The following is a 72,089-nucleotide window of genomic DNA, read 5'->3' as shown; positions in this document are numbered from 1 at the left end:
AACTCCAGAAAAGAAAGATGAACAAATGAAATCAAGAATTTGATGAGCCTCCGAAGTAAGGAATTAATCACTTGGATGAAACAAGAATAAGAATTACATTATGCTTATCCTTTCATCAATTAAATTAATGACAATCAACGGATTTGACATATTACTTATTCTCGTAGCAAAGATTAAGAGAGATATAGCGCAAACTTGAGAAGGTCTTCAAGGAACCACCGGTAGAATTTGAAAAGCACGAATGCATAGATATGATAAGAAAAGAAGGAAAAAAACCTTGAACGAACCACCGTAAGAATTGAAAATGAACAATGAAAAATATAAAGAAACACCGGGAAGAATTATCAAATGCACGAAGGTGCTTGAGGGAATTTAGATCTATGAGAACGAAGAGATCACGAGCTGATTAGAGAAAACTTGAATGATGCACCGGTAAGATTTGGAGAATGATAACTGAAAGCTAAAGAATGAAATAAACATGAATTGATGGACTCTGGATAGCAAACTGAGAAGACTCCTGAATTACTCCGGATGGGTGAAAATCTCACAAACGAAAACAACTATGAGAGGATGGCAGAGAATGGGGCAATATTTAAAAGAAACTCTTCTTCGGTCTCCAACTGCAGAGAATGACGATGAGGAACACCACCATGAATTGTTTAGACACTCGGGAAGAATCAAAACGAAGAGGTTGAGCCAACGATGAAAAGAATTGTGAAAGAACTAGGAGATGGCATTTGACTGATGATAACTCATTCTTACGTCAAACTTTAAAAGGAATTAGGATAGCTCCAGGAAAATAAGAAGAGTCAGGTAAGATCCTGGGAACAGACCTGTGGGTTAGGGCCCACTCAAAAGAAACACCGTTGAAATGATTACTTGAAAAGGAGAATGCACCGGTTGAATAAAAAGGCTTGAATGATATAACAGACTCGAGATATCTTGAACACACCGGAACAAATGAATAGTGAAGAGTGGATGATTATGAGGTGCACCGGTATGATAAAAGCATTTGAAATACAGAAAAGAATATGATCAACACCGAAAGCTTGAATTAGATCCATCGGAGAAGAAAAAGAATGAATAATGGTGAACTAGAAACTTCGTTAAAATCTTCATGAGCATCACCGGATAAGAACATTGAAGGAAAAGAATGGAGAGGCTTCACATCAATAAGATGGATACTCGATTAAGAAATCTGAGTACTTGAAGAAAATAAGGGAGGGAGGGCGGGAAAACAAAGACAACTTGGGATGGATGAACGAACACCGTTGAGAAAGCTGAGATTGGATCTTGCGGATGTTGAAATGTTCGGATCCACTTGAAGAGAAACACACCGGTGAAAAGGATTGACATGACAGTCTCGATTATCATGAAGGATTGGTATTCACATCGGAGTATGAAAACACCATTTGGGGAAGGTATGGAATCAACATTTGACTTCGAAGCAACTCGAATACGACAACTCAAAACAAAACAAAGGATTGGCTTGCAGAATAAGCCAGAACAAACATATGATAGAGATTTCGTCCGAAGTTTTCATGGTGGGGCCTACACGGGCTCGATCGTATAGCACCATCATGTACAAGGCAGTGCACATGACATACGAAGCGTCCCCGAGTCGGCATAGCCAAGGACTCTTTAAGACACAACGAGACCACTGTAAAATCGACTGTGAATAGGCGGACCACTAGACGTCGAACCTCAATTTCATATCATACATCTGTCGGAAAGATATTCTAAGAGCTACTTGAATTCCCACCTATGAAACTCCCGAACCTTTCCGGTTATGCAATCAGGTGTTGGGGATACAGGGGAAGCATAACATCTCACCCAAAACTAGCAAATCCTACATCCAGCTGTATCCATCCTTCAACACATAACCAAGAAACCTTCGGAAACCATCTACCTCAACCTTCGAAAAGCATCCGTTATACAAGTTATGGCAATACTCCCGAACTCCCGCCCCAGTACTAGGTGGCGTCGAGGTTATCTCACCAACGAACTGCATAAAAGAGATTTTCGATGTCGGCATACTAAACTCAGGTATTCCAGAACTGCAACGATAAAATTATGACGACAACACCTCAGAGCTCAACTCCCCGGGACACTTCCACAAAACCCCTGACAGGAGGCACCAAGACAATGTTCTCATCATAAAACCATCGGAACGATTCCAAGATACCCGCGTGATCCTAATTTTTTTTAGTGAAATTTGAGAAGAGAAGAGTCAAAACTCTACGTCAGGATGCCTTACCAGAGCGATGAGGAGACTGGGAAGTAAAAGAATTCCTAAACTCTCCGATATATAATTCCTAAATGACTCAAAACATTTTTCTAGACACAACTCGGCCGCTAAAAACGATCAAGCAATGGGGCTCCTAAGGTCGGGGAAGGCTCTGATTACCAACTTGTAACGCCCTCGATGCGGCTATATCTCCCACGTGTCGAAGCACGACTTAGAGGCATAACCGCATTGAAAGCAATGTCGCAAGTGAGGTAATCTTCACACAACCCATGTAATACATAAGGGAAAGGGGTACATAGTTGGCTTACAATCGCCACTTCAGACAGTTACATGAATAAAGCATTACAACATCCAAATACAATCAAGGTCCGACTACGGAACCAAAATAAAAGAAGAACCCCAAAAGCGACAAAGGTCCCCGATCGACCCCCAACTGGGCTCCACTACTGATCAACTAGAACGGAAAAACACAAAGGACAAGATCTTCATCGAGCTCCTCCTGAGCTTGGTTGCATCATCTGCACGAACTCATCGGCACTTGCAAGCTGGTTTTGGAAGTATCTGTGAGCCACGGGGACTCAGCAATCTCGCACCCTCGCGATCAAGACTATTTAAGCTTATGGGTAAGGTAAAAGTATGAGGTGGAGCTGCAGCAAGCGACTAGCTTATATGGTGGCTAACCTATTCACAAAAGAGAGCGAGAAGAGAAGGCAAAGCACGGTCGATAAAAGTATGATCAAGAAGTGATCCTAAAGAACCTACGTCAAGCATAACTCCAACACAATGTTCACTTCCCGGACTCCGCGGGAAAGAGACCATCACGGTTAACACATGCTGTTGATTCATTTTAATTAAGGTTGACTTCAGGTTTTCTACAACTGGACGTTAACAAATTCCCATCTTCCCATAACCACGGGCACGGCTTTCAAAAGTTCAAATCCCTGCAGGGGTGTCCCAACTTAGCCCATGACAAGCTCTCACGGTCAACGAAGGAATAGACCTCCTCCCGAGACGTTCCGATCAGACTCGGTATCCCGGTACAAAGACATTTCGACAGGGTAAAATAAACCAGCAACACCGCCCGAATGTGCCGACAAATCCCGATAGGAGCTGCACATATCTCTTTCTCAGGGCACACTCAGATGAGACATCCTACGAGTAAAACCAACCCTCAAGTTGCCCCGAGGTGGCCCCGCAGTCTACTCGGTCGGACCAACACTCAGAGGAGCACTGGCCCGGGGGGGTTAAAATAAGATGACCCTCGAGAGAGCGACTCCCAAGGGAAAAGTAGGTGGTGGTGAGGCAAATGGTAAAACCAAGGTTGGGCATTGCTGGAGGAGCTTTACTTAAGGCGAACTGTCAAGGGGTTCCCATTATTACCCAACCGCGTAAGGAACGCAAAATCCGGGAACATAACACCGATATGACGAAAACTAGGGCGGCAAGAGTGGAACAAAACACCAGGCATAAGGCCGAGCCTTCCACCCTTTACCAAGTATATAGATGCATTAATTAAATAAGATATATTGTGATATCCCAACAAGTAAACATGTTCCAACAAGGAACAACATCTCCATGTTCCAACAAGGAACAAACTTCAATCTTCACCTGCAACTAACAACGCTATAAGAGGGGCTGAGCAAAGCGGTAACATAGCCAATCAACGGTTTGCTAGGACAAGGTGGGTTAGAGGCTTGGTTCAACAATATGGGAGGCATGATAAGCAAGTGGTAGGTATCGCAGCATAGGCATAGCAAAAGAGCGAGCATCTAGCAAGCAAAGATAGAAGTGATTTCGAGGGTATGATCATCTTGCCTGAAATCCCGCAAGGAAGAAGAACGAGTCCATGAAGAAGATAAACGGACGTAGACGAACGGGCCCTCACAAACGCGACGTTATCGGAACCAACCCGAAGAAGCAACACCAGAAAAGAGCAAAAAACATAGTAAACAACCACCACATAGACATGGCATGATGCACAATCAAGTATGATGCATGTCCGGTTTAATGAAGCATGGCATGACAAAGTGCACAAACAATCCTACAAATTAAGTGGCGCTCAATATGCAACGAGTTGCATATTGATGGAGCACCACATCAATTATTTAGTTCGATCTCGTTTATGTACCCAACAATATTAAATGTTGTTAAACATGGCAAGAGGATGAAGCAAAAGAAAACTACCCATCTAGTCAAGTTTAAACGAGGCCGGGAACAACAAACAACAATTCCGGAAACTCCTCATGTGCATATATTAGGTTAGGTCCTGTTCTGCCCAAAACCATATTTTAGAGTTGTTAGGCAAGCAAAACAAAGTCACCATGATAAACTAGGCAAAATTCTACCCCATTTACATATAAAGTTTGTTAGGTTTGGAGCAACGGTTAAATAGTTATGAATTAAATCATTTTAGCATGGCATAGGAGCAAATTTACACAAACATCATTTTAGACATTTTAAACATGGATGAAAATTACATATTATGAAACTAGACACAATATTAAGCACGTTTCATATATAAAACATTTTAATCCGATGCACGGTTAGTGAGTTATTAAATGCATGAACCAGGGGGACTTTTCTGTAAAACTGCAGTCTCAGGATAAATGGCTAAAACGCAGATCTGAAAAAAAACAGGAACTGGGCCGAATCTGGACAGGAAGCCCAACAAAGGGAAAAAAAGGACGGGCGTTGGGGTGGCCTCACCATGGGCCTCGGCCCGGCTTGGCAGAGGAGGCCAGCGGCGCTGGGCCTTGCGCGGCACAGGGGAGCGGCTGGGCCGGCGGAGAGAAATCCGACCCACGCGGGAGTCAACGCGAGCGGGCGCGAAGCTCGTCTCCTCGAAGTAGGATGACGGCGGCGGCATAGCGCGGCTTCCGGCGAAGGGCGGACGCACGGGGAAACAACGACAGGCGCGGCCGGCGATGTATGGAACGGGCAGATCCAGGCGAGGGGTCCGGATCCGGTGGAGGTCGCCCAAGAGGTGACCGGCGTCGATGTATGGGCTTCGGGGTCGGGCGGCCATCGGGATCCGGCAGGGCGAGGGAGAGAGATGTGAGGTCTGGAGAGAGATGAGAAGGAGAGGGAAAGGGAAGGGCACGGGGCGGCAAAGGGAGGTCCGGCCTGGGTTCGAGGTCACCGGCGGATGGTGCGGCGTTCCCCGGCTAACGAGGTAGACGAGGCGATGAGCACAGGCGCTCGGGATCCTCCCCGCGGGAGGAAGACGGGGTGCTGGGGCGGAGGCGCTCGGCCCAGATCCAGCCAGGCGGGCCGGTTGCGGGCTCGGGCGGCCGCGCGGGGTGGAGGAGGCTGGGGCGACGTGGCGGCCTCCTAGTGGATGCGGGCGGTGGCGCTGGTGGGCTACCCACTCGGGCGGCGCCAAGTGGTGGCGGAGGGACGGCTGGGCGCGGAATTGAGGAGAGGAGGCTGAGGTAGGGACGGCTGGCTGCAATGGCAGGATGGGGCTATATATAGGGAAGGTTTAGGGTTAGGGGAAATTAGGAGGGGTTTTCTTCCGTTTTCGGGCATCGGATCTCGACCGGACGGTCCGGAGCGGAGGGGAAAGTAGGTGGGCTAGTGGGCTGAGAAGAGAGGAGAGAGAGAGGCCCAGCAGCAGCTTCCAGAGACCAAAAACGTCCGACGTTAGACCGGCTATAATGCCGCTATAGTTTAACGGTTGGGCTATCAAACGAGCTCCGAATGCGATGAAACTTGACAGGCAGTCTACTAACAACATAAAAAGACCACACGCCAACTTTCATCCCATTCCGAGAACATTTCCGGCCACTTAAAAATAATATTTCGGACATGCCGCGGGCGCGTGCAAGTGTTTCTGGGCTCAGAACGGACAACGGAAGAAACGAGGAGACCAGGACGGATGCAAGTTTTGAAAACATGATGATGCAATGCACATGATGACATGACAAGATGCAACACGCAAGCGGATGACATGGCAATGACAACGAATAACTGGAAGACACCTGGCACTTCGGTCTCGGGGCGTTACACACTCGTACTTATAAAAAAGACTACGATTGATCCTCTATACTTGTCGGTCATCATGTGCCTAGCTGCGATGCCCTGTTAACAGTACGCAAGCGCCGATGGATCTGCTCTTGCTATGTGGCGTGCCGCGCCTCTCGCTCTACGGCGCTCCAACGTCTCGATGTGTGGCGAGCCGCAACCTATCGATGTGGACACGCCTATCTTGCTCTGTGGCGCGCCATCAATCATGTTGTGTGGCGAGCTACAGCCTCTCGGCGCTGACATGCCTATCTTGATCCGCGACACTGAAGTGCCATGCGCCAAGGCTCTGCTCAACCCTAGTGATGACGCGCATGACGGCATCATCCATCGCGTTGCCGGGGAGCGCCTCAGCCTCGATGGGCTGTGGTGCCTTATAGTTTCCTCGTTGAGGAGGTTGATGGCAGAGGCGGTGCTTTGGTGGGTTGGCATGCTTGGAAAAAGTGGATGTGCTACAGGCTGTGCTTGTTGCCTCCATGCGTCGCACGCCACCTACGTTTGTGCACAATATCGCTGGCTAGCGGTAGGAAACCAGTGAGGAAATGGCGGGAAACAGTGGCGTGTTCATAAAACGCCATCAATTAATGGAAACTTAGCATGGAAGGAACATCGAGCTAGCACGATGCGTGCGGGCATATTGCTCGCCCAAGGCTATGATCCATATACTTGTGTGCCCAACAGAGCACACTATTCACAGTAAAGAATACAGATTCGTATGCCATATATCGCACATACCTTGATCTAGCTGGCTGTTCCTTTCGTGTTGCCTAATCACAAATAGTTCGTCCGAGTGAACTATGTGCTGTATATCGCACACACCTTCATCCGGTTTCCCATTTCTGTTGTTCCGCCTCATCACAAACATTTTATCAGAGTGAACTGTATGCAGTATATCGCACACGCCTTCATCTGGCTGCCCGTTTCTGTTGTTCTGCCTCATCACAAACAGTTCATTGAACTAAACCGTATGCCCGCATCGCACACGTAATTAAAATCTAAACCGTGTTTGATGTCTCCGCCATCGCAAATGTTTTGCATCTTTTTTGATGCTTTTTTACATCCCCGTTTGCGATTAATGCATCGCACATAGTTTCCGTCAAAGGGTCTCTGATCGTAGTGTCGCATTTGCAGTATCCTACAGTAGTGTTACCATTAACATGAAAAATGACATTGCCTTTGTGAAAATCAATAATAGTCCCTGCGGTATTCAAAAAGGGTCTACCAAGGATGATCGACATACTGTCATCCTCAGGAATATCAAGAATAACAAAGTCTGTTAAGATAGTAACGTTTGCAACCACAACAGGCACATCCTCGCAAATACCGATGGGTATTGCAGTTGATTTATCAGCCATTTGCAAGGAGATTTCAGTAGGTGTCAACTTATTCAAATCAAGTCAATGATACAAAGAGAAAGGCATAACACTAACACCAACTCCCAAATCACATAAAGCAGTTTTACCATAGTTCCTTTTAATGGAGCATGGTATAGTTGGTATTCCCGGATCTCCTAGTTTCTTTGGTATTCCACCCTTAAATGGATAATTAGCAAGGAAGGTGGAAATTTCAGCTTCCGGTATCTTTCTTTTATTTGTAACAATTTCTTTCATACACTTAGCATGAGAAGACATTTTCAAAATATCAGCCAAACGCAAGCGCAAAAAGACAGATCTAAGCATTTCAACAAAGCGCTCAAATTCTCCATCATCCTTTTTCTTGGATGGCTTAGGAGGAAAGGGCATGGGTTTCTGAACCCATGGTTCTATTTCTTTTCCTAGCAATGAAGTCTCACTTATCCTATCTTTTATTCTTGGGTTGTGAGTTATCAAGGTAAACAACAGGTTCTATCTCCACATCATTATCAGTACTAGGTTGAGCATCATCATGAACATCACCATTAACATTATCACTAGGCTCATGTTCATCACCAGACTGTGTTTCAGCATCAGAAATAGAAATATCATTTGGATTCTCAGGTGTGTCTATAACAGACTCACTAGAAGCATGCAAATTCCTATCACTTTCCTTTTTCTTTTTATTATTAGAAGGACTAGGTGCATCAGTGTTAATTCTCCGAGAGTCTTCCTCAACTCTCTTAGGATGGCTGATTGCGGCTTGAACTACGTCTGTATTTCCCCAAAGAGGAAGGGATGATGCAGCACAACAACGGTAGGTATTTCCCTCAGTGATGAGACCAAGGTTATCGAACCAGTAGGAGAGTCGCGCAACACTACATAAACAGTACCTGCACACAAAGGACAAATACTTGCAACCCGACTTGTTAAAGGGGTTGTCAATCCCTTTCGGGTAATGGTGCCAGAAATTGTCAAGTTGACGAGATAAAAATATATCGTGAATAAATGCAAAATAAAATAGATCGTGAATAAATGCAAAATAAAATAAAGTGCAGCAAGGTATTTTTGGGGTTTTGGAAATATAGATCTGAAAATAAAAGCACATAAAAATAGATCTCGAAGGCAAATATAATGAAGAAGAGACCCGAGGGCCGTAGATTTCACTAGCGGCTTCTCTCGAGAAAAATAGCATACGTGGGTAAACAAATTACTGTTGGGAAATTGATAGAACTTCAAATTATCATGACGATATCCAGGCAATGATCATTATATAGGCATCACGTACAAGATTAGTAGACCAGATCCTGCCTACATCTACTATTATTACTCTACACATCGACCACTATCCAGCATGCATCTAGTGTCACTACAAAAAAAGACACATCCATGACATTTTGGGCCGAACGAATTTTTTTCTGTCATGCTTATGACACTTCTATGACGATAATTGTGACAAAACACGGTATCATCATAGATGTGGTGGGGTCCTACTTCTATGACAAAAAAATCATGACTGAAAATGGGCTTTTCATCCTGGGCGGGCCGGAGACGCAGCTGCATGACATTATTTGGGCCGTCCATGATGGAAAAAACTTTGGTAGAAGCGAGGACGAGTAAACTATTGGGGAGTTCCCGATTACGGTGGGAGGTCGGGGGCCGAGCGATGCGCGTTTCTCTCATACGTGTGTGCGAGGCGTTGGGCTCTAATTGAACCCGAGCGAGGCATTGGGCTCTAACTAAATCGGAGTGATTGCACTGCAGGCTACGCGTTATTGAACCCGAGCGATCGATCGATCCCTTGCTGTTAACTGAACCCGAGTGATTCCTTCGCTACTGCTGCTAACTGAAGCCAATCGAACACTGCTGCCTCCTTCCCTTGATGAACAGTGAGTGTTTTTGAGGGGGTTTGGATGAACAGTTCCCGATGGGGGGTTGGATGAACAGGACCCCGTGGTAGTAGAGGCCATTGCCACTGGATGAACAGTACCCCGATCGATCGAGACGGTGGATGAACAGGACCCCGTGGAGGGCTGGACGAACATGACCCCGTGGAGGGCTGGTTGAACAGTAGCCGGTGGAGGGTTGGTTGAACAATAGCCGATGGAGGGCTGGATGAACAGTAGCCCGTGGAGGGGTGGTTGAACAGGACCCCGTGGAGAGGGCTGGCTAAATAGTAGTCGGTTGATACGTCTCCAACGAATCTATAATTTTTGATTTTTCCATGCTATTATATATTCTGTTTTGGATGTTTAATGGGCTTATTTATACACTTTTATATTATTTTTGGGACTAACCTATTAACCGGAGGCCCAACCCAAATTGCTGTTTTTTTGCCTATTTCAGTGTTTCATAGAAAAAGAATATCAAACGGAGTCCAAACGGAATGAAACCTTCGGGAGCGTGATTTTTGGAACAAACGTGATCTAGAGGACTTGGAGTGGACGTCAAGCAACCAACAAGGAAGCCACAAGGCAGGGGCGCGCCCTCCACCCTAGTGGGCCCCTTGTGGCTCCACCGACCTACTTCTTCCTCCTATATATACCTACATACCCTGGAAACATCGGAGAGCACCACGAAAACCTAATTCCACCGCCGCAACCTTCTGTTCCCGTGAGATCCCATCTTGGGTCCTTTTCCGGCGCTCCGTCGGAGGTGGCATTGATCACGGAGGGCTTCTACATCAACACCATAGCCTCTCTGATGATGTGTGAGTAGTTTACCTCAGACCTTCGGGTCCATAGTTATTAGCTAGATGGCTTCTTCTCTCTCTTTGGATCTCAATACAAAGTTCTCCTCGATCTTCTTGGAGATCTATTCGATGTAACTCTTTTTGCGGTGTGTTTGTCGAGATCCGATGAATTGTGGGTTTATGATCAAGATTATCTATGAACAATATTTGAATCTCCTCTGAATTCTTTTATGTATGATTGGTTATCTTTGCAAGTCTCTTCGAATTATCAGTTTGGTTTGGCCTACTAGATTGATCTTTCTTGCAATGGGAGAAGTGCTTAGCTTTGGGTTCAATCTTGCGGTGTCCTTTCCCAATGACAGTAGGGGCAGCAAGGCACGTATTGTATTGTTGCCATCGAGGATAACAAGATGGGGTTTTCATCATACTGCATGAGTTTATCCCTCTACATCATGTCATCTTGCTTAAAGCGTTACTCTATTCTCTTGAACTTAATACTCTAGATGCATGCTGGATAGCGGTCGATGTGTGGAGTAATAGTAGTAGATGCAGGAAGGAGTCGGTCTACTTGTCACGGACGTGATGCCTATACACAAGATCATACCTAGATATTCTCATAACTATGCTCAATTCTATCAATTGCTCGACAGTAATTTGTTCACCCACCGTAATACTTATGCTATCTTGAGAGAAACCACTAGTGAAACATATGGCCCCCGGGTCTATTTTCCATCATACAAGTTTCCAATCTATTTTATTTTGCAATCTTTACTTTCAATTTATATCATAAAAATACCAAAAATATTTATCTTATTATTATTATCTCTATCAGATCTCACTCTTACAAGTGGCTATGAAGGGATTGACAACCCCTTTATCGCGTTGGTTACGAGGTTCTTATTTGTTTGTGTAGGTACGAGGTGACTCGCACGTGGTCTCCTACTGGATTGATACCTTGGTTCTCAAAAAATGAGGGAAATACTTATGCTGCTTTGCTGCATCACCCTTTCCTCTTCAAGGGAAAACCAACGAATGCTCAAGAGGTAGCAAGAAGGATTTTTGGCGCCGTTGCCGGGGAGATCTACGCCAAGTCAAGACATACCAAGTATCCATCACAACTCTTACCATTCGCATTGAATTATTTGCCATTTGCCTCTCGTTTTCCTCTCCCCCACTTCACCCTTGCCGTTTTATTCACCCTCTTTTCCTTTCGCCCTCTCTTTTCGTTAGCTTTTTCTTCGCTTGTTTGCTTGTGTGTTGGATTGCTTGCTTGTCACGATGGCTCAAGATAATACCAAATTGTGTGACTTTGCCAGTACCAACAATAATGATTTTATTAGCACTCCGATTGCTCCTCTTATCGATGCTGAATCTTGTGAAATTAATACTGCTTTGCTGAATCTTGTCATGAAAGATCCGTTTTCTGGCCTTCCTAGTGAAGATGCCACTACCCATCTAAACAACTTTGTTGATTTGTGTGATATGCAAAAGAACAAAGGTGTGGATAATGATATTGTTAAACTTAAGCTATTTCCATTTTCGCTTAGAGATCGTGCTAAAGCTTGGTTTTCATCTTTGCCTAAAAATAGTATTGATTCATGGAATAAGTGCAAAGATGCTTTTATCTCTAAGTATTTTCCTCCTGCTAAGATCATCTCTCTTAGAAACGATATTATGAATTTTAAGCAACTTGATCACGAGCATGTTGCACAATCTTGGGAGAGGATGAAATTAATGATACGTAATTGCCCTACACATGGTTTGAATTTATGGATGATTATACTAAAATTTTATGCCGGATTGAATTTTGCTTCTAGAAATCTTTTAGATTCGGCCCGCTGGAGGCACTTTTATGGAAATCACTTTAGGAGAAGCTACCAAACTCCTAGATAATATTATGGTTAATTATTCTCAATGACACACTGAAAGATCTACTAGTACAAAGGTGCATGCAATTGAAGAGATTAATGTTTTGAGTGGAAAGATGGATGGACTTATGAAATTGTTTTTTAATAAGAGTACTCCTACTGATCCCAATGATATGCCTTTGTCTACCTGAATTGAGAATAATAATGAATCTATGGATGTGAATTTTGTTGGTAGGAACAATTTTGGTAACAACGCGTATATAGGTAATTTTAATTCCAGGCCGTTTCCTAGTAATTCCTCTAATAGTTATGGTAATTCCTACAACAATTCTTATGGAAATTATAATAAGATGCCCTCTGATTTTGAATCTAGTATTAAAGAATTTATTACTTCGCAAAAGAGTTTCAATGCTTTGATTGAAGAAAAATTGCTTAAGATTGATGAGTTGGCTAGGAACGTGGATATAATTTCTCTTGATGTTGATTCTTTGAAACTTAGATCTATTCCACCTAAGCATGATATCAATGAGTCTCTCAAAGCCATGAGAATTTCCATTGATGAGTGCAAGGAAAGAACCGCTAGGATGCATGCAAAAAAGGCTTTCTTTGTGAAAGCATGTTCTTCTAGTTTTCATGATAATAAGGATGAAGATCTAAAAGTGAATGATGTGTCCCCTATTAAATCCTTGTTTTGCAATATTAATCTTGATAATGATGGGACTGGAGATGAGTCAACTTTAGTTAGAAGGCATCCCAAAAATTCGGAGTTTTTAGATCTTGATGCAAAAATTGGTAAACGTGGGATTGAAGGGGTTAAAACTTTAGATAGCAACGAACCCACTATCTTGGATTTCAAGGAATTTAATTATGATAATTGCTCTTTGATAGACTGTATTTCCTTGTTGCAATCCGTGCTAAATTCTCCTCATGCTTGTAGTCAAAATAAAGCTTTTACTAAACAAATCGTTGATGCTTTAATGCAATCTTACGAAGAAAAACTTGAGTTGGAAGTTTCTATACCTACAAAACTTTGTGATGACTGGGAACCTACAATTAAAATAAAATTTAAATATCATGAATGCTATGCTTTGTGTGGTTTGGGTGCTAGCATTTCCACGATCCCAAAAACTTTGTGTGATTTGCTAGGTTTCTATGAATTTGATGATTGTTCTTTAAACTTGCACCTTGCGGATTCCACTATTAAGAAACCTATGGGAAGAATTAATGATGTTCTTATTATTGCAAATAGGAATTATGTGCCCGTAGATTTCATTGTTCTTGATATAGATTGCAATTCTTCATGTCCTATTATTCTTGGTAGACATTTCCTTAGAACGATTGGTGCAATCATTGATATGAAGGAAGGGAATATTAGATTCCAATTCCATTAAGGAAAGGCATGGAACACTTCCCTAGAAAGAAAATTAAATTACCATATGAATCTATTATGAGAGCCACCTATGGATTGCCTACCAAAGATGGCAATACCTAGATTTATCCTTGCTTTTATGCCTAGCTAGGGGCGTTAGACGATAGCGCTTGTTGGGAGGCAACCCAATTTTATTTTCATTCCTTGATTTTTGTTACTGTTTAGTAATATTTTGGTTGTGTTTTTTGTGCTTAATTAGTGTTTGTGTCAAGTAGAACCGTTGGGAAGACTTGGGGAAAGTCTTTTTGATCTTGCTGTAAAAAACCGAAACTTTAGCGCTCATGAGATTAGCTATAACTATTTACTGGAGAGTGATATTTAGTTAATTCTTTTTGCACATGATTAATAGATAAATTCCTCACGTCCAGCAGTTTATTTTAGAATTTTTGGGGTTCCATAAGTATGCGTCGGATACAGATTACTACAGACTGTTCTATTTTTGAAAGATTCTGTTTTTCGTGTGTTGTTTGCTTATTTTGATGAATCTATGGCTAGTAATGGAGTTTATAAACCATAGAAAAGTTGGAATACATTAGGTTTAAAACCAATATAAATAAATAATGAGTTCATTATAGTAACTTGAAGTGGTTTTTGTTTTCTTTCGCTAAGGGAGCTCACGAGATTTTCTGTTAAGTTTTGTGTTGTGAAGTTTTCAAGTTTTGGGTAAAGATTTGATGGATTGTGGAACAAGGAGTTGCAAGAGCCTACGCTTGGGGATGCCCAAGGCACCCCAAGGTAAAATCGAAGGATACCAAAAAGCCTAAGCTTGGGGATGCCCTGGACGGCATCCCCTCTTTTGTCTTCGTTCATCGGTAACTTTACTTGGAGCTATATTTTTATTCACCACATGATATGTGTTTTGCTTGGAGCGTCCTGTATGATTTGAGTCTTTGTTTTTTTAGTATACCACAATCATCCTTGCTGTAGACACCTTTTGAGAGACACACACATGAATCGGAATTTATTAGAATACTCTATGTGCTTCACTTATATCTTTTGAGCTATATAGTTTTTGCTCTAGTGCTTCACTTATATCTTTTGGAGCACGGTGGTGGTTTTATTTTACAGAAATAATTGATCTCTCATGCTTCACTTATATTATTTTGGGAGTCCTTTAGAACATCATGGTAATTTGCTTTTAGACATAATAAAAACTTTCATATAAGTGCATTGAATACTATGAGAAGTTTGATACTTGATAGTTGTTTTGAGATATGGAGATGGTGATATTAGAGTCATGCTAGTTGAGTAGTTGTGAATTAGAGAAATACTTGTGTTGAATTTTGTGATTCCCGTAGCATGCACGTATGGTGAACCGTTACACTACAAAAAAAGACACATCCGTGACATTTTGGGCCGAACGAAAACAATTTTTGTCATACATATGACACTTCTATGACGATAATTGTGACAAAACCCGCTATCATCATAGATGTGGTGGGCTCCTACTTCTATGACAAAAAATCATGATAGAAAATGGGCTTTTCATCCTGGGCGGGCCGGAGACGCAGCTGCATGACATTCTTTGGGCCGTCCATGACGGAAAAAACCGTGGTAGAAGCGAGGGGGAGGAAAATTTCAGGGAGTTCCCGGTTTCGGTGGGAGGTCGGGGGCCGAGCGATGCACGCTTCTCTCGTACATGTACGCACGTGTGTGCGAGGCGTTGGCTCTAACTGAACCCGAGCGAGGCGTTGGGCTCTAACTGAACCCGAGCGATTGCACTGCAGGCTATGCATTACTGAACCCGAGCGATCGATCGATGGCTGTTAACTGAACCCGTTCGAGCGATTCCATCGCTACCGCTGCTAACTGAAGCCGATCGATGCTGGCCTCTGGATGAACAGTGAGCATTGCGGGGGGGGGGGGGGGGGGGGGAGGTTGGATGAACAGTTCTCGGTGGGGGTCGATGAACAGGACCCCGTGGTGTTGCCTCTGGATGAACAGGACCCCGATCGATCGAGCCGGTTGGGGCTGGATGAACAGGACCCCGTGGAGGGCTGGATGAACAGGACCACCCCGTGGAGGGCAGGATGAACAGTAGACGGTGGAGGGTAGGATGAACAGTAGCCCGTGGAGGGGTGGTTGAACAGGAGCCCGTGGAGAGGGCTGGTTGAACAGTAGCCGGTGGAGTAGCATGCGGTGGAGGCTGGATGAACAGGAGCCCGTGGATGAACGGTCGCAGGTGGAGGCTGGAGGAGGTCGACGGTGGATGAACAGTAGCTCATGGAGGCTAGAGAGGGTCGACGGTGGAGATGAACAGTATCCCGTGGAGTCCCGTTTTGCGGTACGCCACACCCCTCCCGATGAACAGGGCCCCCGTTTCGACCATAGCGCTCCAACACAAGTCCGTTTCCTCCGTTTTGCGGTACGCCACACCCCTCCCGATGAACAGGACCCCCGTTTCGACCGTAGGAGGTCCGTTTCCTCCGTTTCACGGTACGCCAGACCCCTCCCGATCAATAGGATCCCGTTTCGAACGTGGCCGGTCGAACACAAGGCCGTTTCCTCCGTTCGACGGTATGCCAGGCCTCGTTTCCATCGCCTGTTCCGTCCAAGCCCTCCCGATGAACACGACGCATTCTGTTGCCTCCCCATGAACATGACGCATTCCGTTGCCTCCCCATGAACACGACGACGATGCTGTTTCTCCGTTCCGACCCAGCCATGTACACGAGCCTTGGCCGTACGTATGCGCGAGTAGGCGTTCGAGACCCCGCTCATATGTACACATACGTGGTCGTATTTTCTTTCTTGCACCCTGCCCGCTGTATGTACATGTACATGCTACGTGCGCGCCTCTACTACGACACGTGCGCGCCTCTACTATGACACGTGCGCGCCTCTACATCCACCAGTATATATGTACGTACACGTTCGCGACCAGAATGACAACGCTACGTACGCTTCGACCAGGTGGGTCCCGACTGTTAGGCACTTCCTTGCATGCGAAGATGTAGCTGGTGGGTCCCAGCAGTCAGGGGCAAACGTTTTTTCGTGAAATACGGTGGCCCGTCCGGTGGGTCCCCGCTGTTAGGTGAAGGAATAATTATTTTGCACGTAATAAGGAGGCACTTCCTTGCTGCGGCCGTGGACCCAGCTGTCAGCCTCTCCACGTACAGTCCACGTCCGATGGAAGCCGTTCCTTGACCACATTGACCACGCCGCGTCGAGAGCACCAGGGCGGTGGACGACGGCGAGGCCTAGTAGGGGGACGACGCGGAGCCGGGGAAGACGCGGCAGTGGATGCCCACGCGTAGAGGAGTACGAGGGTTCACTGGTTCGCTGCGGTGTGAGGCTGCCTCGCCGCAGAATAACAGGGGGTGTGGGTGAGTAGAGGGATGGCCTGGCCAGCGGTGGGAGTAGTAGGGGGCGGTGAGGCCTCCGCCGCATCGCAGCCGGCCACGGGAGGCAGGAGCACGAGGCACGACCGGCGCTGGTTTGGTGGCTGGAGCAAGAAGACCAGAGGTTGAAGAAGCACTACGGCCGTTGGATGGACATCCTACGGTCACTGGAGCTAGAATCATGCATATTGACTAAGTTGACAAAGCCCTCCGTCTCCGTCAATTTAGTAGGCCCACAAGTCAGCCTCCCACCAAGGTGGGTCCCAGCTAGCAGGGGGGTATTCATTTTTTTGTGCATAATAAGGAGGCATTTCCGGTGGGTCCGAGCTGACAGCAGGGGGAATGTTTTTTTCGCGAAATACGGTGGCCTGTCGGGTGGATCCCAGCAGTCAGGGGCAAACGTTTTTTTCGTGATATACTGATGGGCATCCGGTGGGTCCCTGCTGTCAGGTGGAGGAGTAATTATTTTCCGTGTAATAAGGAGGCACTTCCTTGCGGCTGCCGTGGACCTAGCTGTCAGCCTCTCCACGTACAATATTCTTCTGATGGAATTCGGTCGTTGACCACATTGACCATGCCGCGCCAGCAGCACCACGGCGGTGGATGACGGCGAGGCCTAGGAAGGGGACGACGCGGAGCTGGGGAAGACGCGGAAGTGGATGCCCACGCGGAGAGGAGTACGAGGGTTCACTGGTTCGGTTGCGCTGCCGTCGCCGCAGAATAATAGGGGGTGTGGGTGAGTGGATTGGAGGGATGGCCTGGCCAGCGGTGGGAGTAGTATGGGGGCGGTGAGGCCTCCGCGGCAGCACAGCCGGCCACGGGAGGCAGGAGCAGGCGGCACGACCGGCACTGCTTTGGGAGGCTGGGGCAAGAAGACCAGAGGTTGAAAGAAGCACTACGGGCGTTGGATGGACATCGTACGGTTCAGTCGAGCTAGAATCGTGCATATGACTAAGTGACAGCCCTTCATCCCCGCCACTTGTAGGCTCCACTATTACTGAGGTCCCAACTAGCAGGGGGAGTATTCATTTTTGTGCGTAATAAGGAGGCACTTCCTTGCGTGCGAAGATATAGCTAGGTGGAGTCGAGCTGTCAGCGCGGTGAAACATTTTTCGTGAAATACAGAGGCCGTTATCGGTGGTCCCAGATGTGGTGGAGAAATTCATTATTTTGCGGCGTAATAAGGAGCATTTCTTGCGTGCGGCCATGGACCCAGCTGTCAGCCTCTCACGTACAGTTCCACTTCAGATGCATGTTCGGTCGTTGACCACGCTGACAACGCCACGCCGAGAGCACCAGGGCGGTGGACGACGGGGAGGCCTAGGAAGGAACGACACGGAGGCAGGGAAGACCGGCCGTTGTTTTTGTTTCCCACGCGAAGGGGAGTACGACTGTACGAGGTTTTACTGGTTCGTCTGCCGTACGCCGGAGAATAACAGCAGGTGTGGGTGAGTAGAGGGATGGCTAGGCCAGCGATGGGAGTACGGTGGGGCGGTGAGGCCTGCGCGGCAGCACAGCCGGCCGCAGGGGAGGAGGAGCAGCAGTCCCGCCGGCGCTTGTTTGAGCGGCTGGAGCAGGAAGAGCAGAGATTGAAGAAGCACGACGGCCGTTGGATGGACATCCAACAGTATACAGGCCATCTGTGGAAAGCCTCAAATCTGTGGAAAACAATATACATCCCATCTGCCATTATTTCAAATAATTTACAGCCCATTTGCTAATTCATACGGGTTTTTTTGGAGCCCATATTCTTTATGTTAGCATTACAGCTCATATTGTGGCCACGGTTAAAAAATTATACGAAATTTTGCATATGCCGGTGCGGTCTGAACTGTTTTTAATCCCAAAATCGAGTCGCATTCAGACTGATTTTAAAAATAAATGTATATCAATATAAAATCCAATAAATTGTCCACGCATAAAAATCAATGCAATTTAAAATCTCGAAATGACAAAAAGATATTTGAAAATAATTGCTGGTTTGATGTGTTTTAAAAATGTACAACCCATTTCTCATTACTGATAGGCCATTTTCTCGGCCAGCCGAATGAAGCTCTCCTCGTCTTGAAAGATTTGCAGCCTAACAGGCCTGATAAAGCGACTTACTTGACAAATCACAAAAGAACTGGGCTAGCCATTTCCAGAAAGAAAAAAAAAACTACTGGGCTGGTCTGTGGTAAACATAAAAGAAAAGGCTGTCTAGACAGGCCAGAGTGTCCCGCACAGCCCGGTTGACACCCTGCTTCCGTCTCAAAAACAAATTAGATAAATGCCACTCCAATTATGGCGATTCATAAAAATGCCACTGCAATTTCCAAACTTTGAAAAATGCCACTGCAATTTTTGCAAACTTTGAAAAATGCCACTACAGTATGCAAACTTTGAAAAACGCCACTCCAGACTTCGAAAAATGCCACTAGAAATGGCATGAAATGGCATTTTTCAAAGTTTGGAAATTGCAGTGGCATTTCTCGGATACACCAGATTTGGAGTGGCATTTATCAAATTAACCCAAAACAAAAATAACTGGGCGAGCTGCTGGGTCCCTGGTGTCAGCCGCTCGTTGTGCACTTCTCTCATTTATTGACTACATTGACAATGGCATGGGACCCAGATGTCAGAAATCCACTAGGAGGAGCCATTTTTTTATTGGCTTGAAATAAGGAGGCACTTGCTTGCGTACTGCCATGACCTTGGCGGGTCCCTGCTGTCATCCTCTCCACGTACAATCATCTCCTTATTGTGTACGCGTCAACTTGCTAGGCCCAAAAGTCAGCCTCTAAACTATGGAGGACAAATACAACCCATTTAAAAAAATAACAGCCCATTCCATACGTTCAAACGGAAAGTTCAACATTCAGAGCAAAGTAACAGGTCTGATCCACATATAGAGTACTGAACTCTCACGTTGACAACCATCATAGCCATGTTAACTATCTACTCCCACTAACACTCTAGTAGCGTACAAGTACTAACTTACTCTTAGCTAACTAGACGATGCCGGCCGCCATCTGCTGTCCATGCTAAATGCCAGCACCGGTGTCCTCTGCCTCGCCTCGGACTTTCCAGAGGTGCGATAGGGCGCGTTGCTCGCGTGTGTTGGCCCTTTCCATGCCGGCATGGTCCACCGAAGCTTCGGCTTCCAAGCGGGAAACCCACTTGACGAGCTGGTATTAAAAATCGGCGTCGCGAACGCGTGCGTGCCCGACAGCCTCCAGGGCGTTCTGCTCGCGACTCAGAGCGTCGGTGCGCTGCTGCTCCATGTCCCGCTGGCAGTGCAAATCGGCGATACGCTGCTCCTCCGCCAGGCGGTCGCGCTCCAACAACTCCTGCTCCTCCGCCATGCGGTCGCGCTCCAACAACTCCTCGATCTCCACATTGCCATCTAAAGACAGATAGAATGCCTCCTCCCTTCGTCTGCCTTCCGGTGAAAACCCAAACACTAGTTCCGGCGGTGACCGCCTCCGGCGTCGCCTACCGCGGACGGGCGGGGGCATGGCGGACGTGGTGAGCGACGTCGGGCCGGTGGGGGCTTATGAGGATATGGCGAGTTGGGTCACGGTGGCACCTGAGAAGGCCAGGAAACAGTACTTATAGGCGGAAGGTAGCGCGACGGTCATCGGAATTCAATTCATAATGGCTTAGCGCGCCAGCTTGCCGTGGAAAACTAGAGAAACTGAAATTATGACTGTGCCGTCCCGTCCCGTCTGGGCTGCATGCCGGCATGGCGGTCAAACGAGTGCACTCGAATCATCTCCCTCCTTGTCAATAATGATTGCACGGATTTAAAGTGTATCTTTTTTCGCATCAGTTAGTTGGCTTAATTACGGCCGGCTGCATGCAGGCACTCAGAATCGCTCGCAGGCAGTACGTGAAGCAGCATGCAATGAGTCGCAGCCGATGACACGCATGCAACCACTTAAATCGCTGGAATTAATTAGGCTTAAAATTCTGCATGCCGTTAATTATTGCCATGCCTTGGTCTTGCTGCTTTGCTCACGGGACTAATAAATCCCGGACGGAGGGAGTACCTTGGTTGGTGAGAGGTTTGAATTAAGCCCTGCAAACCGGAAAGGAGGTACTAGTACGTGCGTGATCCACTATTTATTCATGTAGGATTGAGTAGGTCGTTTCTTGAATTGAGCCCTACAAACCGGAAAGGAGGTACTACATGCGTGATCAGCTATTTATCCGTGTAGGATCAATGGTGTAGCTTGTCAGTTTCTTCAGAGGTAGGCATTTTTATCCGTGTAGGATCGATAGTGTAGCCTGTCAGTTTCTTCAGAGGAAGGCATTTTTTTTCAAAAAACTGTCACTTCGCATCTTGCGTCGCAAATAAAACTGCCAGGAGCGCATTTCTAGGCTAGCTAGTGTTCGATCAGTAACTTGTAAACACTGAGCGAACAAAAATAAGAACTGTTAATGCATCTCAATGATTCACAGATCATATACAAATATGTAGCTCCAAAAGCAAAGATCAGCCACTTCAGATCTCGCGTCGCAACTAAAACTAACTAGTATGATTCCCATACATAAGATCAACATGTTAATGCATCTCAATGATTCACAGATCATATACAAATATGTAGCTCCAAAAGTAGAGATGTAGAAAAAACATCTGTTCTTCCTACTAACATGGATGCTTCTCTTGGCCAACATTCAGTACAGACTGAAAGACAAATTTGTTTGTGAAGTCTACAATTCCTCTTGCAAACATAAGTGGTTTCACCAACAGCTGGAACCATGAGAATGAACCACACATGATGGAGGAACATCCACTGCAATATGATTTGGTCTTCTCTCGATTACACCGCGAGACTATTTTTGGAATACAAACTTTAACTTAGGCAAAATGATGCCCATTGTATAATCAGACCAAAGCAATGAAGCACCTAGTGTTGGCCAATAAATAGTACAGTACTACTTTTCTGCAGTCCATGAAGTGACTATCCAATCTTTCTGTGTCTATTTTCAAATGGCACTGCATGTAGTGACTATACTATTCTCTTGTGTAGTTCAACCAAAATTGCGGACACTTTGTTTGTTTGCCAAATAGCAACGGGCAGACATCTCTGTCTGCACAAATATCAAGCAGCTAGTAAATATATACCACACCTTGTATTTTCAGTTTAAACATGTCTCTTCCGCTTAGCATCTGTCATGTTCTGCACTGGACAATCTGATACAATTATGTTTTGCCCTGGACAATTTCATATTGAATTGATTTGCTGGTTCAGAGCAGAAATATAGTGCCTATTCTTCATCAGACCAAGGATATCCATGTTTGCAGTGATGGAAGAGGTGAAATCAATACAACCGAAATTGAGCATCCAATCATTGAATCCTGTCCTGCACCTCCAATGTAGGTCCACCCTGCCAATAAATTCACATGCAAACCACTAGTATTACTATCTAATGACAGTACAAAAAGAGTAGCAAGATAGTAGAAAACCATGTACCTTCGTAATGAACAGCTCATAGTGCCACCAATTGGATATAAAGGTTTGGAAAAAAACATGCTCCTAATGTTGAACCAGTTGGACTTTTTGTGCAGTTCTACTAAAATCGAGCATCCCTGTTTGCATAGATATTGAAAGTGTGATTAATCTAAAAGTGGCACTATTTGAAGCATAGACTCACAAATATAAGCATTCCAATTTCATAATGGGAAAAGGTAGCGAGACTATTTCTAACCACCTGTTTGAAGGAATAAATAAAGCAACAACGACTGATGTCAGGAAGGCATACATAGTTTTTTCTGAAAAACCGAGCCATTCCTGACCTTTCCTCTTCTTTTAAGCAAATTTTGTGCAGTTCTACTAAAATAAAATGCCATCACCGCCTTGACAATTCAGTGACACTGTACAAAAGGAAATGACTTAACATTACATCATGATGTCAGGTATGTAGTCGACAGGCATTAGAGACAAACATACAGACCTCCTCCGATAACATAATGAACATTAATTCCAACAAAGGTGTGACTAGCTTTACCGGGATAATTTGAGTGAACTCCACACCCTTTATTCCTTAATATAAGACGTTTTCGCGGTTCAATTTGAAGTACCCAAATGTCTAGTATTTAGAAAAACAGGTAGTAGTTTTCTTGAGCACATATCTGGGAAAGCTTGCCACACTTTATTTATGTCCATACGCTAATGCAACACCATTCGAATACTACAAATATACACTAATCCAGTGGCTAGTGCAACAGTAGAGTAGTTAGTTTATTACAGGGTACAATACAATGGTTTTACTGAACAGATTTCAATAAACTCTAGCACTGGAAGGTTTCTATAAGAATTAACAATACAAAATGTAAAGGTAACAAGTTTCAACATTGGTATACTAGCTCTGCATGAGCATTAAACCAAATACAAAAGTCTGAAGGTAACTAGCATTATTAACTAATGACAGTATAAAAAAATTGCAAACCATGTACCTCCAAGGTAAATATCATTTCGAACTCAGGGGACCTTAAAAATTGCTATCCCAATCTTGATAATCGATCAAACATAAAAACTTGATCGAACAAATCAAGAGAACAGCCGGAGGAGGAGGAGCCCACTCTTGACCATTCCTCTTGTCTTCATAATTGTCTATGCAGTTTAACCAAAATAAAATGACATCAGCGCCTTGGCATTTTGGTGACACTGTACAAAAAAAATAACTTATCTCATGAAAGTGAGGTATGTAATCTATAAGCATTAATAGTGCAAAAATCTGAAGGTAGTAACAAGTTTCATCGTTGGTATACTGGCTGTGCAACAGCATTAGAATGCCTTAGCTGAAAAATCTTTAATACATACACAATCAACAGCTAACCCTAAAATAATCCAGTGACACTAAATGACATTGCTTAAATTTATCAGTGGCATTAGACTAAGAGCGGCATTAGTTAAATGTGGCATCACTTTAGCAGTAGCATTGCTTGACTTGACTGCTGGCGTTATACTAGCAGCAAAAAAAGTGGCAATAAGAGCATGGGAGGCCCATTCGGACAGTGGGCGCACCAGTACAATGTACCTCCACGGACGCAGAGTGGTGAGGGAGGTATGGTTGCCCTGAGCAACAAATATCCAGGCAGCATATGTGGATTACGTCCCATTTTTGCTCTCTTTAGCCACCTTTTTCCTATGCGAGGACAACAAACCGATCGACCTGGTCATTCTCTTTTGCGTTGTCATGCCTTTCTACCCTTCTTCAACCAAGAGACACGAGACTCGTTCCTTAGCTATTGATTTTCCCCTTTTCAACCTAGATGCGGGTTCGATGCCTACTCTCTTGGATAGTACAGTCTCCCTTCCTTTCCTTATTCAACCCAGACATGGATTAGTCTGCATGAAGTAGGGTTTCCTTTAATAGTGAAAATTATGGTTTTCGTCTGCGTGGCCAGTAGAGCAGAGGATAGCAAATTGGGAAGATGTTGGAGTGGAAAAAGATCCACATGCAACGACGTGGCAGATGGGGTAATAGAACAAGGTTATGGTTCGAAAAGAGGTAGCATACCTGAGGGTCGGTGGGAAGTGGCTTCGCTCGTGGTCGTCGTCCTCCGCACACACTACGGCATCGAGCTAGGTGATGGAGGCCATCCCGCGCGGGCGCTAGGTCTGAGAGGACGGCCTTGTCGTCAGTGCGTGACCTCGCTCGCCGACGACGAGTGCGTCAATGCTGCACGTCCTTTTCTTCCCCAGCGGATCTGTGACCACCGGTGAGGAGGGAGAGAGGGGCCGTCTTTTTTAGATCTGGAGAGAGGGTGGTAGTGTGAGAAGCAAGTGGGCAGCCCTTAGCAAGAAAGTGCTCAAGCTCCAGCCTATATATCGTTTTTATACTACTAGTACTGGAGGTGGAGTAGTGGTAGAGTAGTTTATATTTTCTCTGCGTACAGTACCAGTTACTCGTGCTTCAAAACTGATTGGCACACCATTAAAAAAATAAAGGTCGATAACTAATGCGGCACCTCGGGCCAACGCGGCCAGATCGCATTTTGCACGAGAAATTACACACCATGTTTTGTTGACATGTGGTCCCATTCCAACATATCAGTGAGACGACGACGAGTAGTAGGAGTATTTCCGAATGGACGTGTAGGCCGGGGCGCCTCTTCGTGAACCGTGGCAAACTCGCAACCGTCCACTGACTCTTCGCCTTTCCCTCTCGATTTGGAACTGCTGTCGCACGCTCTTCCTCTCCCTCCTCCATTTTCCTTCAGCCCTTCACCCTTTCTTCTGCCATTGTTTGATCGTCTTCTCCATGGAGGGAACAGGCCAGAAACGACCCCGTTATTCTTGCCCCAATCTGAAAGATGACGTGGTGGAGGAACTCATTGATTGGTGCGACGTCATCACCTCGGCTAGCATGGCAGGTTCGTTCAAGCCCATTCTCGACTCAACTAATAACATCATTACAAAGAACCCTAGAGTCAAGGAGCGGTTTGATCTCCCCTATCTTCTTCGCCGTGACCCTGATGATGACTGGCGCCGGCACGACGGAGGCCTCGCCCTGTGCAAGTTGATGCCGTTTGATAATGATACGTATGATGTTAAGATGCCATCGCTTGAGGGCAAGGCTTGGGCGGGCGCAAATGGAGACTGGGTTGTTTACATTGGGTACAACTGCGAGTGGGAACTTGGGAATGTGTACACTCGTCACCGGGTTCCACTTCCAAAAATCTCAGCACACTGCCCAGAGGTTGAGCACACCGGTAATGTACACACGTTCAAATATGATCATGGTGACTGTATTCTACGAAAGATAGCAATTTGTCGGGTTCCCAACCGCTCTTGGAATTACAACAACTATGATGTTGTTGCTATCTTCGACAAGCTTGTTGCCGTCCTTGATGGTTTCACTCGATGGATATTGCTCAAAAATCAGTTTCTATACACGGATGAGTACTGTGATGCAATTCAATACGAGGGCCTTGTGTTTGCTGCCACCACTCGTGGAACTATTTTTGCATGGCATCCTCATAGTTTCGGTACGTTTGTCTTCCATCGTAATTATAATTTTTTCATCCACATGCATGCGGGTTAGCAAGTTTCCCTTTACTAATTAACCTTCTTCTTGTGTTTCCAAGGTCCTGTGAACATCCCACCACCTATACTTGAAAAATTTTATAACCAAGGGGGAGATGACGATGGTGATGATCACGAGCATGAGGACGAGCAGCGCCCATATACTCTATGGCGCCTGGCAACTAATTCCGATGGATCACCTCTTCTTGTGTGTATACAGCCGACTGATGATGTTACTGCTAAGGAAGCAGTTGTCTCCCATGGTCGCACTCTCCGGACCTATTCCAACACCCATTGCATGGTATTCGGGATGGATACTAGTGTGCTAGTGCCAACTCCTTCTCCCTGGTACATAATTGATAGTCTTGGAGAAAACTCGCTCTTCCTTGGACAAAACTATCCGATGATGGTGAAAGGCGATCCAACTGCTGTTGACACATTTATGAAAAGCAACTGTGTCTATACCTCGGACATTTGTGTGGTTCCCTACCCTGGTAGGGATATAGTAGGCCGCTTCAGCCTGGATGATCAGCCATGCGTTGGTTTCCAGATCGACAATCGATGGCCCGTCCCAGAGAATCACTTGTGGTTCAAAGCAAGCGTTTCCAACGCCGAGGAATGGTTGAGTTGAATTTCATTTCATTGCTTGCTATTTGTTGTGTGGTGAAAACTTTAGTATTTATAATGGATCCTCATTGTTGATGTGGGTTGATGACCTGTTGTATGTAATAAAATGATATGCCTGCGATAAACTTACTAAATTTATGAATGGCTTTCGAGTCGCTTCTCTAAATTTGTACTAGCTTCACATGCTTCACGCGTCGGGCGGGTGTTTTTTACTGTAGCCATATGGTTATGTGTTCGGTTGTACGTACCAACACCTTCGAATCCTCATACTAGTATACTATATACTAGTAGGAGTAAGTAGTAGGAGTAGTAGGGGGCATGGGGCAGAACAAGCATTCACGTCCAGGAGTACGGCACACGCCACCACCACGACATCCATCTGACACCATATTATTTCTTGGAGTCCGTGCTAGAGCAATCTCTTCAACCTCGTCGTTTCTCTAACTTCAGCCATCGCGCGGCGGGCGAGGTGGGGGTTTGCCGATAGTCGGTTTCCTTAACTGCGGTCCCACTTGTAAGGCCAACTCCAACGCACGACCCCAAACGCACCTCCGTTTTGCACGAACTCCAACGATAATTTTGACTAGAAAAGCAAGACCAAAGAAAACAAGAACCACAAGAATACATTTTACTACTCCTGTAAGTTGGATTAGTGCCTTCTTGATGCATTCATTGTTGATCTGCGGAGGCTCGATCTTGCGTGCTTCTTTCTTCTTCGAGTGTAAAGAAGTAGACGTTGCTTCCTCGCATCTAGTCTCATGTCTAGCCTCTATTCTAGTAGGAGTATCAACAAGTGCACTAATCTCATCTCTAGCCTCTGTGCTAGCTAAAAGTGATAGAACATCTACTAAATTGCGCTCTATCAATATATGGATGTACTCTTCTTCCCAATACAAAAACTTGCATCCATTCTACTCCCTCCGTTGCACAATACATGCCTTCTATTTGTCAAAATATATATGTATCTAGACATGTCTTAGTATATAGGTACATCCATTTTTGGACAAATGGAAGTCAAGTATTTTGGAACGGAGGGAGTACACAATAAAAATTTTAAGTTAGCACAACTAGTCTAATCCGAGAGCAGAACCGAAGATTTGGTCGGGTTCTTCCTCCTTTTGCCGACACGTGGGACATCCAGCATCCAGGTCGTGTCATGAAAGAAAATAGAGTGGTAGTTGAAGCCACGAGATGTGCATCTTGGGTTAAACTGTAAATAGAATCTTACTACTCTTGAGTAACTCCAAAAGCGGCCACCGAAGATCTTTATTGGATTTGTTTTTCATCACCAGCACGTCGAGGTGAAAGATGTGCAGGTTCAGTGGGTCCTCTTGCGTTTTCACTGACATGTGGGGCCGCATGTGAGCAAACAGATGATGGGCTCCGCGTCCGCTGGCTGGCTGAGAAGAGAGATAGAGGAGGGCTGAGCACGGACTGCAGGAAATTTGTTCTACGTACCTCGATATAGGCTCGATATAGTGGGGTGGCATGGGCCATAACTAGCATTCACGTCTAGCAGTACGGCACACGCCACCCACACGAGTCCCATCCGACACCAATTTTCTTGGAGTCCGTGCTACAACCATCTCTTCTCCCTCCTGTTTTCTCAGCCATCGCGGTGGGCGGGGTGGGGGTTTGCCGATAGTCGGTTTGCTCAACTGCGGTCAAATACTAAAATCCAGAGTCCATGTATTTATTTACAGAGGGAGTAGTACATTTTTGGTGACATGCATTACTAGATATTGCTAGTCAAATACTAAAATCCAGATGGACGTGGTAGTACTCCTAAATCCAGACGGTGGTGCTACTAGTACTAGTAGTAGTACTACCAATGTAGGAGTAGTAGTAGGAGTACTAGCACTGTACTATCCGTTGGTCAAATTATTACGTGCTGCTCCTCAAAGTGAAGTGACAAGACCATGCGCCGGAGATGACACCTGAGTATAGGCGCCGTGTTCGGCATACCATAGTCAGCCTCACCATCTGCAGTCACTATCATCATGGCTGTAGAGCTAGCCTGCTTACAACTAGCCCTGTTCGACATAATTTCCCGTGCGTAGATGCCCGTGCATTGCACGGAACACCAAGATTGGGGGTGGATGGCTCCGGCAGCGGCCATCGCGCCAGATTTTTCCACGGCCTTCTACTCCTAGATGTGGTGGGGAGGAGATGAGGCTGATTGTGAGAGACAAGGAGTTGTTTGTAAATAGGGAACAAGTGCGGGCATCTTTTTGCAAAAATGGAGAAGCTTGGTTTGTATGCGTCAGATCTAGATCCGACGGCTATTGGTGAAAGATGGGAGGCACAACATCATCACCAACTCAGGACCTGTTTGATTCGCAGGATTTTGAAAACGCGGAATAGGACACGGCAATATTACAAGTTTCAAACTGATATTACAAATGTTAGGAGTAATGCTGCACCTACGAAGAGGGAATTACTAGGAAGTTTACGTAAGAACTTTCGTTACTTTAGGTGGATGCAACATTATCGTACAAACTAAAATCCACCGCCCTGACAAGTCACTAATGGGCAAATAAGTTTCGAGTCTCTGGCCACTTGATGTTTCAAAAACAAATTCAGCTTCTGTGGAGACTTTGTCATTTAGGCCTAGATGCTTGCGGTGATCGGCACGCCAGAGAACGCCAAACCTCATTACCTTGAGCACACTTGCCTCCAGAATAAAGAACCTGGCCAATTTAATCTCAGATGTGCCGCCTCGGTAGTCGATCAAATCAATTTCTGTAAGATGGAGATCAAGGCATTCGATGAGATTGTTATAGTGCAGCACAATTTTCACTTTCGGGTCTTTTTTTATCTGCAAAAGAAGAGAACATATTAGAGCAGTTGGCTGCATAAGATTGTCATGTCATCAAGAGGTACCAATATCATTCGTTCATACGATAGGGTTGGCTGGCTAGTGATATTTTTTCACTCACTCACTCACTCTCTCTCTCTCTGTTTCCTCTCATTTAACTAGGAGCACGTGAAGAGCTTGGGCATTTGTTGCCTTCCACTATGTGGCCGATGCCATATTTCGCAAAAGTATGCCACATAACACGCATCGATGTCAAATCAAAAGATTTTGGCACCGCTCTCGCGATGTGAGAGAGTTGGCACCGCTGTGCACACAGACCCACATGTATAAACAAATCAATCAAACCAACTACACCAGCCTCTCACTCTCCCAAACAAGTGTTTTTTTATTGCCTCAGTCCTCTCTCTCTCCCACGCAGTGATTTTTTCATTGCGTGAGTTAATTTGGCACCGAGCAAAGTAATAGGTTGGCCATTCCCAGCGTATGAGCGAAGGGTCAACATTGAGCCGCACCGTAGTATAGCACTATTTGGTGGCGCTAGGTTGCAGGTCCGATGTTCCAAATTGCAATCCATAATAATGGGGGCCCTAGAATTTGGCAGCTATCGCTTAGGTTTTTGGGTCCCTTATTACGAGCTCAGCACTCATACGAATTTATTGTTTAATATCTGGCGTCGCTACTTAGTATATATAATTGATTCGATGTAGATTTCACGCTAAGAATAAATCGCCCGAAGTCATGATACAGGAATAAAAATACGATCACCCATTGAAATGTTATGCTTACCAATAACTCAAATCGACAACGATATATATAAGCTATTTAGTGGAGCACGACTATTAACAATCATATTCGATCATGTGTACAATATGCAATAGAGTCGAAATTTGTAGTGTACTGACACATTGGTATAGTAAGACACATGAAGAATGAGACATGTAATAGAGGCAGTACAGGAAGTACAACTCCAACTGGCTGTCATTTCAGCACTAGCAGTACGCACGTCCACATGTGAAGCCATGTGACATTTTGTTAGGATCCCTTCCATATGATCCGATACTATATGGCCCCAATTCGTCTCGCTGGAAAAGGACGCCATTGTTATTCAATGACCAATGAATACGTTGAAACAGCTGGGTGATGATTCCTCCTTCCAAATTGCATGTCTTGGATTGCTCGCGCTTCGCGCAGCCAAGACACATTCTTTGATATTCATAACTCTCACATCCGGAATTGTCTGTACTCATGTGCGATAGTCGCGGAGCATGTCGATGGTACATATGGATGTAAACACAAGTCGTACATTAGTATTCGTTCGTGCATTCTGCAAGGAAACGACAAGATGGGCTACTGATATCCGATGTCACGAGATACAGTGGCTGCGCCGCATGGTTGTCTCCGCCAATGTAGCCCTCTCGTTCGATATGAGTGATTCGAAATGATGTGCGAAGAGAGGTCAGTTGAGGGTTGTGCTTGTAGCCGGGCAGAAGAAAGATGCACTAAGCAGTAGCGCTTTGAGAAGATCTGCGGGGAACCAAGATAAGAACGAGTATGATTGAATAGAGCGTTGATCTCTGCGGCCATGATTACCTCGCGCCGTATATGTATAGGCCTCGGAGAAGAGACGAGCAGCAGCAGTAGGTGACAGTGCGTTCTGCAGCTTTGGCTCAAGTCTCGTATGCATACCTGCTGATACCTGTTAGTCTAGCGTGTGGGGCATTAAGAATCTCTACCGCTGCGCTCGATGACCATTCTCATAGAATAGTGTGTGTGATCATCGATCGGTGATTGGTGCTTCAATTGGCCAACGTCAGGATAGTTGTAGCGCAGACGAGTGAGGCGTGCTTCCTGAGAGACCCAATCCTGCGACCACAACGAAGATCGTGTGAATTTTGTGCGCGAGTGCGTCGCTATTCCGAGCCGCTGCGATGAGAAGTTGGGTCGCGTCGGAATGGCGATTACTCAAAATTTTATACGAAGCGATAGCTATGAACTATCGATGCAGGAGGTGTATACGGCCGAGTGATATTACCAACTGAAGTGGTCATATCACTTTCGACCGGCGTGTCACCGAAGGAGCATGGGGCCTCTTAGTGTGTAGCGTTCAAACTCCTATTGAGACCTGACATCACACTAATGCAGCTATGCACGAGTAGAAGATGGATACCAGTGATAATGACGAAATCAGACGTCTATGATCTCAAAGCTCAGGTAGCGCACATGTGAGAATTACGATGTGGCAGTTTTCCTACGGTTAAAACTAAATCAACAATATGTAGGGCGCGGCGCTCATACTGCTGATCACAGTACGCATAGCTCGTGTTAGAATCGCTTCCAGACTTAATTTGGGATAGATCATGTGTGAAGAGATGTTTCGAGTGTTAGGCAGGAGGGAGGCCCGTTGAGCGGATGTAGCAGACGAAAAGAGACGAAGAGTGAAGCAGAATGCATAGAAATAGAGGTCTACTCCCATTCCGATTTTCAGATAATGTTGAAGTTTCATAACACGTTATGGGTTTTAAAGTTTAAAACCCTTTTAGCCTTTGAACAAGGTTTATACATAGAAAAGTCTAACAATAGAATTCCGTATATCTAAGATTAAATCTTTATATATCAGAAAGATTAATATGAATCTCGTACATGAAAGTGTAGAGGAAGATGTTTGTATGTGATGCAAGTCTTATATTGAGTATATTCCTTATATGTATATATGTGCTCTCTTTATAATACCACAATAGAATAACCCGGGATCAGACGTGGATCTGACGGGGGTGATTGAAGCTTATTCGAAAAAAACCAATCTCAGTATGAGCTTATGGAAACTATTATGCTCTCAAAGCGAGAGAGAGAGATGCTATAAAGAAATGTTCAATCTGGGGCGAGTAGTAGACACAACAACGCTTCTTGTATGTGTAGCGCTGGGAGTGTGTAAAGAGCAAGATATGGTATACTTCATCTGACATGGGATCATGAAGGAGAGAAAAACTAGTATGATGCGTCGTTCTATGGATGCGAAACATATCCACATAGCGTTGAATATCGGCATCGATTGTATATGTGCATAGTGACAGATTGAGGTAGTGTTGGTGTGGATTTTCTCTTGGTGCGTGGGGGGAATAAACGGAAAGAAGAGCTCAAATCGATCCATGATAGCAATGGGTAGGTGTCGCAAGAGTTGTGGTTCTCCCTTTGGACAACCAACGGCGGAGTGAGCGCAGTGGTGGATCGAGAGTACTGTATTGCAAGTACGGAGAAAATTGCTGACATGGTGGTAGGGAACGCAGTGCGTGTATATTGTCGTTATGACATATTAGGAACAGATACTCTCTTGGACCGCTTGGCATGCCTTTATATAGAATCGTAGTGGGTGAATCTTTCAGTCTATTGGAAGAATGAGAGAATCGTAGTTATAAGGTAGGTGATGGTGACGAAGGAATGCAGAAAGTGACCTAGACATGTTAGAGCAATGGATAATCGCTAGAGAGATTGATCGTATGAGATTGTATACACGAACTGCACTACATCAATGAGATGTGTTAAACACTGTGATGTGGGCTATTTAGAGAGTTCGCATACTTATATTCAGGTGCTGGGGGGACGTGTACAGGGCTTTGGTATGTGCACTTTATCCATTGTTCGGCTGGCATATATGAGGTACGTGTGATGAAGAGGAGTATGGATATTGTAGGAGGGGGCGTGGGCTGGATAGGTCATTAACGATAGGAGCAAGGACAAGGGCGGAGAGGAGATTGGAGGCGTCAGTTAAAATAATGAAAGTACTTACTGAAGCGACACCCGATGATGCATGGAAGGACTAGTATGGCACGGTTATAGTGCGAGGGATACAGGCATGCGCAGAACTACCAGGCACTGTTCCTTTCGCAAAAATCATAAGCGCCAATTTTAGTCTTGCCGTCTTAATGATGCCATATGTGATTTTTGTTACTATACGTCACTGGGGTTTTAGTATAGAGGTCAAATGTTTGGAATCTATCGTCAGCGCACGTCTATGCTTGAGGTGTATACACCTGCATTAGAATAAGATAGAGTAACCGACACATGGACCTGTAGTGATTCCTTATCACACTTTACAATATAAGCCTGCACTTGAACTCAAGCACGTATCACCTGGATGCAAGCTAGCCTAGCCCAAGTTGCCCTGAGTGCAAATATACGGATGTGTTCACTGGCCCATGAGTCAAGGCTGGGTACTCGTGTGTGTGCGAGGACTAAACATAATCATCATATCTGGATGTGTATAGCTATATTGTTTCACTTAAATAAATGATAGCGAATGGATTGAGGCGTGTATAAGGGCAAAAAATTGGATGCTTTGAACGGACACCGTGGGTGAATCTGAAGCCTGCTCGATCAGAAACCAATCTATCAAGTCGTGAGTGGCCAAGCGCGCAGATAGACAAATCACTCTGTTTCTATACATCGTAATACGTCGCAGCACGTTACAGCATGTATCCTGGCACATGCAAATGGAGCTGTGAAGAGGGTGCCAGGTACCATGAGTTCTATTGCTACTGTAGCCGAATAAAGTTTGACTGATTATTATATTGTAGGAGACCGTTGGGGTTCTTGCTTGGTCATAGCTGAGTGGCTAGTGTTCTAGAAAGGTTCAAGGAGGAAGAGTAACTTGTCCATCACACTCGTTAGGTATATTGCGTGTGTCATGTTAAACCTGGTCATTATGAGAAGTCAGAACTTTGCGTGTGCAGTGCATGTTAATGTAGTTTTAGAAGTCTTATGAAACTTTGATCATTTACGCAAATGTATTTATATCTACAATACCAAAGATACATCATACAAAACTACATCTCATGGTGAATCTAATGGTATATGTTTGCGTACTAGATGTAATTCTTTTTCTCCACGTACATGGTCAAACTTTGTGATGTTTGACTTTTCAATAAATCTATATGCTATGGACCGAGGAGAGTGCCTCAGTCGAGACAGATCAAGTGCGTGTGAAGGAGAATGGGTAAGTGTGCAAAAAGAGTATGTGTGAAGCGAGGCGAGGAGATACACGAAGATAGCTAGTGTGTGATTGTTTGCAACGGAGAGAGACACCCCTGTAGCACATGTCCAATAGAGTGTGGCCAACAAGGAACAAAGGTCGAGAGGGACACATGGATGGCATGGACGCATGGGGAGGGAGAGAGGGTGTGTTTGTGATAGAGAGATCCCGTCGAGATCGTGAGGGGACTATATGGGTGGGAGATCGAGGGAGTGCGTGCGCGATAGAAAGATGCCCCGAGAGAAATCGAGATAGACCATGCACATGTTTGTGATGGAGACTAAGATTAGCTAGTCATATACATATAGGGGGGACTGCGTGTGCCTACAATTGAGTGAGAGACCATCATACTTGGCTAGCTGGGCATGAGATTGTGTGTGTGCGCGTGTGAGATGGAGAGAGAACGAGGGGGAGAGATAGAGTTTTAGATGGGCCTATCGAGTGCGAGTGAGATATGCATGTGTATGTGTGACCCAGGTGGATGGAGAGTTTGAGAGAGGGGGGAAGAGCTCCGAGACGAATAGTGAGTGCGTTGAGAGAGTTACGGGCAAAAGAGCATCAGGGATTTGTCAAGTACTATGCTCGTTGTGCGTGTTTCTCTGCATCAGTGATGTGCTCCGGCACCCCAAGAAATATTCTAGTACTATGGTCCTAGCAGTGAGTGGGTAGAGTGCAGAGCTAATGGGGAGTGGATACGCACTATATGTAGGGACTACGGACAGATGAGGAGCATAAATATGTAGTGCAGAAATACAAAAAGACCCACCTCACGCCTCTGCAATGCAAAACATTGTCAATTGCTAAGCCAGGAAGAAGAGTACAGTGAGCAAGATGAATAGAACTAGAGAGAACAAGGCATACACGTGATAAGTAGGAGATTGCATGAAAACAAGGTTTGTAAGAGGTAGTCGGTGAGTCATATGCATACAGAGTCACGCGTTGTCGACAGAATTGAAGATTTTCGACGCAAGCACTTCCAATGTAAGAACATGAGAGGTTGGATAAGCAAGGGAACATGAGGACGGGAGAGGGGAGTACGATACTGGAATGTGCAGATGATCATATGTGCATGCATCATAAAGAACTGAGATAATAATTACGAGCCACATGTGTATTGGGTCGCAAATATAGTAATTGCAATTGGAAAATGTAGAGTCTTAATTGCATTGAGGTAAACAGAGTTGTACGGTGCTGTCAAAGTCAGTCCTGCAACATTTGAATAACACGGTTATTCATGAATGCTGGATATTATCAAAGCTGACTCATGTGATTTAATATAAGACTTCAATCAGAATGTAGTCCATGGCGACTAGATATTTTATAAAATGTTGCTGTACATGAATCAAGTAGTCGTCACTAGCACCTCATGGGACATTGAGGTTGTTCTCAATTTTAGGATATAGTAGGCGACTGTAGATATTCACTCCCTTAGGCATCAATTATAAGGCAAGTGTAACGTATAGCCATTCAAGGCCAAGTTAGAGCAAGGGATCATTCTTCGATTGGATGATACGGATTAATTCATTCTCCTTTTTCTGGCGATATTTTTCTAGTTACGTTATACTTTGCTGAGTGGTCTCCAACTATTTTGTTCTAATATATAGTTATATAACCTCGCTTAGCACCAACGATGTGAGTGTAAAGGTAACACATATTGACTCCATCGCACGAGTTATTGATTAGGTGTCCTTCATATATCGAATTGGCTCCACGTGAAAGAGATGTCATTGGTGGGCTATAGCTATCAGTGTTGATGTTGCAATAAATTTAGGTATATCCGAATCTCGAGATGCTTGGGATAGAGATAACATGTGATAGTACTGTGAGATTTATATGGTGAATGGATGTTCGTTCGCTAGCAGATAGACATAAATATGAGTTGTAACGAAACCGTGTGGAAAACCTAGGGTCTCTCATCTTGCTGCTATGGGTGAGCAAATTGCGCTTCTCATAAACTAAAGGAGAAATAGATGAAGCTACAGATAGTATGTACTGGTGTCTAGATACTCGAGATGGTGGTGAGCTACGATCGCAAAAAACTTACATGTACGTCATATTTGATAGGAGACAACGACCATACATATATGGACCCACGTTTGTACAATCCTAGAGGGGTAGGAGTTTGTAGCTTCATCAGCGCGCCTTCTTCCTCGACTCGTAATACTTAGTACATCACACGTCTTTTGGTTGGGAGTAGCACGGATATTAGAGTTCATATGACCTGGATGTGTCGCTCAAACCTTAGCTGTACTCTATACGCAGTGTTACCGTAAAAGATAGCTCGCGACACTATTATCAAAACACAACTCTTCATCCTATGCTCCATGACTATAGTCGCTCGGCGACCAACATCTATAGTTCTCGAAAGCAACGCCCACGTGATCCAATCTAGCCCAGAACATTCCCGCTCCCGCCCAGTGAAGAACAGCAGAAAGCGTATACTCTATGATCGTTAAGACCCTATGAGTACACAGACACCAAGCCGTGAGACAAGCGCCTATATGAGGGCAAAGGTAAGATACTAGTTCAAGTGCAATTGTCGCCACTTAGCATATCTCGAATACAATATGTCTTTCCCGTAATAGACAGAATTAGAGTGTGTCCTCACTCACACCGCACATAACTTCCCCGCCCAGATCGGTTGCCCACAGCAAGTAAGATGAGCGACTTCCATCAATCCATAACATCTCCGAGTGGGCGCCCATTGCCCAATCCCCTTCTACTCAGCGGGTAGAGCTAGCCCCTTTTCCCGTAGTGGCACGCTATAGACTCCGTCTCTCAGCCCACCTCTCCTAGCATGGAGGTTCTCTCGTTGCGATATCCGCACCTAGGACATTTGATATAGCTGCGGGTCCTCATCAAGTGCGGCAAGAGTCGTCTGCTCGAAATTTGCATTCGAGTGGGACACTGCTGGGCTCCTGTGGACCTGGTCTTCGTGCTGCGTGGATGCCTATTTGCCCTCTCTTCTCGGGACTGGATCCGGCCGTTGAACTTCGTCTTCGTGAGCCGGATTCACCCCCGCGCGCTTGTTAGCAACTCATGACGCAGAGGCTGGCTCAACTTATGCAGTCTCCGTGTGAACCAGAGGGCATCGGCGCTTTCGTGTCTACGTAACCGAGTGCATGACGTACACGATCGTGACCATACGCTCTTTCCCTGCGTGTCGGAGTCGCCACACGCAGAACAGCTATGCCTCGCGGCTTTATTGAGGACTCATTCGAACTCTGGCAGCATCGTAGACGCATGCTCCTAACACTCTCCAGCCAGAGCGCTCAGACTAAGTGACAGCTCGCCTCTCATACCAAACTCACTCTCTCTATTCTTGTTGTCGTGACTGTATAGTACTAAATGATTGGTTTTTACACTTCGTGTATGTTCACTTTTAATATCTATGTTACATGATGCATCTACGAGAGCGAATGGCGACCTGGCTCCGTGACTGGCGGCTGCTGCTCCCTAGCGGTGCACAGCTGTGTGAGATCTTCGACTCCGACTAGCGCAACAGTACGAGATCCGGGCAGGCAAGCGCTTCGGCCTGCGGACTGACCGGCATTCTACATGGCTATCTGTTGTGACTCTGGCGCTAGGTGATTGAAACCCGCTCCCGTCCTGCGCCAGCCGCGACTGTTGTGGTGACGACGGCGCGCCGGCGTCTTTAATTCCAGTCCTAAAGTGACGCCTCTTCATTCCAGATCCGAGCGCGCACAGTACCTTCAAAACACGCAACTTCAAAAAGAGCCACTGAGAATGCGCGGTCGCCGCGGGAGCGGCGCGGTGAAGGTACTGCCGCCGCCGGATCTGGATGACGGGGAGTCTTTATGGATTGGCCCGGGGGCGGCGCAACCACAACAGTGCGGTGGGGCGGGGAGCGGGGTTTTGGCCGGGGCCACGGACGGCGGAGGCAGGCTGCTCTGCCGTTGGTCGCTGGCTCTTTGGGGAAGATTCCAAACAGTGTCAGCTGGGAGGCACAAGACGGCCAGCCATCCGGCGTAGATCGGACAGTACCAAAATAAAATAAAATCGTGTGACCCCAATTTAGTCTTCAGTCAACAGACGTGTGACCACTCTCGTACCTTGCTGTTGATCTCTTAGTGTATTTCCTCAGATCAAAGCGATATGTCGTTCTTAACATTATGTGTTATCTGCATCTTCAGACACACTGTCTTCCGACTCACCGTAGCTGCTCCAACAAGGAAAGCATACACCAGAAGGGAGCTATAGTCCCCACTCAACAGTTCCCTACATCGAATGCGCGTGCCCGACATGCACAACCACAACAACTGCAGGGCCATCGACAAGTCAGCACATGATGCTCACTCCTATGGATGGCAGCCAGATAGGTTGTACCCTCATCTTACTTGTGTGCAACATTTATGGCTTTGTTATTCATCTAAGCATGGAAAATAGATCATCACATTTCACTGTATATTCATGCTGATCTCTTACGGGTCTTGTTCAGGAGTTAACACTGTTCCATAGTTTAGCTAAGATACTTGTTCTTTAGGTAACACTGTTCCATAGTTATCATCCATCAGCCAATGCTATCCCACAAGCTGGTGATTATAGTATTATACCACTTCTAGTATTTCCTATGTTGTTCTTTAATACTTTTGTGTGCCATCTAGTTAATCTCGAGTACAAACGATACATATTCTGTAGCTTTCATCTATGTTCTCCCTTTAGTTTATGAGACCTGTTGCTGCTAGTTAACCCCAGTCCTACTATTTATGTCGTCTCCTACAGGCACTCATTACATAAATCTAACTACTAGTTGTCTTCCATGCATGTCAGATATAATTGCACACACTGATATATCCATAAGAACCTCACGGAGCAATGTAAAGGCCAATAAACTTGATGTCAATGATACCCAATGTGATGGAACATATAAAGGCAGTTCTTCAGAAGAATTGCAGAAAGATGATGAATCCTCTTCACCCCACAAGGTCCTTGCTCTAACTTGGCCTGTGATATGGGTACAACTTGCATATAATGTCCTGGAGTGTATCTACTCTGTTGCAATGCCATGTGCTTAGCATGCTGATCATGCATGTAAATATGTCATGCCTTCTTGTTTTTCAGTACCTAGTCCATTCATGATAACATGTTTTCAAATTCAAGTACTGTCATTCTACTCTATCGCAATGCCATCTTCTTAATTTGGACATCATGCTTCTGAATATCTTATGCATTGTTATTCATCAGTATGTACTTCATCTGTCTACCATACCATGTTTTTTACATTGAAGTGTTGTTCTAGTGCTCTGTTGCAATGCCATCTTATTTTCACAATCATACACGTGTATGTTGCCTTAGTTATTTCTGTACGTATTCCGCTAGCATACAATTTTACATTCAACTAGTGTTTTTTTTGCTATGTTGTCCTGTCGTATCCCTAGCTCTTACACCATACTCCCTCCATCTGGATTACATGTTGCTGAAATGGATAAAAAAGGATGTATCTAGAACTGAAATACGCCTAGACCCATCCATTTTTTCCGGATGGAGGGAATACATGTCAATATGTCATGCCTTTCTATTCTTCAGTACCTATTCCATCTCTCTGCTGCCGCATGTTTTATAATTAAAGCACCATTCTTATATACAAGGCATGCAAGGGGAAGACGACTATGTTAGAATCTGAAGGGTTACAAACAAGGCCTTTGCAAAAGATCCAAATGCCAGGAGATAATAAACCAACTCCAGTTTTTATATATACTGCTCCAGCACAGAGAAACCCAACTCCTACTGATAATAAGCAGATTCCAGTGGCCAAAGAACTAGTCTGCTCCAGTCCAGCAAAAATATGTCAACTCAATTCTAAGAAGCGTGTGCGTATCCTTGCATCATGAAATTTTATAGCAAGCTGATCATATTTTCTACATGTTTCTTACCCATCTCTCTTTTAGAAAATAAGCTTAACAGATAGAAGATTTTCTGCAATGGTATCATTTATGAGGAAAGATTCTTGCAGGAATTCTCTGTGCTCCAATGTAGATGTAAGTACTTGTTGTATATCACTATATTTTTACATCAGCATGTATTTTGTTAATCGGCGTGAATCCAACCTTTATCTGATCTAAATTTAGTTGTAGCAAAATGTATGATTAAAGGCCACAATGTTGATTTTTGCAAGGAAAATTGCCTGGTAGTTTTGCATCCTGAGCTGCATGAGTGTACTATCTCATATCAGTGGGTTTTTCAGTGTTTTTTTTTACTGTGTTGTCCTGTCGTATCCCTAGCTCTTACATCATACTCCCTCTGTCCGGATTAAATGTCGCAGAAATGGATAAAACTGGATGTATCTAGAACTGAAATACGCCTAGACCCATCCATTTATTTTCGGATGGAGTGAATACATGTCAATATGTCATGCCTTTCTATTCTTCAGTACCTGTTCCATCTCTGCTATAGCATGTTTTATAACTGAATCACCATTCTTCTATATAAGGCATGCAAGCGGAAGATGTCTATGTTAGAATCTGAAGGGTTACAAACCAGGTCTTTGCAAAAGATCCAAACGCCAGGAGATAATAAACCAACTCCATTTTTCATAGATACTGCTCCAGCACAGAGAAATCCAACTCCCACTGATAATAAGCAGCTTTCAGTGGCCAAAGAACTAGTCCGCTCCAGTCCAGCAAAAGAATGTCAACTCCATTCTAAGAAGCGTGTGTGTATCCTCGCATCATGAAATTTTATAGCATCCTGATCATATTTTCTACATGTTTCTTACCCGTCTCTCTTTTAGAAAATAAGGTTAAACGATACAAGACTTCCTCCATTGGGATCATATTCGAGGAAAATATCTTGCGGGAATTCTCTGTGCTCCAGTGCTGATGTAAGTACCTGCTGTATATCACTATATTTTTACATTAGCATGTATTTTGTTAATCGGCCTGAATCTAACCTTTATCTGATCTAAAATTAGTTGTAGCAAAATGTTAAAGGCGCCAATGTTGATTTTTGTAAGGAAAACTGCCTGGTAGTTTTGCGTACTGAGCTGGATGAATGTGCTATCTCATATCACGCACATTACTGAATTGTAGTGCTTCTCTGGTTGCCCATTCATTCATTGTGTCAATGTTGCTTTCGTATTACCTTACCTGGCTGATGATAGCTGTGCCATATTTTGTTAATTTGGTGTAGGCTAGTTACCCAAACGTTCGTTGTGTCAATGTTGCTTTCCTATTATCTGACTTGGCCAATGATAGCAAGCTAGTGTGTTAATTTTGTGCAGGCTGCTGAAGATAAGAAGACAAACTCTGAAAACAGCAAGGCAACCCCATTGTTTCTTTCCAGTAAATCTAGGCCAGGTAATATGGCAATAACTCATGATTAATCTGTTTGGTTCCCGTCCTAATTTATGTTATGATGCAGTGGTCAAGACACTCTCCACTATCAATAATACAAGCCTGCCAAAATCGCCATCTGAATCTGTTCAGTATCCTCTGTCTCGAATGCGACGGAATAAATGTATGTTTGTGAACCAATTAATGGCTGAAGCAATGATGGAAATGGTGGATGAATCAGAGGTGCAGAGTCGTGCGACACAACAACTGATCAATGTTTTCAGAGACAGTGTGGCAAAGCAGCAAGAACTTGCCCACATGCTTATGGGCGTCATCTGTGCTGAGGTTGCAGATTGTGATGTTCTGCTCATTTATTTGCACTGGCATCAATCTTTGATTGCCCAGTGTATGTAATTTCCTGTAATATATTCTGGATGTGCAACGTTATTCCCTGTATGCCGTACCTTTGCTCATCGTAATGGGCTCAAATTATCTAATTTGGCCTAAAGACATGAACGAACTTTAGTGGGCCCATTAAGTTAATGGGCCGTTACTAGGCCGAAAGTTAATGGTCGGCCCTCTTACCTCCTGGGTCATTAATAGGCCGACATTGAAGCGGGCAACATGTGGCCCCAATTTATTTCATGGGCCGTTAACATGCCATTACTAAGTTTGGGCTACATATGGCCCAACTATACTGTAGGCCTTTAGCAGGCCGAAAGAGACAACGGGCTTGTATTGGACCATGAAGAGCATGGGCCGCTAAGAGGCCGAAAGTCAGGTCGTATTGTAAACGGCCCAACTGTGTTGTGGGCCTTTAGCAGGCTGAAAGAGAAACCGGGCTGGTATTGAACCATGAAGGGCATGGGCTGTTAAGAGGCCAAAACTAAGGTCCGACTACAAATGGCCCAACTCATTTATGGTCCGTTAACAGGCCGAAAGGCACACAGGGCCGGGAATTGGCCCAACACTTAAATGGGTCACTAAAAGGCCAAAACTCAGGTCCGACTACAATTGGCCCAACTGATTTATGGGCCGTCAACAGGCTGAAAGTGACACCGGGCCAGAAATTGGCCCAACACTTAAATGGGCCGCTAAAAGGCCGAAACTCAGGTCCGACTACAAATGACCCATCAGATTTATGGGCCGTCAAGAGGCTGAAAGACACACCGGGCCGGAAATTAGCCCAACATTTAAATGGGTCGCTAAAAGGCCGAAAGATGTACATCCTGAAAATTGGCCCATCCATTAAATGGGCCGTTAACAGGCCGAAATCTCATCGGGCCGATATTGAGCCCAAATATATAGCGGGCTATTAACGGGCTCGAACTGATGATGGGCTGCAATGGTGTCAAATCTTTAATGGGCCGAATTGGCACATCTCGTATGGGCCGTGGGCTTAAATGGACCTGACACAAGTATGCCTTATATGGGCTGGCCTGCTAATTTTTACTGGGCCGGCCTTTTTCACCGGAATGGGCCACTGTTGGGCCGTGCCATGTGTCGACCTATCATAGGCGCCTCCTGTCCAATGAGTGGATGACATCTGTCCCAACGATGAGCCGACACGTGTTTCCTCTAGCCAATGATGATTTTACACATGGAAAATCCCCATTTGTCGGTGCTGTTAACGGGTTATCGGATCCAAAACCCGACCCGATAGCTTAACGGTATTCCGTTCCGGTGGATGCCACGTGTCGGTCACCCTTGACGAAAGCACCTCTGTGACACGCGATTTATCGTCATTGAAGTGGACACTTCCGTGATGATAATTTTGGTAATGTCATAGAACACTTCTACGACAGCACAGGTATGACTATCTTGATTCTATCACAAATTTGTCATGGATGTACATGCATGACAAAAAACGTGACCTACTGTGAAAAACATGTATCATCACGGAAGTATATTTTTTTGTAGTGTTATGTGATGAAGTCGGAGCATGATTTATGTATTGATTGTCTTCCTTATGAGTGGCGGTCAGGGACGAGCGATGGTCTTTTCCTACCAATCTATCCCCCTAGGAGCATGCGCGTAGTACTTTGTTTCGATAACTAATAGATTTTTGCAATAAGTATGTGAGTTCTTTAGGACTAATGTTGAGTCCATGGATTATAAGCACTCTCATCCTTCCACATTTGCTAGCCTCTCTATTACCGTGCACTTTTCGCCGGTATCATACACCCACCATATACCTTCCTCAAAACAGCCACCATACCTTCCTATTATGGCATTTCCATAGCCATTCCGAGATATATTGCCATGCAACTTTCCACCATTCCGTTTGTTATGACACGCTTCATCATTGTCATATTGCGATGCATGATCATGTAGTTGACATCGTATTTGTGGAAAAGCCACCGTTCATAATTTTTTTTCATACATGTCACTCTTGATTCATTGCATATCCCGGTACACCGCCGGAGGCATTCACATAGAGTCATATTTTGTTCTAAGTATTGAGTTTTAATTCTTGAGTTGTAAGTAAAAAGAAGTGTGATGATCATCATTATTAGAGCATTGTCCCACTGAGGAAAGGATGATGGAGACTATGATTCCCCCACAAGTCGGGATGAGACTCCGGATGAAAAAAAGAGGCCAAGAGAAAAAAAGAAGGCCCAAATAAAAATGAGAGAAAAAGAGAGAAGGGACAATGTTACTATCCTTTTTCCACACTTGTGCTTCAAAGTAGCAACATGATCTTCATCATAGAGAGTCTCCTATGTTGTCACTTCCATAAACTAGTGGGAACTTTACATTATAGAACTTGGCTTGTATATTCCAATGATGGGCTTCCTCAAATTGCCCTAGGTCTTCGTGAGCAAGCAAGTTGGATGCACACCCACTTAGTTTCTTTTGTTGAGCTTTCATACACTTATAGCTCTAGTGCATCCGTTGCATGGCAATCCCTACTCACTCACATTCATATCTATTGATGGGCATCTCCATAGCTCGTTGATACGCCTAGTTGATGTGAGACTATCTTCTCCTTTTTGTCTTCTCCACAACCAGCATTCTATTCCGCCTATAGTGCTATGTCCATGGCTCACGCTCATGTATTGCGTGAAAGTTGAAAAAGTTTGAGAACATCAAAAGTATGAAACAATTGCTTGGCTTGTCATCGGGGTTGTGCATGATTTAATATTTTGTGTGATGAAGATAGAGCATAGCCAGACTATATGATTTTGTAGGGAATAACTTTCTTTGGCCATGTTATTTTGAGAAGACATGATTGCTTAGTTAGTATGCTTGAAGTATTATTATTTTTATGTCAATATTAAACTTTTATCTTGAATCTTTCGGATCTGAACAATCATGCCACAATAAATAAAATTACATTGAGAAATATGTTAGGAAGCATTCCACATCAAAAATTATATTTTTCTCATTTACCTACTCAAGGACGAGCAGGAATTAAGCTTGGGGATGCTTGATATGTCTCCAACGTATCTATAATTTTTAATTGTTCCATGCTATTATATATTCTGTTTTGGATGTTTAATGGGCTTATTTATACACTTTTATATTATTTTTGGGACTAACCTATTAACCAGAGGCCCAGCCCAAATTGTTGTTTTTGCCTATTTCAGTGTTTCGCAGAAAAAGAATATCAAACAGAATGAAACCTTTGGGAGCATGATTTTTGGAACAAACGTGATCCAGATGACTTGGAGTGGACGTCAAGCAACCAATGAGGAAGCCGCGAGGCAGGGGGCGCGCCTACCCCCTGGGCGCGCCCTCCACCCTCGTGAGCCCCTCGTGGCTCCACCGACCTACTTCTTCCTCCTATATATACCCACGTACCCTGAAAACATCGGAGAGCACCACGAAAACCTAATTCCACCGCCGCAACCTTCTGTACCCGTGAGAACCCATCTTGGGGCCTTTTCCGACGCTCCGCCGGAGGGGGCATTGATCATGGAGGGCTTCTACATCAACACCATAGCCACTCCGATGATGTGTGAGTAGTTTACCTCAGACCTTCGGGTCCATAGTTATTAGCTAGATGGCTTCTTCTCTCTCTTTGGATCTCAATACAAAGTTCTCCTTGATCTTCTTGGAGATCTATTCGATGTAACTCTTTTTGCGGTGTGTTTGTCGAGATCCGATGAATTGTGGGTTTATGATCAAGATTATCTATGAACAATATTTGAATCTTCTCTGAATTCTTTTATGTATGATTGGTTATCTTCGCAAGTCTCTTCGAATTATCAGTTTGGTTTGGCCTACTAGATTGACCTTTCTTGCAATGGGAGAAGTGCTTAGCTTTGGGTTCAATCTTGCGGTGCTCGATCCCAGTGACAGTAGGGGAAACGACACGTATTGTATTGTTGCAATCGAGGATAAAAAGATGGGGTTTATATCATATTGCATGAGTTTATCCCTCTACGTCATGTCATCTTGCTTAAAGCATTACTTGATACGTCTCCAACGTATCTATAATTTTTGATTGCTCCATGATATATTACCTACTGTTTTGGACTATATTGGGCTTTATTTTCCACTTTTATATTATTTTTGGGACTAACCTATTAACCAGAGGCCCAGCCCAGAATTGCTGTTTTTGCCTATTTCAGTGTTTCGGGGAAACATAATATCAAACGGAGTCCAAACGGAATGAAACCTTCGGGAACGTGATTTTCTCATCAGATAAGACCCAGGAGACTTGGACCCTCCGTCAAGAAAGCCACGAGGCGGTCACGAGGGTGGAGGGCGCCCCCCCGTAGGGCGCGACCCCTGCCTCGTGGGCCCCTCGAAGCTCCACCGACGTACTCCTTCCTCCTATATATACCTACGTACCCCCAAACGATCAGACACGGAGCCAAAAACCTAATTCCACCGCCGCAACTTTCTGTATCCACGAGATCCCATCTTGGGGCCTGTTCCAGAGCTCCGCCAGAGGGGGCATCGATCACGGAGGGCTTCTACATCATCATCCAAGCCCCTCTGATGAAGTGTGAGTAGTTTACTTCAGACCTACGGGTCCATAGTTAGTAGCTAGATGGCTTCTTCTCTCTTTTTGGATCACAATACAATGTTCTCCCCCTCTCTCGTGGAGATCTATTAGATGTAATCTTCTTTTTGCGGTGTGTTTGTTGAGACCGAGGAATTGTGGGTTTATGATCCAGTCTATCTATGAATAATATTTGAATCTTCTCTGAATTCTTTTATGTATGATTGGTTATCTTTGCAAGTCTCTTTGAAATTATCAGTTTGGTTGGCCTACTAGATTGGTTTTTCTTTCCATGGGAGAAGTGCTTAGCTTTGGGTTCGATCTTGCGGTGTCCTTTCCCAGTGACAGAAGGGGCAGCAAGGCACGTATTCTATTGTTGCCATCGAGGATAACAAGATGGGTATTTTTATCATATTGCATGAGACTATCCCTCTACATCATGTCATCTTGCTTAAGGCGTTACTCTGTTTTTAACTTAATACTCTAGATGCATGCTGGATAGCGGTCGATGAATGGAGTAATAGTAGTAGATGCAGGCAGGAGTCGGTCTACTTGTCTCGGACGTGATGCCTATATATATGATCATACCTAGATATTCTCATAACTATGCTCAATTCTGTCAATTGCTCAACAGTAATTTGTTCACCCACCGCCGAATACTTATGCTCTTGAGAGAAGCCACTAGTGAAACCTATGCCCCCCGGGTCTCTTTCTCATCATATCAATCTCCATCACTTTATTATTGCTTTGCCTTTTACTTTGCCCTTTTACTTTTTACTTTGCATCTCTATACCAAAAATATTATCTATCATCTCTATCAGATCTCACTTTCGTAAGTGACCGTGAAGGGATTGACAACCCTAATCGCGTTGGTTGCGTTGAGCTATTGTTTTTGTGTAGGTACGAGGGACTCACGCGTAGCCTCCTACTAGATTGATACCTTGGTTCTCAAAAACTGAGGGAAATACTTACGCTACTTTGCTGCATCATCCTCTCCTGTTCGGGGAAACCCAACGCAGTGCTCAAGAGGTAGCAAGAAGAATTTCTAGCGCCGTTGCCGGGGAGTCTGCGCAAAAGTCAACATACCAAGTACCCATCACAATCCCTATCTCCCGCATTACATTATTTGCCATTTGCCTCTCGTTTTCCTCTCCCCCACTTCACCCTTGCCGTTTTATTCGCCCTCTCTCTCTACCCTCCCTCTCTTTCTCTATTTGCCTCTTTTTGCCCGTTTTCCTTTTGTTTGCTCGTGTGTTGGATTGTTTGTTTGTCACGATGGCTCAAGATAATACCAAATTGTGTGACTTCACCAATACCAACAATAATGATTTCCTTAGCACTCCGATTACTCCTCTTACCGATGCTGAATCTTGTGAAATTAATGCTGCTTTACTGAATCTTGTCATGAAAGATCCGTTTTCCGGCCTTCCTAGTGAAGATGTCGCTACCCATCTTAATAGCTTCGTTGATTTGTGTGACATGCAAAAGAAGAAAGATGTCGATAATGATATTGTTAAATTGAAGCTATTTCCTTTTTCGCTTAGAGATCGTGCTAAAGCTTGGTTTTCATCTTTGCCTAAAAATAGTATTGATTCATGGAACAAGTGCAAAGATGCTTTTATCTCTAAGTATTTTCCTCCCACTAAGATCATCTCTCTTAGAAACGATATTATGAATTTTAAGCAACTTGATCATGAACATGTTGCACAAGCTTGGGAGAGAATGAAATTAACGATACGTAATTGCCCTACTCATGGTTTAAATATGTTGATGATTATACAAATTTTCTATGCCGGATTGAATTTTTCTTCTGGAAATATTTTAGGTTTGGTCACGGGAGGCACTTTTATGGAAATCACCTTAGGAGATGCTACTAAACTCCTAGGTAATATTATGGTTAATTATTCTCAATGGCACACTGAAAGATCCACTAATAAAAAAGTGCATGCGATAGAAGAAATTAATTTGTGAATGGAAAGATGGATGAACTTATGAAATTGTTTTCTACTAAGAGTGTTTCATCTGATCCTAATGATATGCCTTTGTCTACTTTGATTGAGAATAATAATGAATCTATGGATGTGAATTTTGTTGGTAGAAATAATTTTGGTAACAACGCGTATATAGGAAATTTCAACTCTAGGCCTTATCCTAGTAATCCCTCTAATAATTATGGTAATTCCTAGAACAATTCTTATGGAAATTATAATAAGATGCCCTCTGATTTTGAATCTAATATTAAAGAATTTATTTCTTCGCAAAAGAATTTTAATGCTATGATTGAAGAAAAATTTCTTAAGATTGATGATTTGGCTAGGAACGTTCATAGAATTTCTCTTGATGTTGATTCTTTAAAGCTTAGATCTATTCCTCCTAAGCATGATATCAATGAGTCTCTCAAAGCCATGAGAATTTCCATTGACGAGTGCAAAGAAAGAACCGCTAGGATCCGTGCTAAGAAAGATGCCTTTATGAAAGCGTGTACTTCTAGTTCCTATGAAAATAATGATGAAGATCTAAAAGTTATTGATGTGTCCCCTATTAAATCTTTGTTTTGCAATACGAATCTTGATAATGATGGGACTGAATATGATCCACCTTTACCTAGAAGGCGTTCCAAGAATTCTGAATCTTTTGATCTTGATGCAAAATTTGATAAAAGTGGGATTAAAAGAAATAAAACCCTAGATGATGCTAAACCCACTATATTGGATTTAAAGGAATTTAATTATGAAAATTGCTCTTTAATTGATTGTATTTCCTTGTTGCAATCCGTGCTAAATTCTCCTCATGCTTATAGTCAAAATAAAGCCTTTACCGAACATATCGTTGATGCCTTGATTCCATCTTATGAAGAAAAACTTGAGTTGAAAGTTTCTATCCCTAGAAAACTTTATGATGAGTGGGAACCTACTATTAAAATTAAAATTAAAGATTATGATTTTTATGCTTTGTGTGATTTGGGTGCTAGTGTCTCTACTATTCCCAAAACTTTGTGTGATTTGCTAGATTTCCGTGATTTTGATGATTCCTCTCTAAACTTGCATCTTGCGGATTCCACTATTAAGAAACCTATGGGAAGAATTAATGATGTACTTATTGTTTCAAATAGGAATTATGTGCCCGTAGATTTTATCGTTCTTGATATAGATTGCAATCCTTCTTGCCATATTATTCTCGGTAGACCTTTCCTTAGAACGGTTGGTGCAATTATTGATATGAAGGAAGGGAATATCAGATTTCAGTTTCCATTAAAAAAGGGCATGGAACACTTCCCTAGAAAGAAAATAAAATTACCATATGAATATATCATGAGAGCCACTTATGGATTGCCTACCAAAGATGGCAATACCTAGATCTATTCTCGCTTGTTATGCCTAGCTAGGGGCGTTAAACGATAGCGCTTGTTGGGAGGCAACCCAATTTTAGTCTTATTCCTTGATTTTTGCTCCTATTTAGTAATAAATAAATTATTTAGCCTCTGTTTTGGTTGTGTTTTTTGTGTTTAATTAGTGTTTGTGCCAAGTAGAACCGTTAGGAAGACTTGGGGAAAGTCTTGTTGAACTTGCTGTAAAAACAGAAACTTGAGCGCTCACGAGAACTGCTGTCATTTTTATTTGGAGAGTGATATTTAGTTAATTATTTTTTAAGATGATTAATAGATAAATTCCTCACACCCAGCAATTTATTTTAGAATTTTTGGGGTTCCAGATCTTGCGCTAGCTACAGATTACTACAGACTGTTCTGTTTTTGACAGATTCTGTTTTTCGTGTGTTGTTTGCTTATTTTGATGAATCTATGGCTAGTAAAATAGTTTATAAACCATAGAGAACTTGGAATACAGTAGGTTTAACACCAATATAAATAAAGAATGAGTTCATTACAGTCCCTTGAAGTGGTCTTTTGTTTTCTTTCGCTAACGGAGCTCACAAGATTTTCTACTTTAAGTTTTGTGTTGTGAAGTTTTCAAGTTTTGGGTAAAGATTTGATGGATTATGGAACAAGGAGTGGAAAGATCCTAAGCTTGGGGATGCCCATGGCACCCCAAGATAATCTAAGGACACCTAAAAGCCAAAGCTTGGGGATGCCCCGGAAGGCATCCCCTCTTTCGTCTACTTCTATCGGTAACTTTACTTGGAGCTATATTTTTATTCAGCACATGATATGTGTTTTGCTTGGAGCGTCTTTTATGATTTGGGTCTTTGCTTTTTAGTCTACCACAATCATCCTTGCTGTACACACCTTTTGAGAGATCCATACATAATTTGGAATTTGATAGAATACTCTATGTGCTTCTCTTATATCTTTTGAGCTCTATAGTTTTACTCTAGTGCTTCACTTATATCTTTTGAGTTTTATAGTTTTGCTCTAGTGCTTTACTTATATCTTTTAGAGCACGATGGTGGATTTGTTTTATAGAAACTATTGATCTCTCATGCTTGACTTAGATTATTTTGAGAGTCTTAATAGCATGGTAATTTGCTTAATAATAATATGCTTGGTATTCAAGATTTGTAAAACTTTATTTTGAGTGCATTGAATACTAAGAAAAAAATTGATGCTTGATAATTGTTTTAAGATATGAGGATGGTGATATTAGAGTCATGCTAGTTGAGTAGTTGTGAATTTGAGAAATGCTTGTGTTAAAGTTTGTGATTCCCGTAGCATGCACGTATGGTGAACTGTTATGTGATGAAGTCAGAGCATGATTTATTTATTGATTGTCTTCCTTATGAGTGGCGGTCGGGGACGAGCGATGGTCTTTTCCTACCAATCTATCCCCCTAGGAGCATGCGCATAATACTTTGCTTTGATAACTTCTAGATTTTTGCAATAAGTATATGAGTTCTTTTTGACTAATGTTGAGTCCATGGATTATACGCACTTTCCTTCCTTCCACCATTGCTAGCCTCTCTAATACCGCGCACTTTTCGCCGGTATGATACACCCACCAAATACCTTACTCAAAACAGCCACCATACCTACCTATCATGGCATTTCCATAGCCATTCCAAGATATATTGCCATGCAACTTTCCACCGTTCCGTTCATTATGACACGCTCCATCATTGTCATATTGCTAGCATGATCATGTAGTTGACATCATATTTGTGGCAAAGCCACCGTTCATAATTCTTTCATACATGTCACTCTTGATTCATTGCATATCCCGGTACACCACCGGAGGCATTCATATAGAGTCATATTTTTTTCTAAGTATTGAGTTGTAATTGTTGAGTTGTAAGAAAAATAAGAAGTGTGATGATCATCATTTTTAGAGCGTTGTCCCAAGTGAGGAAAGGATGATGGAGACTATGATTCCCCCACAAGTCGGGATGAGACTCCGGACGAAAAAAAAGAGGCCATAAAAAAAAGAGAAGGCCCAGACAAAAAAAGAGAGAAAAAGAGAGAAGGGACAATGTTACTATCCTTTTACCACACTTGTGCTTCAAAGTGGCACCATGATCTTCATGATAGAGAGTCTCTCATTCTGTCACTTTCATATACTAGCGGGAATTTTTCATTATAGAACTTGGCTTGTATATTCCAATGATGGGCTTCCTCAAAATGCCCTAGGTCTTCGTGAGCAAGCGAGTTGGATGCACACCCACTTAGTTTCTTTTGTTGAGCTTTCATATACTTATAGCTCTAGTGCATCCGTTGCATGGCAATCCCTACTCACTCACATTGATATCTATTGATGGGCATCTCCATAGCTCGTTGATACGCCTAGTTGATGTGAGACTATCTTCCCCTCCTTTTGTCTTCTTCACAACCACCATTCTATTCCACATATAGTGCTATATCCATGGCTCACACTCATGTATTGCGTGAAGATCGAAAAAGTTTTGAAAATGTCAAAAGTATGAAACAATTGCTTGGCTTGTCAACGGGGTTGTGCATGATTTAGATACTTTGTGTGGTGAAGATAGAGCATAGCCAGACTATATGATTTTGTAGGGATAGCTTTCTTTGGCCATGTTATTTTGAGAAGACATAATTGCTTTGTTAGTATGCTTGAAGTATTATTATTTTTATGTCAACATGAACATTTGTCTTGAATCTTTCGAATCTGAATATTCATACCACAATTAAGAAGATTTACATTGAAATTATGCCAAGTAGCACTTCGCATCAAAAATTATGTTTTTATCATTTACCTACTCGAGGACGAGCAGGAATTAAGCTTGGGGATGCTTGATACGTCTCCAACGTATCTATAATTTTTGATTGCTCCATGCTATATTACCTACTGTTTTGGACTATATTGGGCTTTATTTTCCACTTTTATATTATTTTTGGGACTAACCTATTAACCGGAGGCCCAGCCCAAATTGCTGTTTTTGCCTATTTCAGTGTTTCGGAGAAACATAATATCAAATGGAGTCCAAACGGAATGAAACCTTCGGGAACTCGATTTTCTCATCAGATAAGACCCAGGAGACTTGGACCCTCCGTCAAGAAAGCCACGAGGCGGTCACGAGGGTGGAGGGCGCGCCCCCTGCCTCGTGGCCCCCTCGAAGCTCCACTGACGTACTCCTTCCTCCTATATATACCTACGTACCCCGAAACGATCAGATATGGAGCCAAAAACCTAATTCCACCGCCGCAACTTTCTGTATCCACGAGATCCCATCTTGGGGCCTGTTCCGGAGCTTTGCCGGAGGGGGCATCGATCACGGAGGGCTTCTACATCATCATCCAAGCCCCTCTGATGAAGTGTGAGTAGTTTACTTCAGACCTACGGGTCCATAGTTAGTAGCTAGATGGCTTCTTCTCTCTTTTTGGATCACAATACAATGTTCTCCCCCTCTCTCATGGAGATCTATTCGATGTAATCTTCTTTTTGCGGTGTGTTTGTTGAGACTGATGAATTGTGGGTTTATGATCCAGTCTATCTATGAATAATATTTGAATCTTCTCTGAATTCTTTTATGTATGATTGGTTATCTTTGCAATTCTCTTCGAAGTTATCAGTTTGGTTTGGCCTACTAGATTGGTTTTTCTTTCCATGGGAGAAGTGCTTAGCTTTGGGTTCGATCTTGCGGTGTCCTTTCCCAGTGACAGAAGGGGCAGCAAGGCACGTATTCTATTGTTGCCATCGAGGATAACAAGATGTTTTTTTTATCATATTGCATGAGACTATCCCTCTACATCATGTCATCTTGCTTATGGCGTTACTCTGTTTTTAACTTAATACTCTAGATGCATGCTGGATAGCGGTCGATGAGTGGAGTAATAGTAGTAGATGCAGGCAGGAGTCGGTCTACTTGTCTCGGACGTGATGCCTATGTACATGATCATACCTAGATATTCTCATAACTATGCTCAATTCTGTCAATTGCTCAACAGTAATTTGTTCACCCACCGTAGAATACTTATGCGCTTGAGAGAAGCCACTAGTGAAACCTATGGCCCCCGGGTCTCTTTCTCATCATATCAATCTCCATCACTTTATTATTGCTTTGCTTTTTTACTTTTTCCTTTTACTTTTTACTTTGCATCTCTATACCAAAAATACCAAAAATATTATCTATCATCTCTATCAGATCTCACTTTCGTAAGTGACCGTGAAGGGATTGACAACCCCTAAGCGTGTTGGTTGCGTTGAGCTATTGTTTTTGTGTAGGTACGAGGGACTCGCGCGTAGCCTCCTACTGGATTGATACCTTGGTTCTCAAAAACCGAGGGAAATACTTACGCTACTTTGCTGCATCATCCTCTCCTCTTCGAGGAAACCCAACGCAGTGCTCAAGAGGTAGCATTACTCCGTTCTTATGAACTTAATACTCTAGATGCATGCTGGATAGCGGTCGATGTGTGGAGTAATGGTAGTAAATGCAGGCAGGAGTCGGTCTACTTGTCACGGACGTGATGCCTATATACATGATCATACCTAGATATTCTCATAACTATGCTCAATTCTATCAATTGCTCGATAGTAATTTATTCACCCACCGTAATACTTATGCTATCTTGAGAGAAGCCACTAGTGAAACCTATGGTCCCCCGGGTCTATTTTCCATCATACAAGTTTCCAGTCTATTTTATTTTGCAATCTTTACTTCCAATTTATATCATAAAAATACCAAAAATATTTATCTTATTATTATTATTATCTCTATCAGATCTCACTCTTGCAAGTGGCCGTGAAGGGATTGACAACCCCTTTATCGCGTTGGTTGCGAGGTCCTTATTTGTTTGTGTAGGTACGAGGTGACTCGCGCATGGTCTCCTACTAGATTGTTACCTTGGTTCTCAAAAACTGAGGGAAATACTTACGCTGCTTTGCTGCATCACCCTTTCCTATTCAAGGGAAAACCTACGCATGCTCAAGAGGTAGCACCGGTGGAGGAGCAGTGGAGGCTGAATGAACAGGAGCCCGTGGATGAACAGTCGCAGGTGGAGCCTGGAGGAGGTCGACGGTGGATGAACTGTCGCAGGTGGAGGCTGGAGGAAGTCGACGGTGGATGAACAGGAGCCCGTGGAGGTAGTCGACGGTGGATGAACAGTAGCCCGTGGAGGCAGTCAATGGTGGAGATGAACAGTATCCTGTGGAGTCCCATTTTGCGGTACGCCACACTCCTCCCGATGAACAGGACCCCTGTTTCGACCGTAGCGCTCCAACACAAGTCCGTTTCCTCCGTTTTGCGGTACGCCACACCCCACCCGATCAACCAGGACCCCGTTTCGACCGTAGGACGTCCGTTTCTTCCGTTTTGCGGTATGCCAGATCCCTCCCGATGAATAGGATCCCGTTTCCACCGTGGCCGGTCAAACACAAGTCCGTTTCCTCCGTTCTGTGGTACGCCAGGCCTCGTTTCCGTCGGTTGTTCCGTCCAAGCCGGTTGGCTCCCGATGAACACGAGGACGCATTTCGTTCCGACCCAGCCGGTTGCCTCCCCATGATCACGACGACGGCGCAGCTTCTCCGTTCCGACCCAGCCATGTACACGAGCCCCGGCCGTACGTATGAGCGAGTAGGCGTTCGAGTCCCCGCCCGTATGTACGTATGTGGCCGTATTTTCTTTCTTGCACCCTGGCCGCTGTACGTACGTGTACATGCTACGTGCACGCCTCTACTACGACACATGCGCGCCTCTATATCGACTAGTATGTACGTACATGTTCGCGACCAGAATGACAACGCCACGTACGCTTCGACCAGGTGGGTCCTGACTGTCAAGCACTTCCTTGCGTGCGAAGATGTAGCTAGTGGGTCCCAGTAGTCAGGGGGCGAATCATTTTTTTGCCCCGTAATATGGACGCACTTCCTTGCGTGCGAAGATGTAGCTGGTGGGTCCCAACAGTCAGGGTGGAAACATTTTTTCACGAAATACGGTGGCCCGTCTGGTGGGTCCCTGCTGTCAGGTGGAGGAATAATTATTTTGCGCGTAATAAGGAGGCACTTCCTTGCTGCGGCCGTGGACCCAGCTGTCAGCCTCTCCATGTACAGTACTCTTCTGATGGAAGTCATTCCTTGACCACGTTGATCACGCTGCGTCGAGAGCACCAGGGCGGTGGACGGCGGCGAGGCCTAGGAAGGGTACGACGCGGAGCCGGGGAAGACGCGGCAGTGGTTGCCCACGCGGAGAGGAGTACGGGGGTTCACTGGTTCGGCCGCGGTGCGAGGCTGCCGTCGCCGCAGAATAATAAGGGGTGTGGGTGAGTAGATGGATGGCCAGGCCATCGGTGGGAGTAGTAGGGGCGGTGAGGCCTCCGCGGCATCACAGTCGGCCACAGGAGGCAGGAGCACGCGACACGACCGGCGTTGCTTTGGGTGGCTGGAGCAAGCTGACTAGAGGTTGAAGAAGCACTACGGCCGTTGGATGGACATCGTACGGTCACTGGAGCTAGAATCGTTCATATTGACTAAGTTGACAAAGCCCTCCGTCCCCGTCAACTTAGTAGGCCCACAAGTCAGCCTCCCATTATGTTGGGTCCCAGCTAGCAGGGGGAGTATTCATTTTTTTTGTGCATCATAAGGAGGCACTTCCTTGCGTGCGAAGATATAGCTGGTGTGTCTGAGCTATCAGCGGCGGGAATGTTTTTTCGCGAAATACAGAGGTCCTTATGGTGGGTCCCAGATGTTAGGTGGAGGAATCATTATTTTGTGCATAAAAAGGAGGCATTTCCTTGCATGCGGCCGTGGACCCAGCTGTCAGCCTCTCCACATATAGTCCACTTCAGATGCATGTCGGCCGTTGACCATGTTGAGCACGCCGTGCCGAGAGCACCAGGGCGGTGGATGAGGCAAGGCGAAGGGAACGGCACAGAGCCAGGGAAGACTCGGCAGTTGTTTCCCATGCGGAGGGGAGTATGAGGGTTTACTGGTTCGTCTGCCATCGTCGGAGAATAACAGTAGGTGTGGGTGAGTAGAGGGATGGCTAGGCCAGTGATGGGAGTACAGTGGGGCAGTGAGGCCTACGCGGCAGCACAGCCGGCCGCGGGAGGAGGGAGCAGGCAGTCCCACCGGCTCTTGTTTGAGCGGCTGGAGGAGGAAGATCAGAGATTGAAGAAGCACGACGGCTGTTGGATGGACATCCAACAGTCACTGCTTGTTGATACGTCTCCAACGTATCTATAATTTATGAAGTATTCATGCTATTATATTATCCATCTTAGATGTTTAATGGGCCTTTATATGTTGTTTTATATGATTTTTGGGACAAACCTATTAACCTAGAGCCCAGTGCCACTTTCTGTTTTTTCCTTGTTTTTGAGTATGACAGAAAAGGAAAATCAAATGGAGTCCAATTGACCTGAAAATTCACGGAGATTGTTTTTGGACCAGAAGAAGCCCACGGAGTACCGGAGATGGACCAGTGGTGTCCCGAGGCCACCACGAGGGTGGGGGCGTGCCCTACCCACCTGGGCGCACCCCCTATCTCGTGGCCACCTCGGGGACCCCCCTGACTTGTTCCTGACTCCAACACCTCTTATTTGTAACCAAACTTCCAGAAAGAAACCTAGGTCGGAAGTTCCATCGCTGCAAGCCTCTGTAGCCACGAGAAATCAATCTAGGCCCTCTCTGGCACCCTGCCGGAGGGAGCCATCATCACCGAAGGCTATGGAGGAGGATCACGGAGGGGCCATCATCACCATGAAGGCCAAGGACCAGAGGGAGAACCTCTCCCCATCCAGGGGGAGGCCATGGAGGAGGAAGCACAAGGGGGATAACCTCTCCTCCTTTCTCTCGGTGGCACGGGAGTGCCACCGAGAGGGGAATCAGTGCCGCGGTGATCATATTCATCAACATCAACATCACCATCACGATCACCATCCTCATCTCTTTTACGCGGTCCACTCTGCCGCACCCTGCTGTAATCCCTACTTGAACATGGTGCTTTATGCCACATATTATGATCCAATGATGTGTTGACATCCTATGATGTTTTGAGTAGATATCCTTTGTCTTTGGGTTGATTAATGATCTAGATTTGTATGAGTTGTATGTTTTATTTTGGTGCTGTCCTATTGTGCCCTTCGTGTCGCGCAAGCGTGAGGGATTCCCGATGTAGGGTGTTGCAATACGTTCATGATTCGCTTATAGTGGGTTGCTTGAGTGATAGAAGCATAAACCCGAGTAAGGGGGGTGTTGCGTATGGGATAAAGGGGACTTGATGCTTTAATGCTATGTTAGGGTATTACCTAAATGATCTTTAGTAGTAGTGGATGCTTGCTAGAGTTCCAATCATAAGTGCATATGATCCAAGAAGAGAAATTATGTTAGCTTATGCCTCTCCCTCATATGAAATTGCAAGGACGACTACCGGTCTTGTTAACAATTGCCTAAGACAATTCCGCACACCGATCCATCATTATTCCACACTCTCTATTTATAATATTTAGTAATATATTCTAACTTTATGATAACATCACCTACTTTTATATTTTATCTCTCCGATACCATGCAAAGTTATCCTCTTCATATCCACAACGTAGTTTTATTTCTCGTTTCTAGTTGGAAGCAAGCGTTCGATGTACGTAGAGTCGTATCAGTGGCAGATAGGACTTGAGAGAATATTGATATTACCTTTAGCTCCTTGTGGGTTCAACACTCCATACTTATCACTTCCACCTTTGAGAATTGCTACGATGATTCCCTGCACTTGGGGATTATCAAGCTCTTTTCTGGCGTCGTTGCCGGGGAGCAATAGTGTGGGCTTGATATTCTCGTGTGTGCTTGTTTGCTTTCTTCACTAAGTAGATTTTGTTTTCGTTTTGTTACTGTTTAGTTGTGGGTGAAATATACAAAAAAATTAAAAGAATTAAAACACAAAAAAATTACTTGCCTCTCATACCTAAAAAGTTTTTCAATAAGAGAAGTGATTGGAAGGTTATGCATTGGAGAAGTGAGGGTCGACCTTGAACACTTGTGGTCATGGTAATGGAAACAATGTAAATTTTTTCATGGAAGCTTCTCTGAAAATAATTATCCCCTTGTATATATCCATTGTATTATAAAAATAATGTGCCAAGCTTCAGTTTTAGGATGATTAGATTGCTTGTTTACTATGCACAGTACAAAAACAGAAACTTTGGCTGTAGCGCGTGATTTTACATTTTTTACTGGAAAGTCAAATGGGTCTGAAACATTTTGCACTTTAATTATGTACAATTTTTTTAAATTTTCATATGTTTTTAGAATTTTTGGAGTTACAGAAGTTTACTAAACTTCCAGATCACTACAGACTGTCCTGTTTTTGACAGATTCTGTTTTCTATGAGTTGTTTGCTTATTTTGATGAATCTATGGGTAGTATCGAGGGGTATGAACCATGGTTAAGTTGGAATACAGTATATATAGTTATAATATGAAATTGGAATAAGTTTTCAACAGTACCTAAAGGTAGTTATTTGCTTTATTACACTAATGGATCTCACAAAGTTTTTGTTAAAGTTTTGTGTTGATGAAGTGTTCGTAGATCGAGGAGCTATCAATATGAGAAGAATAAAGAGAGGCAGGAGCTCAAGCTTGGGGATGCCCAAGGCACCCCAAGTAAATATTTCAAGGATACTCAAGCATCTAAGCTTGGGGATGCCCCGGTTGGCATCCCATCCTTCTTCTTCAACAATTATCGGTATACCTCAGTTTTTGTTTTGTTCACATAATTTGTGTCCTTTGTGTTTTTGTTTTTCCTTTAAGAACCATGCTAGTATGAGATAGCCCTTTATTGATTTATAGAATACTTCATGTGCTTCACTTATATCTTTTAAGTATGATCTTATAGAATTGCTCTTTGTGCTTCACTTAAATCTTTTGAGTATGGTTTTATAGAATGCTTCGTGTTCTTAACTTATATATTTTGAGCTCGGATATTGGTTAGTCTATATTAATTGTAGAATGCTCCATAAACTTCGAAAATGCTCTTTAGATCTTGGGCTTCATGGAGCCCGAGTTTGACTTGATCAAAATTTAAATTTTCATGTTTCAATATTTTGGAAAAAATACACACATACTTAGAGACATAGAGCATATGTGTGTAAGTTTCCAGAACGAAACACCTTAAAATGAGTGCTACACAAAAAGAACAAATCTGAGGCTTTTTAGTAGATGCACTATTCATCCTAAAAGTCCATGAATTTGTCTTTTTTTGCACAGATCGCATTTTAGGGTATTTCATCCTCAAATTTTACATACATACACATAACATCCTTATTTACTTGTATGCTTTTTTCAGATTTTTTGAAACTGAAAAATGTGAATTTTGAATTTTTCAAAAAATCCGGCCTCCATGGAGGCCGAACTCCAAATCTCCCTACTCCATAAACTTCACTTATATCTTTTGGAGTATGCATAATACTATCATCTAAAGTGGATTCAGAAGAAGTTTTCTCCCACTATTCCGAATGAGAAGAATTTTGCTTATGTGGAGAATAGAAAAATTTGTAAGCTTGTAGATCATGAAAAGAATGCTTTATGTGATGGTTATATTGTTGAAATCATTCATGATGCTACTGCAAATTATTATGAGGGAGGAATACATGCTTGTAGGAGTTGCAATAATATCAAGTTTCCTCTCTATGTGCTTAAAGTTTTGAAGTTATACTTGTTTTGCCTTCCTATGCTAGTTGATTCTTGTTCCCATAAATTGTGTGCTCACAAAATCCCTAGGCATAGGAAGTGGGTTAGGTTTAAATGTGCTAGTCATATTCTTCATGATGCTCTCTTTATGTTTCAATTCTTATCTTTAAAGTGAGCATCATTGAAATCATCATGCCTAGCTAAAAGGCATTAAAGAAAAGAGCTTGTTGGGAGATAACCCAATATTTACCCTTACTGTTTTTGTGTGTTCTCATGATTAAGATACTGTAGTAATCATGTATTGTCACTTTTGTTTCAATAAAGTGCCAAGTAAGACCTTTGGGAAGACTTGGGTGAAAGTTAATGTGATCTTGCTGTAAAAAACAAAAACTTTGCGCTCATGAGATTAGCTGTCATTTTTTACATAGGAGTGCGATTGAGTTTATTATTTTTTTCAGAAGATTAATAGACAAATTCCTCACGTCACCAATTTATTTCATAATTTTTGGAGTAGCAAAAGTATGGTTGCTTTTCATATCATTACAGACTGTTCTGTTTCTAATAGATTCTATGTTCATTGCATAGTTTGCTCGTTTTCTATTTTCTATGGCTTATATTTATCAATATAAAATCTAGAAATGATATGGTACAGTAGGAATTGTGTGAGAATAATTTTGAACCTTGTCTTTGACAGTACCAAAGTGCCTGGTTTATTCTTTATCATACTAACCTATCTCATGAAGTTTCGTTAAGTTTTGTGTGATTGAAGTTTTCAAGCTTTGGGTGAGATATCGATATGAGGAGAATAAGGAGTGGAAAGACCCTAAGCTTGGGGATTCCCAAGGCACCACAAGGTAATATTCAAGGAAGACTCAAGCGCCTAAGCTTGGGGATGCCCCGGAAGGCATCCCCTCTTTCGTCTTCAAAACTATCGGCACACCTTACTCGGAGCTTTATTTTTATTCGTCACATGATATGTGTTTTTCTTGGAGCGTATTTTCAATTTTACTTGCTGTTTGAATAAAATCATTCGATCTGCAATCTTGAATGAAAAAGAATCCTCCCATGGCTATTTAATTATTTGACTACTCAGTATTCTTCACTTATATTTTTTTGGAGTAGTTTGTCATTTACTCGCGCGCTTCATGTATACCCTATGAGTAAATGGTTGAATGAATTGAATATCATAAATCTGAATTTATATACGTTTCATGTGCGTATAACATGGGGAGTAATGACTTCACACATAATAAGTATAGGTAGTAAACTCATTGAAAGTTAGCAAACGCAGAATTGGTCACTTGAACAATTCATGAAAGAATATTGAAGGAAGAGAGATTTCACATATAAATATATACTATCTTGGACATCTTTTGCAATTTTGAGCACTCGTTAAAATATGACATGCTAAAAGGTTGATGTTGGACAAGGAAGATAACTTAATGGGTTATGTTTTCCTATATCCGAAACATTATATTGTCTTGGATCATCCAACATGTTGAGCTTGCCTTTCCCTCTCATGCTATCCAAATTCTTTTCACCAAGTAGAGATACTACTTGTGCTTCCAAACATTCCTTAGACCAGTTTTTCCATGAGAGTCCACCATACCAACCTATGGATTGAGTAAGATCCTTCAAGTAAGTTGTCATTGGTGCATGCAATAAAAATTGCTCTCTAAATATGTATGATCTATTAGTGCGAAGAAAATAAGCTTTATACGAACTTGTGATAGAGAAGAAATAAAAGCGATAGACTGCATAATAAAGGTCTTTATCATAAGAGGCAATATAAAGTGACGTTCTTTTGCATTAAGATTTTGTGCATTCAACCATAAAAGCGCATGACATCCTCTGCTTCCCTCTGCGAAGGGCCTATCTTTTACTTTTATCTTCTATCCTTATACAAGAGTCATGGTGATCATCACCTTTCCTTATTACACTTTCCTTTGGCAAGCACTTTGTGTTGGAGCGATCCGGATATATATATCCACTTGGATGTAGGTTTTCATAGATTATCATTGTTGACATTACCCTTGAGGTAAAAGGTTGGGAGGCGAGACTATAAGCCCCTATCTTTCTCTATGTCCGATTAAAACTTTGAACCCATAAATATCACGTGAGTGTTAGCAATTGTGAAAGATTAAATAATAGTTGAGTATGTGGAGTTTGCTGAACCAAAGCTCTTACATAGACCCTTCTCGAAAATAAGATGAATTACGATTGTTTGATGACAAAGAGCATGGTTTGTTAGTTTTCAAGTGAAGTTTCTGATTCATACTTGAAATTGTGAATGAATTGTTACTTTAGCATAAGAGATCATATGACAATATATATATATATATGTTGCTATTCTAAGAATGATCATGATGCCCTCATGTCCGTATTTTATTTTATCGACACCTCTATCTCTAAACATGTGGACATATTTTTCGATATCGGCTTTCCTCTTGAGGACAAGCGAGGTCTAAGCTTGGGGGAGTTGATACGTCCATTTTGCATCATGCTTTTATATCGATATTTATTGCATTATGGGCTGTTATTACACATTATGTCACAATACTTATGCCTATTCTCTCTTATTTTACAAGGTTTACATGAAGAGGGAGAATGCCGGCAGCTGGAATTCTGGCTGGAAAAGGAGCAAATATTAGAGACCTATTCTGCACAACTCCAAAAGTCCTGAAACTTCACGGGAGCAAGTTCAGAATATATAAAAAATATTGGGCGAAAGAAGTACCAAAGGGGGCCACCCACCATCCACGAGGGTGGGGGCGCGCCCTACCCCCTAGGCGCGCCCCCTGCCTTGTGGGCCCCCTGGCAGTCCTTTGATGCCCATCTTTGGCAATATGGAGTCTTTCGTCCAAAAAAATCATAAGTAAGCTCACGGGACGAAACTCCGCCGCCACGAGGCGGAACCTTGGCGGAACCAATCTAGGGCTCCGGCGGAGCTGTTCTGCCGAGGAAACTTCCCTCCGAGAGGGGGAAATCATCACCATCATAATCATCATCATCGATCCTCTCATTGGGAGGGGGTCAATCTCCATCAACATCTTCACCAACACCATCTCATCTCAAACCCTAGTTCATCTCTTGTATCCAATCTTTGTCCCAAAGCCTTAGATTGGTACCTGTGGGTTGCTAGTAGTGTTGATTACTCCTTGTAGTTGATTCTAGTTGGTTTATTCGGTGGAAGATCATATGTTCAGATCCTTTATGCATATTAATACCCCTCTGATTATGAACATGAATATGATTTATGAGTAGTTACGTTTGTTCCTGAGGACATGGGAGAAGTCTTGCTATAAGTAGTCATGTGAATTTGGTATTCGTTCGATATTTTTATGAGATGTATGTTGTCATTCCTCTAGTGGTGTCATGTGAACGTCAACTACATGACACTTCATCATTATCTGGGCCTAGGGGAAGGCATTGGGAAGTAATAAGTAGATGATGGATTGATAGAGTGACAGAAGCTTAAACCCTAGTTTATGCGTTGCTTCGTAAGGGGCTGATTTTGGATCCATATGTTTCATGCTATGGTTAGGTTTACCTTAATACTTATGTTGTAGTTGCGGAGGCTTGCAATAGGGGTTAATCATAAGTGGGATACTTGTCCAAGGAAGGACAGTACCCAAGCACCGGTCCACCCACATATCAAATTATCAAAGTACCGAACGCGAATCATATGAACGTGATGAAAACTAGCTTGACGTTAATTCCCACGTGTCCTCGGGAGCGCTTTCTTTTATATAAGAGTTTGTCCAGAATTGTCCTTTGCTACAAAAAGGATTGGGCCATCTTGCTGCACCTTATTTACTTTTATTACTTGTTACCTATTGCAAATTACCTTATCACAAAACTATCTGTTACCGATAATTTCAGTGCTTGCAGAGAATACCTTACTAAAAACTGCTTATCATTTCCTTCCGCTCCTCGTTGGGCTCGACACTCTTACTTATCGAAAGGACTATGTCGGGGGGATGAACCCTGGGCAGGCAACAGAACCCGGATCCTTTGAAAAAACAATGGGGCCGGCATCACCCCTCAAGACGGCTCGTGCTCGGCCGGGTCGCTCGACCCGGCCAAGCGCCCTCGACCCGGCCTAATCCTCAAGACTTCTCCAACAAGCCAGCCCAAGGTTCCCGAGCCTGGCGCACCAAGACTTATCCGACAGGCCAACTCCCCCTTGGCGTGCACTCCAACCCGGCCAAGGGTCAGCGGCCGTCCCATCCCAGCCGTATTATGGGACGAGTCGCCACCATCTGATGACCGAAGCCACAGTGCCCCGCACATGCCCTTGGTTAGCCGGATGAGGCAACAGTGCCCCCCACCTACCCGCTGACCAGGCTCGGCGTGGCAAAAGAGCACCCGTCGTCACCCATGACGTCAGCAAGCGGCGACATGACGGAGCGCCACTGTAGCGGACTCAACTCGGCCACGCCCTGACGATCGACAAGACGGCCAATAGTGCCCCCATACCCGGTGGGTCCCGTGCCCGGGGAACCCGGCGGGTCCCAGCACCGGGTTCCTAGACGCTGACAACCTGGCCCCATGGCCTTGCAACATTACCATTGTACCCCTGGGGGTTGACCTATAAAACCCCCTAGGAGGCCTCCATGCATGAGGGAAGGGAGCAAGTAGGTGAAGAGATCCGACCAGTAGAACACACACACACACACACACACAAGGGAAGAGAGCAGCCAAAGCCTCGGCCTGCCTTTCTTCCTCCCCGATACAGCTCAAGGAGCAACCCTGTACTGTAACGTATAAGCCACACTCGGCAGGACTAGGGGTGTTATCTCTCTGGAGAGCCCCGAACCTGGGGTACTCGTCGGGGACGTCAGACGGGGCTCTACTCCGACTCCGACGAGCCGGTCAAGCTGGTGGATGACGTCATCGACGCACTCGCCATCTCCTTCGCCGCCCTGTGCATCTCTGACGCGCCTGCGGCCGACGAGTACCCCAGGGAGGTGCTTGAATTTTTCGACTCCCCCCTTTCCCTCGGCGGCGGCGTTCCCGCCGGGGAAATGGACCTCTGCGTAGAGGTTTTCGTCACCAACACCGGCGCCGCTTCCTCGTCTAGCGTGGCGAGGAAGGCCGTCGAAGCTAGGACCGTAGCTGGGCGGGCTAGCCCGCCCGACCCCCTGCGGGCTATGATGCAGAGCCTATGGGTCCCCATCGGCACCGACATTGACGCCTCCGACGTCGCCGAGGCCCGGACTCGCCTCGACGAGGATCGCCAGCGCCTGCTGGACCTCACCGAGATGCTCGCTGCCACGCAACACCGCCTTGACTCCGCTCAGCTGGAGTGCAACGCCGCCTACGGCTTCAGGCTAGACACGCCTGAGCCAAGTCGGGTCACCGACGTGCGGGCCCGGGGCGGCGTGATCGGGCGCGCCTTCGGCGCCATCCCTCCCGTCTATGAGACTCCCATGAAAAACATGTGCGCTGCCCAGGCGGCCGCGGTCGGCCTGGACCAGCTCGCAGGCGAAGAGCTGCAGGACCGCCTAAAGAGGGTGAACGACCTCCTCGCTGCGGCTAACGCGCAGCAGGACCGCCTCAACCAACTCGCCAAGCCGGCCGGATCCGGATCCGGCTCCGTCCGCGTCGCTGGACCCGGAGATTTCCTCCACACGACATCCTCCCCACCCGGCGAAGCGCACTCCGGTCACACCCGGACCCGGCGCAACCCCGCCCTGACGACTGCCGGCGGCTTGGGCGACGAGCCAACTTCGAAGGCCCGACGCCGGCTCGACCCTTTTACGTCTCCAACGTATCTATAAATTTTTTATTGTTCCATGCTATATTATATTCTGTTTTGGACATTATTGGGATTTTTTATGCACTTTTATATTATTTTTGGGACTAACCTATTAACCGGAGGCCCAGCCCAGAATTGTTGTTTTTTTGCCTATTTTAGGTTTCACAGAAAAAGAATATCAAACGGAGTGCAAACGGAATGAAACCTTCGGGAACGTGATTTTCGGAACGAACATGATCCAGAGGACTTGGACCCTACGTCAAGAAATCAACTAGGAGGCCACGAGGTAGGGGGTGCGCCTACCCCCTGGGCGCGCCCTCCACCCCTCATGGGCCCCCTATTGCTCCACCGACGTACTCCTTCCTCCTATATATACCTACGTACCCCCAAACTACTAGATACGGAGCCAAAACCCTAATTCCACCACCATAACTTTCTGTATCCACGAGATCCCATCTTGGGGCCTGTTCCAGAGCTCCGCCGGAGGGGGCATCGATCACGGAGGGCTTCTACATCAACACCATAGCCCTTCCGATGAAGTGTGAGTAGTTTACCTCAGACCTACGGGTCCATAGTTATTAGCTAGATGGCTTCTTCTCTCTTTTTGGATCTCAATACAAAGTTCTCCCCCTCTCTTGTGGAGATCTATTCAATGTAATCTTCTTTTGTGGTGTGTTTGTTGAGATCGATGAATTGTGGGTTTATGATCAAGTTTATCTATGAACAATATTTGAATCTTCTCTGAATTCTTTTATGTATGATTGGTTATCTTTGCAAGTCTCTTCGAATTATCAGTTTGGTTTGGCCTACTAGATTGATCTTTCTTGCAATGGGAGAAGTGCTTAGCTTTGGGTTCAATCTTGCGGTGTCCTTTCCCAGTGACAGTAGGGGTAGCAAGGCACGTATTGGATTGTTGCCATCGAGGATAACAAGATGGGGTTTTCATCATATTGCATGAGTTTATCCCTCTACATCATGTCATCTTGCTTAAAGCGTTACTCTGTTCTCTTGAACATAATACTCTAGATGCATGCTGGATAGTGGCTGATGTGTGGAGTAATAGTAGTAGATGCAGGCAGGAGTCGGTCTACTTGTCTCGGACGTGATGCCTATATACATGATCATACCTAGATATTCTCATAATTATGCTCAATTCTGTCAATTGCTCAACAGTAATTTGTTTACCCACCATGAATACTTATGCTCTCGAGAGAAACCACTAGTGAAACCTATGGCCCCTGGGTCTATCTTCCATCATATTAATCTTCCAATACTTAGTTATTTTTATTGCCTTTTATTTTACTTTGCATCTTTATCATAAAAATACCAAAAATATTATCTTATCATATCTATCAGATCTCACTCGCGTAAGTGACCGTGTAGGGATTGACAACCCCTTATCACGTTGGTTGCGAGGATTTATTTGTTTGTGTAGGTACGAGGGACTCGTGCGTGGCCTCCTACTGGATTGATCCTTGGTTCTCAAAAACTGAGGGAAATACTTACGCTACTTTGCTGCACCACCCTTTCCTCTTCAAGGGAAAACCAATGCAAGTGCTCAAGAGGTAGCAAGAAGGATTTCTGGTGCCGTTGCCGGGGAGGTCTACGCAAAAGTCAACATACCAAGTACCCATCACAACCCTTATCTCCCGCATTACATTATTTGCCATTTGCCTCTCTTTTCCTCTCCCCCACTTTACCCTTGTCATTTTATACGCCCCCTCTCTCTCTATCCTCCCTCTCTTTCTCTATTTGCCTCTTTTTGCCCGTTCCTCGTTTGCTTGTGTGTTGGATTGCTTGCTTGTCACGATGGATCAAGATAACACTAAATTGTGTGACTTTACCAATACCAACAATAATGATTTTATTAGCACTCCGATTGCTCCTCTTACCGATGCTGAATCTTGTGAAATTAATGCTGCCTTGCTGAATCTTGTCATGAAAGATTCGTTTTCCGGCCTTCCTAGTGAAGATGCCGCTACCCATCTAAATAGCTTCGTTGATTTGTGTGATATGCAAAAGAAGAAAGATGTGGATAATGATATTGTTAAATTGAAGCTATTTCTTTTTTCGCTTAGAGATCATGCTAAAGCTTGGTTTTCGTCTTTGCCTAAAAATAGTATTGATTCCTCTAATAATTATGGTAATTCCTACAACAATTCTTATGGAAATTATAATAATATGCCCTCTGATTTTGAATCTAATATTAAAGAATTTATTACTTCGCAAAAGAATTTCAATGCTTTGATTGAAGAAAAAATGCTTAAGATTGATGAGTTGGCTAGGAACGTTGATAGAATATCTCTTGATGTTGATTCTTTGAAACTTAGATCTATTCCACCTAAGCATGAAATCAATGAGTCTCTCAAAGCCATGAGAATTTCCATTGATGAGTCCAAAAAAGAACCGCTAGGATGCGTGCTAAGAAAGATTGCTTTATAAAAGCGTGTTCTTCTAGTTTCCATGATAATAAAGATGAAGATCTAAAAGTTATTGATGTGTCCCCTATTAAATCTTTGTTTTGCAATATGAATCTTGATAATGATGGGACTGAATATGATCCACCTTTACCTAGACGTCGTTCCCAAAATTCGGAGTCTTTAGATCTGGATGCTAAAATTGTTAAAAGTGGGATTGAAGAAGTCAAAACTTTAAATATTGATGAACCCACTATTTTGGATTTCAAGGAATTTAATTATGACGATTGCTCTTTGACATATTGTATTTCCTTATTGCAATCCATGCTAAATTCTCCTCATGCTTATAGTCAAAATAAAGCTTTTACTAAACATATCGTTGATGCTTTGATGCAATCTTATGAAGAAAAACTTGAGTTGGAAGTTTCTATCCCTAGAAAACTTTATGATGAGTGGGAAACTACTATTAAAATTAAAATTAAAAATCATGAATGCTATGCTTTGTGTGATTTGGGTGCTAGTGTTTCCATGATTCCAAAGACTTTGTGTGATTTGTTAGGTTTCTGTGATTTTGATGATTGCTCTTTAAACTTGCACCTTGCGGATTCCACTATTAAGAAACCTATGGGAACAATTAATGATGTTCTTATTGTTGCAAATAGGAATTATGTGTCGGTAGATTTTGTTGTTCTTGACATAGATTGCGATCCTTCATATCCTATTATTCTTGGTAGACCTTTCCATAGAACGATTGGTGTAATTATTGATATGAAGGAGGGGAATATTAGATTCCAATTTCCGTTAAGGAAAGGCATGGAACACTTCCCTAGAAAGAAAATTAAATTACCTTATGAATCTATTATGAGAGCCACTTATGGATTGCCTACCAAAGATGGCAACACCTAGATCTATCCTTGCTTTTTATGCCTAGCTAGGGGCGTTAAACGATAGCGCTTGTTGGGAGGCAACCCAATTTTATTTTTATTCCTTGCTTTTTTGCTCCTGTTTGGTAATAAATAATTTATGTAGCCTATGTTTTGGTTGTGTTTTTGTGTTTAATTAGTGTTTGTGCCAAGTAGACCCGTTGGGAAGACTTGGGGAAAGTCTTGTTAATCTTGCTGTAAAAAACAAAAACTTTAGCGCTCACGAGAACTGCTGCCATTTTTATTTGGAAAGTGATATTTAGTTAATTATTTTTGCATATTATTAATAGATAAATTCCTCACGTCCAGAAATTTATTTTAGAATTTTTTGGGTTCAAGATATTGCGTTAGCTACAGATTACTATAGAGACTGTTCTGTTTTTGACAGATTCTGTTTTTCGTGTGTTGTTTGCTTATTTTGATGAATCTATGGCTAGTAAAATAGTTTATAAACCATAAAGAAGTTGGAATACAGTAGTTTTAACACGAATATAAATAAAGAATGAGTTCATTACAGTACCTTGAAGTGGTGTTTTGTTTTCTTTCGCTAACGGAGCTCACGAGATTTTCTACTTTAAGTTTTGTGTTGTGAAGTTTTCAAGTTTTGGGTAAAGATTTGATGGATTATGGAACAAGGATTGGCAAGAGCCTAAGCTTGGGGATTCCCATGGCACCCCCAAGATAATCTAAGGACACCTAAATGCCAAAACTTGGGTATGCCCCGGAAGGCATCTCCTCTTTCATCTACTTCTATCGGTAACTTTACTTGCAGCTATATTTTTATTTACCACATGATATGTGTTTTGCTTGGAGCGTCTTGTATTATTTGAGTCTTTATTCGTTAGTCTTCCACAATCATCCTTGCTTCTTCGGAAATTATTAGAATATTCTATGTGCTTCACTTATATCTTTTGAGTTATATAGTTTTTACTCTAGTGCTTCACTTATATCTTTTAGAGCACGTCGGTGGATTTGTTTTATAGAAACCATTGTTCTCTCATGCTTCACTTAGATTATTCTGAGAGTTCTAAAAAACAGCATGGTAATTTGCTTTAATTATTTGAGGCATTCAAGATTAAATAAATAGAATTTTCTTATGAGTGTGTTGAATACTATGAGAAGTTTGAAACTTGATAATTGTTTTGAGATATGGAGATGGTGATATTAGAGTCGTGCTAGTTGAGTAATTGTGAATTTGAGAAATTCTTGTGTTGAAGTTTGTGATTCCCGTAGCATGCACGTATGGTGAACCGTTATGTTAAGAAGTCGGAGCATGATGTATTTATTGATTGTCCTCCTTATGAGTGGCGTTCGGGGACGAGTGATGGTCTTTTCCTACCAATCTATCCCCCTAGGAGCATGCGCGTAGTACTTTGCTTCGATAACTAATAGATTTTTGCAATAAGTATGTGAGTTCTTTATGACTAATGTTGAGTCCATGGATTATACTCACTCTCACCCTTCCACCATTGCTAGCCTCTCTAATACCGCGCACCTTTCGCCGGTATCATACACCCACCATATACCTTCCTCAAAACAGCCACCATACCTACCTATCATGGCATTTCCATAGCCATTCCGAGATATATTGCCATGCAACTTTCCACTGTTCCGTTTGTCATGACACACTCCATCATTGTCATATTGCCTTGCATGATCATGTAGTTGACATTTTAGTTGTGGCAAAGCCACCGTTCATAATTCTTTCATATAAGTCACTCATGCATCATTGCTATCGCGGTACACCGCCGAAGGCATTAATGTAGAGTCATACTTTGTTCTAGTATCGAGTTGTAATCATTGAGTTGTAAATAAATAGAAGTGTGATGATCATCATTCATAGAGTATTGTCCCAAAAAAAGAGAAAGGCCAAAGAAAAAAAAGAAGGCCCAAAAAATATAAAAAAATAAAAAGGGGCAATACTACTATCCTTTTTTCCACACTTATGCTTCAAAGTAGCACCATGATCTTCATAATAGAGAGTCTCCTATGTTATCACTTTCATATACTAGTGGGAATTTTTCATTATAGAACTTGGCTTGTATATTCCAACGATGGGCTTCCTCAAAATGCCCTAGGTCTTCGTCAGCAACCAAGTTGGATGCACACCCACTTAGTTTCTTTTTGTTGAGCTTTCATATATGTATTGCTCTAGTGCATCCGTTGCATGGCAATCCCTACTCACTCACATTGATATCTATTGATGGGCATCTCCATAGCCCATTGATACGACTAGTTGATGTGAGACTATCTTCTCCCTTTTGTCTTCTCC

The sequence above is a fragment of the Triticum urartu genome, chromosome 2 (assembly GCF_003073215.2).
Source record: "Triticum urartu cultivar G1812 chromosome 2, Tu2.1, whole genome shotgun sequence".
NCBI classification, from domain to species: domain Eukaryota; kingdom Viridiplantae; phylum Streptophyta; class Magnoliopsida; order Poales; family Poaceae; genus Triticum; species Triticum urartu.
This window is presented reverse-complemented; position numbering follows the sequence as displayed.